This window comes from Mustela lutreola, chromosome 3 (genome assembly GCF_030435805.1).
Source record: "Mustela lutreola isolate mMusLut2 chromosome 3, mMusLut2.pri, whole genome shotgun sequence".
Lineage (NCBI taxonomy): Eukaryota > Metazoa > Chordata > Mammalia > Carnivora > Mustelidae > Mustela > Mustela lutreola.
Window position 1 is genome coordinate 190,231,709 of NC_081292.1, and position 63,880 is coordinate 190,295,588.

Consider the following 63,880-nt stretch of genomic DNA (forward strand, 5'->3'; position numbering starts at 1 on the left):
AGAGAGGAGAAGCAGGCTTCCTGTTGAGCAGAGAACCCAACATGGGGCTCGATCCCAGGACCCTGAGATCATGACCCGAGCCAAAGGCAGAAGCTTTAACCCACACCCAGGTGCCCCTATTGATACACTATTAATAGCATAAAGAAAAGTCCATGCTTTATTCATATTTCTACCTAATGTTCCTTTTTTATTCCAGGCTTCCATCTAGGACACCACATTACATTTACCCATCATGTTACTTTGGGCACCACCTCTAGCCTAAAGGTTTCTCAATCTTTCCTTGCTTTTGATAATCTTGACAATTAAAAGTACTTGTCGGGAATTTTGCAGAATGCTTCTCAATTTAGACTTTATTGATGTTCTTCTAATGATTAGACTAGGTTATGGGTTTGGGGGAGAAACCTGTCAAACACTACCTCCACAACATGATCAAGGTTAATGACAATAGTAATATTATGTCAATACCATATACCCTTGTATAACAAATGAATGGCACCTGTACCTTTGTGAGCTCTACTCTTCAAACAAAAAGTGCAATGCCAACATATCTACTTCTGTGAATTCATAAATCCAAGATATATAATTGATAACACAAAGGGATTTAGATACATAGTAAGATCAAGCCATTTCCCTCTTCATACAAAATAAAGTATTTTTATTTCAATTTTTCTTTTTCCCTTTTTTTTGTTTTTGCTTTGTTTTGATTTTCTCAGAACACAAAAATCCCTTTTACATGTATATCTGTCATAGATTTTAAGGAATTTCTTACATGAAGCGAAGTATTAAAATAGACGTTGAATTAAGGTAAGAGCTTACCCATCACTCAGGAATTGAAGAAAAACCACATTTATCTTTTGATAGTCCAAAGGAAAGCAAATTGGTGGATATATTTCTGCTATTTAATAAAGTATTTCTATTATAAAACATAGCATTATTTTAAAAATTCTAATTATTTACATTTGAAACAAGCAATGTACTTAGAAAAATATGTTTGGATTCTTCCTGACTGTCCTATATGTGAGAAACAAGTACCAGTAGCTAATGTAGGTAATGACTGAGTCCTTGGTGTAAGGCAGCAAAGGAAAGAGCTAACAAAAACAGTTCTTCCGGGGTGCCTGGGTGGCTCAGTCGGTTAAACTGCTGCTTTTGGCTCAGGTCATAATCCCAGGGTCTTGGGATGGAACTCCAAGTCAAGCTCCCTGCTCAGTGGGGAGCCTGGATCTCCCTCTGCTGTTCCCCCTGCTTGTGCTTTCTCCCTCTCCCTCTCTCTCTCTCAAGTAAATACATTTTTTAAAAAATCTTAACAACAACAATAAAAAAAAGCTTCTTCTGGACGTACGTGGATAATATAATCCAGTACAGTATAGTAAGGAGACTGTTCTTGGGGCCAGATGTAACTTAAATAAACTATTGATAATATGAGATTCTAAATGTAACTTAGTTGTAAGAGTGACCTTCTCCAAACTGGGGAATGCTTTTATATCAGACCAAAACAAAATGGAAAATCGATAATAAAGCTATATCTTTAAACACAATATTCAACAATTAAAATATAAATATGTATTTACATATATACACTTACATATGTATGTGTATATAGGTGTATATGTGTGTGTGTATATATATACATCTATGTGTCTATATAGATATGCACCATATGCTCTTATATATCTAGTTATCTAATGTATAAATATGCTCTTTTAAAATCCCAAACTAGCTACTGGGTTTTGGGGGAGGTTTTGTTTTGGCTTATTTTGTATTTTTGGATTTTTTGTTTTTACTAATTAATAACTACTCATGAATTAAATACCCCACACGATAAAAGAACAATGGTTAATCTTATGCTTCTTTAATATGAGAATCTAGCTTTGCAAACTGAGGAACCTAAAGACAGAAAAAGAAAAATTTTCAAGTTACTCACCAAAACTCACACCATATTGATAATTTAAGTCCTTTTCTCCTATATTTCTCTGACCGCTTAGATAAAAAGGATATCTTGTCTCCCTGGTGTGGATAAAAAAAAAAATTCAGGAGATCAGTAATTAGGCTTTATGCCATTTAGGAAGTAAAATAAGTAACAACTTTGATTGACAGTCATTTTACTATTAGAAAAGCTTTTTGGCAAGAAAGTAAATCTTGCTGTCATTCCATTCCATTTCATTTCATTTTTTTCATTATAGAAAGAAAATTAAGTTATATGAAGTAATTTTGAATTATTTTTCTTTAGCATACAGTTAATTACAATTAAAAAGAGAGAGAGAGAGAGAGAGAAGCAGAATTTGTACTCCCTAGAAGGGAAAGCACTTTACTATTTGATGGGCTTTCCTTATACGTCTGCCTTTTATTTTTAAACGCCACCACCACCTCTTTGCTGACCAACAACTTCTTGCAAATTATGGCAAGGGGTGGGGGTGGAGCATGAGCAAAGGAGCTGAGTGAAAGTTGGTGATACTCCCTGCCAAAATTCCAAGTTGAAATCAAATCCTTCAGTCAAGTTTCTTAGGCATGAAAAAAAGAAAAAAGATTTACAACTTCAGCAGAACTGTAATTGTACCAAGAAAAAGTATCAGTCAATCTACTTTACTGTCACCAAAGGATCTGAACCTGACTTGGTCATACTTCTTTCTCCTTTATATATGGAGGTGGGGGGGGGGGGGGAGGCAAGAGGAGTTTAAAAAAAATTGATGAAGCCCTGACCCTTTAGATTCCATTTATAGTCTGAGCCCGAATGCCATCCCCCTTGACTAGCGAACTGTCCAATCCAGCTGCATGTGTCTAGATTCTATTAGGCACTAAGTGAAATATATATGCACGCCCTTACACCGTTTAACACTCTGGGTCCACCTTCAAAACACTGGGCTGTGGATCAACTGAAGCGCCACTCCTCTTCCAAGAATCATTTTGACAGGTTCTTTTGGAGGTGCTCCTTTTCCTTTTTTTTTTTTTTTTTTAACCCATCGTTTTAAACAAAATGGCACCAAAGAAGGACGTGAAGAAACCTGCTGCTGCAGCCGCCCCAGCCCCAGCCCCTGCCCCGGCACCTGCCCCAGCCAAACCCAAAGAAGAAAAAATTGACCTCTCTGCCATTAAGGTAACGAAAGGGGTGAACAGTTTGGTCACTGAAACATCTTTCAACAGTCCGAAACTCTAGGAACTTGCAAAGGGGTATGTTTTTCACCAAGAGAGACAGCGTTACTACATGGGCTGGTAGATTGGAGGAGAAAAGAATCCTGATTAGAAAATAAACTCCAGCGTATAACTTCAGTTAAGTCCCTATGAATACGATATTGTCTACAGAACCTGTATTTGCTCTCATTTTGTGTTCTCTGGTTTTGTTTTGTTTTTTTTCCCTAAATGGTCAGAGCGCAATTTAGGGATAGTAAGTGCAAAGGTGTTTTACCAATACTTAAACCAGCGTTTTGTTTCATTTTGTTTTGTTTGAAATAAAATCTCTGTGGAAACTAGATCCCTTACCTTAATACTGCATCAAAAGGACATTTTTCACCCCTGCTTGTTTCCAAAAGTTTAAAAACAGCTGATGACCCAGTTGTCCTGGCTGCATTTATTGGACAGCTGCTGTATTTCTTCTGAAAAAGAGAAGATTTTTGCAATTCAAGTTAATTCCCCCTTCAGCTTCGCTTAATAAAATTTGATACAACACTAAATTAGATCTCAGTGCAGACAATTATGCACTCAAGTGTTTCAGTGACTATAACTGTCATCTTGTTTATTTATATACAGTATTTAATTCAGAATGTGTGAGCTGCTTCCAAATGAAACTAACCCCCCCCCCCCGCAAATACTATAAAACTTGGTTATATGGCTTTTAGCTTATGTCTCTGAGCTCTTGTATACTGATCTTTAACTAAGGAGAATGTGATTGATTTTTGCATCCACACTTTGCTGTGATCAAAGTTCTCAAATGCCAAAAGATGATCTACTTTTGGGAAAATGACACAGTAGATGTGCCTGTTACCCCTCAGTGTTGTGATCTCTCAAATGTGCACCTTCTCATTCACTGGGGCTGGACTGGTGGATGACAGTTTGAAAATCTTTATCTAATGAATTCTGCCTTACATGGAAAACTAATGGGTAAAAGGACCTATTAGGTGATCTTCTCTCGAAAGCCAAACGTTCTGTACATAATAAATCTAAATTTTGCTAACTTAATACTGTTTAATTGTAAAACCAAAGCTGACCGATAAACAAATGTTTCATTGAGTATTTTAGTATAATCATGGATTTTTAAAAATACTTCTGACCTAAATATTGACTTGGATCACACTTAGATATATTTCATGACATTAAATACATTCATAATTTTTATAACATTCTAGTTAAGTATGAAATTTTATGTTCCAAAGTGGGAGTGGATTATCAAATATTTTATCTTGAGTTTGTAGGTACCTACAGTCACATTTGAAAAAAGTTGATCAGAGAATCTAATATTGGTTAGGAACTATTCCTAATGAATATCCACTTAGGAGAAGAAATGTATATCAGATCTTCTAATAAATGGTTTTCTACCTAAAAGGCTGCATATAATTCATTAAGAGGAAACCAAATTTTTCATCTCCAGCAATTCTAGTTAATGTATCTTTATAGATGCACACTGACTACATTATACAGTGAACGTGATTACGGCCATGACAATAATTCCAATCATCTGTATTATTTGACTCTCCACTCTATCCTAAGATTAGATACATGAATCAGCGTCAAAGCTGTTCCTCTGTATTTACTGTGATTTATAAGACAATATTACCTCTTTGCATCTAGGATTACAAGCATCTGTAATGGGAGAAAAATGTGCCTTCTTAAGAAGAAAAAGAAATTTCCCACTAATGAATATAGGCATTAACTTTCTTCCCTGAAGAAATACTAAATACTATATATATATTTAGTTTGGCAGTAAGAAGTCTCCAAGAAAAGACAAAATATCACTTTTTTAAATACAGAAACTAAACTGATTCGCTGTTCACAGTCAGCAGAGATGCTCTTTTAAAACTTGAAAAATGGGTTTATCCTTTAATCTGTATGCTGAATGAGTTCCAGCATGGCTAATGTAGCTAGCACAACTACACAAAAGAAGAAAACACTCTTAGAATGTCTCTGTAGTGATGAGACCAGTTCATTACAGAATGAGAGATGGGATGGATCCTGATAAGGATGCAAAGTAAAAGGAGCAGTTAAATGAATGTAGAAGAAACAGGAGGAATTTAACCTTTACCGTTCACTCATATGGTTCACCTAATATGGCTCACTCATATGGTTCATATTCACTCATATGGTTCACCTAATAGAGAAAAAACGAAAAGAACAAGATTGAAGTTAACATATTTTTGTAAAGGAATTTACATGCCTTCAATGATTTGCATTCATCAATATGAATTCAGGGCACATTTATAGGTATTATAACCAAAGAATGTGGTACAACTTGAGAACCATATAAAATTTAATTTCATCCCAGTAGGTAACAAGGCTAATTAAAATGTACATTAAAACATTTCATATTATGATGCTTTTAATCACTTAATGATGTTTCTAGATATATTACTTCATATAAGATATAAACTTTTTTCAAGCAGAGAAAATGAATTTTAAAGAAATTAATAGAGCTGTTATATGTGTTCATTAACTTTCTGAAAACTCGATAAAGAAAAAATTTAATTGGATTTTAAGCTTTCTTTTATAAATCATATAAGATTAGAAATTCAGCTGTCCTTTAGAGTTTGAGTAATGCTGAAGTGTAGGGGTGACTATCTTTGCATAGGACTACAATCTCAGGAATAGTAATATTTAATTCCTCAATACTATTCCTAGCTAATATCTGTGCTCCATCATATATACCATGTTTAATAGTCATATATTTAACCATAAACTCTGAACAATCTTTAATATTGTTAATTAGTTTTATCAATTTCTTTAATGTGCTTTCCTACCCACTTTCCTAGAAATTTAGAACATTTAGAACATTTATTCAATTGTTCTAACACAAAAACTTTGATATTCATGGAAGGAATGCTTACCTGATGTGCCATGCCCATGGATGTTCTATGAGTATCCTTTCCAAAAACACAAAGACTGCTGATATTTGAACATTAGAGTTGCTGTCCTGGGTGGTTCTAAGCACTCTTCGCTTTCAGAGAGCTGACACTTCCAACCATTATGCCCAGGATAAAGAAAAATGCCTGACAAAATCGCCAGTGTAGGAATTAAAATCCACCATGAGTATAGTTGCAGGTGCAAACACAAGAATTAACACCTGCTGCCCAACACTTCAGCCAAGTGTTGAAATAATGAAAGAAAATAAGTAACGAGATGGCTGTGTGCCTAGTTTTTAAAAGATCTTCAGTGTGTAAGTAAATGTTTTGCATGATGCATGTCTTAGGTGATATGTCAGGATTGCTATGAAGTGATGAGATCTGGAATCGTGTCTTTTCTTATGGTGCTTAAGTTCTAATTCTTGCTGTATTCACTGTAATTCAATCAGGTCATCTCTGACTAGATACTGCAGGCGATATTACAAAAAGTGGTAAAGGTACAGAATGCATTGACAGAAACTCGTCCAATAACAAATCTCAACAATTTACCATACAGTCGGGGAGATTTAAACTTTCAGTTTACTGGGTAATGTGGAAATAGAGCATTCCCACTAAATATATATGTTTACTGATGGATATCCAGTGGAGGCAAATATTCTGTATATATTGCAATACCTGACTTGTTCTGGTCCAGGAATAGGGTTGTCTGTGTTAATCTACAAATTCTTTTTTCTTGGCTCTAACAAGGCTAATACAAACCCAGTCCCACTTTGAAGAATTCTTGGGAAAATCAAGTGAGGTCATGGTCCACGAAAGGCTTTGAAAATTATAAAGTTATTTGTAATATAATAATAAATATTCACTGAGAATTAACTCTGCCTTATTACTTTATTTAATCCTTAAAACATTATATTGAGGGGTACCTGGGTGGCTCAGTGGGTTAAGCCTCTGCCTTTAGCTCAGGTCATGATCCCAGGGTCCTGGGATCCAGTCCAGGACCATCAGGCTCTCTGCTCAGCGGGGAGCCTGCTTCCCCCTATCTCTCTCTGCCTGCTTCTCTGCCTTTTTGTGATCTCTCTGTGTCAAATTAATAAATAAAATCTTTTTTTAAAAAGCCAAATAAACATTATATTGAGGTTGTTTTTAGCCTCATTTTGCAAGAAATGAATGAATGAATAATGAATTTCAGTAATAACTATAACTAGTAATAACTAGTAGGTGATGGAGCTAGGATTTAACCACTCAGGCCAAATCCAGAGTCAACTGTAGTAATCATATCCTAAACCACCTCCTGTTTATGAAGAGAAAGTTACTATTAAGAATGCATGAAGAAAGGGTGCTTGGGTGGCTCAGTTGGTTGAGTGACTGACTTTTGATTTCAGGTCACGTTATGATCTCGGGATTCTGGGATTGAGCCCGCCAAAAGGCTCCACCCTCTGCAGGCAGTCTGCTTGAGGACTCTCTCCCTCTCCCTCTGCCTATCCTCCCACTTGCATTCTTTCTCTCTCTCTCTCCAATAAATAAATAAATAAATCTTTTAAAAAGGTTTGTGAAGTGGGGGTGCCTGGACAACCCAGTTGATTAAGTGTCCAACTCCTGCTTTCATCTCAGGTCATTATTTCAGGGTTGTGAGATCAAGCCCCATGTCATGTTCCATGCTGGGCATGAAGCCTGCTTGGGATTCTCTCTCTCTCCCTTAGTTAAAAAAAACAAAAACAACAACAAAAAACCCTAATGTGTAAAGAAGCCTTTTTTTATTCAGAAGGGTGTGAGGTAGAGTGGATCTCGCATCACCCTGCACCACCCTGTGTAGCCAGTGGAGGGAGTGACAGGCACATGTCAGAGCAAGTTCACCTAGACTTTGACCTTGGCAGTCCACTACTCTCCCGTTCTCCACAGCTCTCCCCTGCCTTTGCACATGTTGCTGACAGGTTGAGTGTTCTCTTTTACAGCTAGAAGGTGGGAAGATTAGGAACCCAGAAAGACTCCTAGTCACTTTGCTCCAGCTTCCTATAAAAGGTTGAACATGGAGCATGGATATTTAAAAAAAAAAAAAAAAAAAAAAAAACTTGTTATGAGAGTAGATTAGTTAGTAGTTGCCAGGGATGGAGTTGGGGGTGGGGGAAATGAGTGAAGGTGGTCAGAGGGTACAAACTTCCAGTTATAAGATGAATAGGTTCTGGAACCTAATATACAACATAGTGAGTATAGTTAACAATACCGTATCATATACTTTAAAGTTGCTAAGATCTTTAAAGTTCTCACCACATAACACACACACAATTTTTTTTAATTTTAAAAAAAATGTGACATGATGAATATATCAACTATCTTTATTGTGGTGATCATTTCACAATATCAAAATCATCAGATATCAAATCACGTTGTGCACCTTAAATTTACTGTTATGTCAATTATATCTCAATACAGCTGGAGAAAATAAAATAAAATACCAAAATAAAGTAAAAATACCAAAGTATTTTTAAATGATCTTAAATGTAATGAAACAGACGGAATTTTTAAAATAATTTTCATTTTTTAAATAAAATATACATCATACCAAAACTGGATCTCCAAATTTTGCCATCAGGCTAATATTTTAACAAAGGTTAAAGGTTAAAGGGATCTTTGGTTAAAGGGATCAAAGGTTAAAGGTATGGGATCTCTATTTTGCTTACAGATAGATAGCATGATTGAAACTGGGAAGAAATATCAACCATATGTCATTTAGAGTAATATGTAGGAACATAATGCCACATGTATAACAATTAAATCTTAACCTTAACTAGCTAGAGGAAAAGAAGTAGAAAAATAATACATATTGTCAATTTCTGATTAGAAAAAATGGGCAAAAGCATTTATAAGTTGTCTCTAAGTTTTCTTTATGTAATTTTAAGAGTTTGTCTTTTTTGAGGCACCTGGGTGGCTCAATCAGTTAAGCGTCCAACTCTTGATCTCAATTTAGGTCTTGATCTCAAGGTCTTGAGCTCAAGCCCTGCACTGGGGATTGTGCAGGGGGGTTGTGCACTGGGGGTTCTAAGCTGGGTGTGTAGCTTATTTAAAAAAAAAAAGAATTTGTCTTTTATACCCTGGCCTTTCAATAATATGAATTAATTTTTACTATAACTATAATGTGACAAATTGCAGTATCAATCCATTTGCATTGTGAATATGACCTCAGGAGCAAATAAAAAAAAATTATTTGAGACTACCACTAGTATCAAGTTTCCACTCTCAAACATCTATGATGTACAAGAAGAGAACAGGTGGAATGGAGTGGGAAAATGCTAAAGGACATTCTGTAACTCTCTAAAATTATATTTTGAATTACATGTAACTGGATAATGTCGTTGCAAAGTAAAATGCAGTTTAGAAAGGAACAGATACGCTCGCCAATTAATAGTGAATAGCCCTTTTAATTTTAAAGATAATGAAATCTTTGCAAGACAAGGAGACCACAAAGTGACAGTGCCAAATTTAGACTCTTGACATTTTAATGTTGCAAATGAACCCTCTGGCAAGTTGTCTTTAGAAGTCATTCCATAATTACCCAGCATTAAGCACCATCTGACTCATGGAAATTATGGAAAGGATTATATTTAGTCTGCTGATCCTACACTTCTGCTTCTCCTCATACTGAAATACTTTTTGTATGAAAATAAGATCTGCTACAGTTTGTTTCTACATCAACTTCTACAGTTTGTTTCTCACTCCAAATCAGAATTTGGAGGGCAAAAATTGCAATATACAAGTAGTAGTGGCTTTAATTATACTAGTTAAAAATTTAAATTATATGGACGATAAATCTTTGCTTTTCTGGTCATAAGTTAATGATAGTGAGTCGAAGCCAGAGGACAAAAATATACACTAAAGATAAAACCACATCTTATACAACTTTATATTCCTCCTTCCACTGGGGCAAGTGAAGTCTTTGTATCTAAAAAGTGCTCAATGGTACATTGTCTCTTGTTTATAAAACATCTGACTCACTTGAATATAGTGTTATGAAATTACATTTTAACTCCTACTTATCTAAATTGCTTCAAAATAATGAAAAATATGAAGATGTATAGACTTAGGTCACATTTTAAAATTTTTATTAAAATTCACTTGGGCTTCGCATTAATTCTTGTAGGTGTGAATTGTGTTATTTTAATAATTCAGCCTTGGTCCAATGGGACCGAATTCAGTTGACTTGTCCACACTTTTTGAGCACAGAATTACTCACTTCCCCTTTCTGTTCAGATCAATGTATCCAAAACAGCCATCTATTCTCTCGTATAATAGACAGGCTGAGGTGGTATTGTATTCTTAATTTCTTATTGTTCTTAATTTCTCCTTTTTATATCATATTATAGTCACGAGCCTAAGTATATCTTTTGTTAAGGTAAGAAACAGAAATGCTATGAAAAATATGTATCTCCTTTAAACTAAATGAGTTATTCTGAGGCACAGAACTCTTTATTTCCAAAATAGTATTTCTGCTGGCCTTTTATGGTGAGTCCTGGTAACTCTGAGATTAGAGTGAAACTTAATAATCTAAATTTTCTTTAGGATTTGTATACATCCTAGGTCTTTAAAGGCCTCTCTTCCTGGTATTAAATTAGAGAACATGCCTCAATGTTTTCTTACATGAATACTAGCCCTGGTGAGATTAACTTCTTTAACTTAGCCTTACCAATCATTAGCCTCATTCTGTCTTGCAGGCAAGATGAAGTTGTTTAAAGACTACAGTCTGTGTCCCTTCCTCAGGCATTTTCACTCAGTAATCAATGTCACAGATCTCCTAGATGCTAAAGCTTAACCTACAGCAATTTCAGAGCCTATTTGATTAAATTAATTTTAATATTTTCCCTATAAATTAATTCCTTCTATATACCAGAAGCTTTATCTTGTTTTTAATCAGTTAACCGGACATCATGATTACTAATAGAAAAACACTTCTCAAAGTGAGGAAAGATCTGTAAACATTGCAATAAAAAATCCTTTTCAGTACCACCAATAAACTACTATTTACCTAAATCCAATACCAAAGAGCATATGAGTCACAAACATGTGAAATGTAGTTATTATACTAACAGTCTAATATAGGTATCAAGCTAAATGGAAAACCCCATGAAAAAAGCAAATCAAGTGTTGGCAAATTAGAATTTCTGATCATAAACTTTATATAAAATGGAAGGAAATATATATTATTTTATATAAAAGTAATAAAGGCACATATATCAATAATTCAAAATAAGCAATGGGTGTGTCTAGTATGTGCTTGGCAGTTCTAGGTGCTGGATGTGTAGTACTGGGGGAGATTATATGCACCTTCTGCAGAATGGAAGCTCTCTGAAGGAGATAAAGAAGTCTCTTCCCTCGAGGAACAGATATAATATCCTAGAGGAGAGCTCATGTTTGAAGGAGGAAGTTACTATACATTCATTCTAATGATTTTAATTTATTGCAAATCTACTGAACTAATATAGGCAAGGTATTTTTTTTTAGCTCTACGGGGAATAAAATATAAGAATAAGGCAGGGACAACACTCTAGATGGCAGGAACATATTGGGGTGGGCCCATGTCCAATTTGCATCACGGACAAAGATAAATGGCTTTCAGTAATAGCCTGGCTTTCCGGAAGTTTACAACCAGGACGGTTAAACATCCTTCAGCTGGAAGAAAAGAGCTGAGTAAATAGAGAGAAAAAGTTCTTTCAAGAGGAAAGTCCTTTTTACCAGGACTTTGGAGAGTTAATTTCTAAGAAACAGAAATGAGAAGAGAGCATTCCAGATAGAAGAGCCTTGAGTCTAATTTTTAAAACTAAGTGATGGCACAGCAAACTGAGTCCAAAATCAGCTGACATTTTGTATTTATATCATGCCTTGTTCAAAGAGCTGATGACTTCATCACTACAACACCAAGAAAGGGATGCAAGAGAAACTTTTCATCATTTGTGAGTGTACCAGAGATAAAGTAACATTTCCCATTTATTCTTTGAGCACAGCATTCATGTTTTTTATTTAAAACTATAGTTTATTCTCTAGGATGGACTACACTATAGCCTTTTGTACTGTTGTCAATAACTTGCTTACATGTTTACTTTGATTTTCAATAGGTACAAAAAAATCTAAACTCTGATCTTCTCTATGGTAAAGATATACAGAGAAAGTAGAGTGAGATAATATGACAACTGCTTGCCACTTCTATTTTAATAATAGCAAACCTTTACATCATATCCAGGTGGTTAGGAATAGCTTATTTATAGCATAAATACAACTTTTTAAAGATGACTTTCTAGTTTACTCCATAGATTTTATACAAATTGTCCATATTTATACAAATTCGAGGACACACTTTTCTACTCAAAAAAAAAAAAAGGAAAGAAACAAAGAAAAGGAAATGAGCATTATGTAGGGCAAATTATAGGCATTCTGTAGGGCAACTTTGATGGATTTATTTTGTATTATTTGTAGTTATTAATTCTACTAAAGATCTGTATTAGTTCTCAATATTAATCATAGGACAATTCAAATTTAATGACACAATACATAAATGTAACTACAAGTCTAAAAAGAACACAAAGAAACATGGTCTGCTTTCATGCCTTGAATTTGAGCATCAAATATCGCGAGACTCCAGGATTGATGGAGGGAGGTGGGCAGGGGAGGGGCTAAATGGGTGATAGGCATTAAGGAGGGTATGAGCTCTAGGAATTACACGTTAAGTGATGAATCACTAAATTCTACACATGAAACCAATTTTAGCATATATGCTAACTAACCTGAATTTAAACAAAAACTTGAAGGAAAAAAATCATTAGACTCCAAGTTATACAATTATCAAAGTTGACAAATTTCTACTTTTGTTCTTCCCTTCCATTCCTCGTAATAACTTAAAGCACTTACATTTTTCTATTAACTTCCATTTCTCATAAACTCTCAAAATGTCTTTTTATGAAAATACATTTTCCTAGGCAGTAATATTTTTTAAGTCATGTTTTTAATCCTCATTTTGACCCAATGAGATTTTTTTCACTACTTGTAAACTTTGGACAAAAAGTAATATGAAAAAAAAAAAAAGAAAGTGATATGCATTTCAATATTGATTTCTTCCTAAATGGCTTGAGGGAAAGCTGCAAAGCATTCTTCTGCCCAGCAGGGAGAGACTTCATGCTTGTGGTGACCATTCCTATAAAAACAATTGCTGAGGGTGCCTGAATGGCTCAGTTGGTTGAGCAACTGCCTTCGGCTCAGCTCATGATCCTGGAGTCCCAGGATTGAGTCCCACGTCAGGTCCCCTGCTCAGTGGGGGTCTGCTTCTCCCTCTGACCCTCTCCCCTCTCATACTTGCTCTCTGTCATTCTCTCTCTCAAATAAATAAATAAAACCTTTAAAAATAAAAAATAAAATAATTGTTGAGATAGCACTTAAATCGAAATTTATCTCCAACATTCTTTATACTTATAACCTGCTTTAGTTATGAAGAACACTAATAAACATGTCGTCTGAACATTAGTGGACCTTCTAGGACTGATCTTCCTAGGACCACTTTTCACAGTACCATTCTAGGAAGAGAGTTGCCTCCTATTTTCAAATAAGCAGCCATGAAAACCCCTTACCAGCCAATTCCTTAGACATCTTTAAAATCCTCAAGTATAAGTTGACGTTTGACAGCCGCTGCTTTGGGTCTTTCTGGAGACCAAGGGTGGAGGAAAATACCCACCCCTCACGTAAAGTAAGCTAAAGGAGAATGGCGAAAATGGAGTCCTAAACCACCGCTGGCTTAGATACACTCTCAATGCCTCAGAACACAACTTCCAAAAGAGTGGTCTTTAATGAGAGCCTTCAAGAACAGACCACATTTTCACATGGGTGAACCCTAAGAAGCACAAAGAATATGCATGGCCTTTTCAAGTCTTCTGCACTTGACCACAAAGGACAGAGCTCCAGAGGATGTGCCTTCTGTAGTCATTGCCATCTGAAACCCCAAACCAGTCCCATCCCCAAAATTCCATTAAATACCAAAACTTGCTGACTTGTGGTTTGCAAAGTCCATAATTCACCAAAAGAAGGGGTCAGCCTGAGTGTGAGGGAAATTCTAAGCTCCTCTGCCACTGAACAAGGAAGAAGCTTCTTAAAAGAAGAGGCTCCAAGAGACCATCTCAGGGATGAAGACCATAAAAGTACTGACAGGCTTCGGTCTCATTATGGCTGTCCACTCCCAGATTCTGGTTGCCTAAAAATAGCCCTCGGGGTGCAGAGCCCTCCTTCCTTTTGCCCTAAGAAAGCTAAAGAACTCTCCAAGAGGAGTGGCCGCTTGTCTCTGAAACCTGATGCTAGCTCTGAGGTCACACCTTTGCCAGCAATAAAGGCAGCCTCAGCAAAGGCGTCCCCACTCAGGGACTGGAGCGGCCCTCAACTCACTCTTCAGCTTCGCCGCTGTTCCGCAGCCCAGAGGCTCTGCCATGGTGGGTCCTAGGAGAAAACGGTTTGTCCGTTAGAGGAGGATATAATCGTGCATATGATCTTACTGAGTAGAAAGGCAGTCAAGGAACAGAATTGAGGAGAGAACATATTCGGTATTATAAGTCTATAGAATCTGCGTTTGGGTTTTTTGTTGTTGTTGTTGTTTTTGAGGTAGGGTGAGGACAGAAGACATTAATTCGAGCTGTGATGCTAACTGAAAATCATACACCTTACTCTCCAGAGCAGTACTTTATGCTTCATTAACTTTTGCTATATCATGTAAGGTTTATTATATCTAGTTAGGGGGTGAGGGGAGGAGTGGGAAGTGGAAACTCCTAGTATAGCAAAATAGTGTACCTTTAAAAACAGTCTGATGAAGGTAGCTAAAATTAAGTAACCTACTTCCGACACATCAAGCAAAAATCTACTAGTCAAGTAGAAGAAAGACTTAAGGAAATCTTTTTAATGCAGTATATCTGTATTTCTGAATGCATTATCTGTATTAGACATATCTTAAATACATCACAGGCTACTATATTATTCCAGGAAGTTATCTGACTTAGCATTTGTTGAATCATTGATTCATTGATTAAGTTACAGAGAGATGTTCCCTGACTATCTTTTGCAATAGTATTTTTCCTAGATTTGAAAGTATCCTAAGGCAACCTTCTTATTCTATGACACCTACATGTCTTCCTAAAAATCTCAGAACAGAGAGCACTCATTCTTCTGTCAATGCATTCGAAAGAGTACTAGTTGTTTCTTTCTTTCTCCCTCTCTCTCGCCACTGCAGTCCTTCAGTGCTGACCAGATTGCTGGTAAGTGAATTGAGCTTCTCTACTCCACATGTAGGCAGAACACTGCCTAGTTTCTGAAATACCCCTTATTTCTAAGGCATGTTACTGCGTGGCTCAACCTGTTAGTGTCTAAGCTGTGCCTGAAGTCTGAAAAGTCGGCTTACTTTTGGAGCTTACTTTGAAGATTACTCAGGGAATGAGCCTGGAAACACTTAAAAACCAGGACATTTTTGTTTGGTTAAAATATTCTTTGTGGTTAATTTCTTTCTAACAGATCGAGTTCTCTAAGGAACAGCAGGATGGTAAGTTTAAAAGATACAGTTGTTAATATGTGCACACTCATAAAGATGGCATGTGAGAAAACTGACTCCTTTGGGATGAGATTAGCTCTTCCTAATTATCCCCACTGGTGTTGCCACTCTAAATATAAATGCTCTCGATCATTCTAAGTTTTCTCAATGTGAACCCCTTGCTTATAATCAGTAATCAAAGGTTTAAGCCAAAAAAAGACAGATACCATAAATTAGGTCCTTGTGTTCACTGGTTTCTAAATAAAACCATTTTGATACAGTAGCCAATACCATATATATTACCCTGAAAAATGTTGTAGGTTATGAATGGCTAATCTGTTCATCAAATCCCTAAAGAAAGATTTGGCAGGTCTGAATTGTTCAATTTAGAAAATAATATTCATTGTGAAACTGCCCAATTACCAAACCTACAAAATTTCATGGTCATGATAGTGAGTTGAGAGAAGCAGATGAAGTGGATAAAAATAAAAATGAATTCAGAAACAAAGACAGAGGAGTAGTTTATCATAAAGCTGCAAGGAACATTGGACATCTCCTGGTCCATCTTTAACATCTTTAAAGATCAAGACAGGCTCTCGAAGAGCTGATAAGCTGATAAGCTAATACCCAAAGTATTAGTAACAGGATTGGCATCTGGTATAAGTTTAAACTAATGAGAAATTTCATAAAAACAGTTACTAGCTGGAAGACCTCAAACTCTTAAGATTCAAGAGAATCTGAGTGGTTTCCCTAACATTTCCACTTTTTTCTCCTTCAGGCCTTTGGATCCAAGAGATCCCGTGCCCCACAGGATGTGTTAATTCTCTAGAAGTGTAGGGGAGAATGTTTTGTTGAGCCAAAGTGGCCCAAATTTGAAGAAATGGAGACAAAAATACATCTCTAGAAGGGAGGGGGAGAAAAAATTTAGTTAAATGATAGCATCTAAATTAGGATATTAGTCATAAAAATTACTATGTGTATATATATATATATATGTTGTGATATATAATATATAAAAATTATAAATATAGGTGTTTGATAAGTATGTATATAAATACTCAGTTCTCTATCTAAAAAAATTCCACATTTTTAGTTTGTTTCAATGTCTATAATATTCATGTTTGGACATCAATTAAGGAAAAAAGGGATATTTGCTGTAGTAGAGACTCACATTTATCTACATCATAGGTGATAGTCTCATGTCAAGAGATTAGGTGATTTGATGGCTCAGAACTCAAGAGCATTTGAAATTATACTACAAAGGGCTATTTTTTTTATATTGAAACCAGTGGTAATTTTAGTATAGTTTGTTTGACTCTTACTGCATTTTTAACTAGTAATGCTGCTACATTATCAGCTACTGCAACCCAGTCCTCTTAAATATCTCAATTATAGTGCCATTTTAACTACGAAACTATGGTGGGACAAAGCAACAGAAGACTTAAAAACCCTTGCAGGGACAGAAGGACTCACCATTGACCATTAAACCTATAACTGCATATATGAACTAGGTTTTAGGTAGAGAGGTTCAGGAAATGTTGGTGTGGTAGACTGGTTTTCTCTTGTGCCAGGAAAACAAAAGGAAGCATTTAAAATGTATATGTAAACACAATGCTTTCAGAAATGAATGAAAATTTCCTCTGTTTCCTTCCTTGTTCAGTCCTTAAAGAATTTCACTCATGGCTGCTCTATTTGAAAGTATCACAGATCCCAAGGAAAGGGAAAAAAAAAGAAAAAAATATCCCATTCTAAAGGTTTATGTCCTGTGCTATCCTGTAGAGTTGCCACTTGGCCACATGTCGCCATTTAAATTTAAATTTTTGTTAATTAGAAATAAATACATTTTAAGAATCTATTTTCTCCGTTGTGCTGGTCATATTTTAGTGCTCAGGAGCCACAGGTGGTTTTTGGGAAACCCACACCTAGAACATTTTGATTGTCATAAAAAGATCTAGAACAGTGTTGGTCTAGCCAGGGACTGTCAAGTTTTTTTTTTGTAAAAGGCCTACTTGTCAAATGGTAGACTTTATTGGGAATACAGTCTCTGTGAAAACAACTCAATTCCATAAAAACAGCCATAAACAATACATAAGAGAATGGGATATTTTCCAACCAGCTTTATTTTACAAAAGCAGGTGACCAGCCCCTAGTTAGTAGTTTGCTAATCCATTATTCTAAAATCTTCAAGAGAATAAGTCTTAAAAATCTGAGGTAGGAAGAGCAATAATCTTTCTGTTGTAGGTGTTTAAATCAATGAAGGGTTAATGTCAGAGAGATTCTGTTACAGCCCATAAAATCCTATTTCTATATCTGCATCTGACCAGGGTAATAGTGAGCCCGCTGAGCAATCTGCATGGAAGCCTGGAGCCAGTAACAAGAATAGTTCAGTTTCACATGTCCCTTAGAAAGATGAAAAATAATATTTGAGTAATGACCCCACCATGTCTACAGCATGCTTTTTAGTTTAGGGGGATGATCTTTTATAGTCAAATTGCATAGAATCTGAAGGGGAAATTTTAGCAAACAATGACGACACAATCTATAGTTGATTGTGAATATAATGTCTGTGCAACCTTAGATCAAGGGATGGACGGATGCTAAAACAGGGTGCTGAGAAATCTATCTAGATGGATCTTTGGATCTGAGGCCACTAATGGCCTAAATACATTGCTTTCAGCTCTACCAGTTCCTTCACAAATGGTTTTTTTAGTGTTGCTGGGATTAACTCCAACAAGTTGCCATCAGTACTTTTGGGTTCCCCAGAAAACTGAATTATATTGTTAGGAATTCAAGTTGAAATGTCATTTCTGGACCCTTAATCCATGGTAATATCCTTTTCTGTCTCTTTGGTATACACATCTTAATTCTTGGTTAACATAATTGTGAAAGGCCAAAATTGTTCCATCAACAGAGAAGGACAAAATTTAGGGAAAGTTAGCATTAGAGTAATTGTGATAAAAATAGACAACAGTAAAAATATGTACTTACATGTACACACATATAAGTACTATGAGACCTAGAAAAATCTGAATGAAATTCGTGGAGTCTATCAATGTGAACATTCTGGTAGTGATAGTACACTACAACTTTGCAAAATGTTACTACTGGGGGAAACTAGACAGTATTTAAGAGATCTCTGCATTTTTTCTTAAAATTGCATGTGAATTTATAATTGCCTGCACAAAATTTTAATTAAAAATATATAATTAAATTCTAAAGTTAATATAGCAACACATTGTCATATGTATTATCTGAAAAAAGAGTAAAGTTTAAAGAGATTATCATCATGATAGATCCAAACAAATATTTCCCCTTCTGAAGTGATTACACCAGGAGCCTATTAAAGTCATACACTGGTTAAATGACCCTCTAAAACTTAGAAGTTTGTTTCTCTTTTCTAATTTTTTTTTTCCTGAAAAATGAAGTTACTCCTGAAGATAACTAGCAAGAGGAGAGTCTAGGAAATTTGTATTTTAAGAGGAGGTTTTCCTAAATAATTTGCGAAATCTGGGTTAACCTCCTATAACACAATCCTGATAGAACATTTGTTTTCTTTAGATTTTATTAACTTTTTTTTTTAAGTTGGAAATGGTTTTAAATGGTTTTAAAGCAGTCCCAAAAAGAAATGTCAAAAAGGATGCTCAATGGCAGTTTGAGCTAGGAAAAGGGAGAGTCCAAAGATAACTTGAATCATTACAAAAGTTGGAAAACAGAAGAGAATGTGAACTGGATCCTTGATGAAGTTAGGGTAATTTATAGTTCCAAAGGAGAAAAAAAAAGCATCCTAATGCTTCTTGCTTCTTGCAGAATTCAAGGAGGCCTTCCTCCTGTTTGACAGAACAGGTGAATGTAAGATCACCTTAAGCCAGGTCGGTGATGTCCTTCGAGCTCTGGGCACAAATCCCACCAATGCGGAGGTCAAGAAGGTGCTCGGAAACCCCAGCAATGAAGGTAATGAGATTTTCCAAGCAGCTGGGAAGCAAGCTCATGTACACACATGAGAGAAAGAGAGAGAGAGAGACAGTGTGTGTGTGTGTGTGTGTGTGTGTGTGTGTGTATGTGCCCATGCACATGTATGTAAGAGAAAGAGAAATTTATTGAGAAATAAGGTTCACAGAAGAGACTTTAATTTGCTCATGATGGTAAGTGTGTTTCTTGGCTGTCTAGAGTCTCAGTTTTTTCCTCAGAGAATAAGTTAACCTTCCTTTGAAAATTTGTAAGCACGGGCGCCTGAGTGGCTCAGTGGTTGGGCCGCTGCCTTCGGCTCAGATCATGATCTCGGAGTCCTGGGATCGAGTCCCACATCGGGCTCTCTGCTCAGCGGGGAGCCTGCTTCCTCCTCTCTCTCTGCCTGCCTCTCTGCCTACTTGCGATCTCTCTCTGTCAAATAAATAAATAAATAAATCTTTAAAAAAAAAAAAAAAGAAAAGAAAAGAAAATTTGTAAGCATGATAAAATTTTGTGCTAATGGAATAATACCTAAAGCTAACATTGTCATCATCATCATCCTACCTATGTTCTTCATTGAAAGATTAATGACTGAAATAAGATCCAAATCTGCACATTTTTTTTTAAACCGTCAAAGTCAAAAACACATTTTGACAAAGATGTTAAATATCGCTAAAACACAACACACTTTGTAAGCAACTCAGTAAATTACAAAGGCACGATGACAAAAGCCATGGAAATAAAATCTCAGTGCTCTCAGGAGGTTGAAAATACCTGCTGACCTGGCCCCGTGCTCTGTCTGTGACCCTCTTAAAAGTAACTTAGCTCTTTTAATTAAGCATCGACAGGATGCTGTGGTAATTAAGAGTATTTTCTATTTCCCGAGAATTACAAGAAGACTTAAAAATCTAAGTCCAAACCTGCATTCAGTATTCCCAAGTAAATCCTGGGACGAAAAGACAGTGAGATATGTAAGTGGTAACACTGTAGCAGTCATTTGCTTGATACAGTAAACCAGTTATTAGTCTTCAAAAAAAATGTTCTGATTCCAATGGTTCATGGCAAAGTGTAAGCGTTATTGGAGAATACCACCCTGAATAAAAAGGATGAGACAACACTGAAATTTTTTCAAGTAGATATTTGGGCTATTTATCTTTGCCATGAGGGGAAAAAAGAGGGGAAAGCAAAAGGCAAATAATCTCATTTTCCCCTTGATAACTGAAAAGACTTCTAACCTCGTTACCAAAATTTGGGGAGAGGAATTTGATTTCAAAGAAACCCACCTCTTAAATCAATCTCCTGGAATTTTTCTTTAGAGGGAAATGTCCAGGTAAATCACGCAAAAGTTAGCTGTGAGCATGAGATAAAGTGAGAGAGCAACAGCCAGATCTTATTCTGTAGACGCCACTTTCTAACTTACCAAAACATCCATCTTTTTAGAGTTATTAAGTAATTGTTCATTTATTCAGTGGTCATATTTGATCTTTTTAATATCATTCCATTTTTATTCTATGAGGAAAGACTAATAAAAGGGAATTTTGGTTTTAGGGTAACTTAACTATCCATTCACATCCATCTGGATAGTCTGCTTGATACTTTTGTTGTGAACACAATTTACTTACCATACTGAAGAAAACCTTGCCATCCCCAGACCTCTAAACTGCAAAGAAGTCAGGAAATCACAAGGAATTTGACATGCACACTCCCCTCATAGGCTTCTTGTTAATGTTATTTAAAACTTAAAGAAATTTAAGGCTCTACAAAAGCTCAGGAAAAAAGGAGGCATATATTTTAAAGTTAAGTTTTACTGTATTTAATGCTTATGGATTTGTTGTGTCAGTATATATTTTCCATTCTTTCCCTACTATTTATAGAAAATATTAAATTGACAATACTAATAAAAAGTAGCTAACACTTATTCAGCACTCAGTTTGTCCCAGGTATTATAATAAATTTTGCAGGTATGATCTCATTTAGTGCTCACACTAAAACTATGAGGAATCTCTATTTTACAGATGAAAAAGTTGAGGTACAAAAGGATGAAGAAATCTGCCCATGGTCACATAGTTGTAAATGGTGGGTTGGGGATAAAAGCTTCAGCATGAGGACTCCAGAGCTCATGCTATTATCTATTATGCATTTTTTGTCATCAGCAATTTACCAACCAAAATTTAAGCTATATGAAGATATTTTAGATCCTCTGGAATGAACTTTCAAGTTTAATTTGTGATCCAGAAGTGACATTTTATGGTAGCTAATACCTCTCCAAATTGCAATTTCTTCCAGAGATGAATGCCAAGAAAATTGAGTTTGAACAATTTCTGCCCATGATGCAAGCTATTTCCAACAACAAGGACCAGGGCACTTATGAAGACTTTGTTGAGGGTCTGCGTGTCTTTGACAAAGAAGGCAATGGCACAGTCATGGGTGCTGAACTCCGCCATGTTTTAGCCACATTGGGTAAGGAAAATTTATTTCAGTGGACTAAATAGGGCAGAATATATAGGAAAGGGCATGACATAGGGGATCAAGCTCTAACAAAATAGGTAGGGGCCAAAGCTACAAGATGAAAAAGAACAGTCCAAAATTAATGACCATTTCCATTGGCCTCAGTGTCAATGAGTTTGTTTTGGGGAAATGGTTAGCTTAAGATACTAGAAATGAATAAGTAAAGTAAAGCATCTTAGTTTTTATAGAATAGAGTTTAGATGACCAGGGATAATATGTATTTAATTTATTCACTTAAAAACAATCCACTGACAATGTACTAAGTACCAGAGGAACAGAATGGGCTTGATTTCTATCCTCCAAGAGCTTATTCATAGCCTCTAGGAACCCAAAACTGATCACTTATGATGGAATTTAGAAAATAGCCTCTGACCTTTTTTCTGAAAAAAGAGTTTTATTTCCTCAGGTGAAAAAATGAAAGAGGAGGAAGTGGAAGCTCTGATGGCAGGTCAGGAAGACTCCAATGGCTGCATCAACTATGAAGGTACGATTTCGCATGCTCAGTGCTTATAGCAACTCTCAGCTGATTGTGTTGCTGATAGACTCCTTCTGATCTTGAAACAACTTCCTTGTCTCTGCCTCTTTTATTGAATATACCCATGTTCTTTTTTTTAATCATCAATTACACAATAACTATAAGAAGATATCCTCTAAGAATCTAAGATTTTTATTCCAGTGGGCTTTGACTCTCCTATGCATTGTGATACAGCTTAAAATGTGTTTTCACATGTATTTTTTCTTGTTAGGTCTTTATAAAATCTCTGTAAAATAGACAGGGTTTGGTTCAGAATAAAGTATAATAGAATATTAAAGTTGGAGAGATCTCAAAATCCTTTACAGTAAACAATTATGAAAATGAGGAAATTGAGGGCTAAAGAGGTCTACTTACTGAGTGAAGGCCAAATCGTTAATGAAAGGGCTGGGGCTAAAATGTCACTTATCTCCTTGTCTGGTTTTGCTTAAATCAAAGTCATCTCGTGGCCGACCATCTATGTCCTGCTACCGAATTCCAGCAGGCTCACCGAGAGGGTCTGAAAAACAACACACCCACAAAATAAAGATGCAAAATAAAATTACATGATACAATTTATGAATTTTTAAATTTCCAATAAATTGAGAAACTTATCTATCCTCCCAAAAAGACTAACCTGGCCACTTTTCAACAAAGCTATGCTGATAGCTTTGATGTAAATGTAGACTAATGAAGTCTAATGACTTGGGAAAAAGTAAGAAAAGAAAAGCAGAGAGAAGAGGAGGGAAGGAAAGGAGCGAGGGGGGGAAGAAGAGGAAAACAGTCAGCTAAGCACATCTTCACTGCCGATCTTGATTAAACTTTACTTTTTCCCATAAATAACATTTTACATTTGGTTATTGCTATAAATACATAAAAGAAGAATCATTCAATAAATATTGTTTGGACAAATGAAGAGTCATCTAGAAAATAAAATCAGACCTGGATCTCATATCAGAATAAATTTCAAATGGTTCAAAAATTTAAATGTAAGAGCTAAAAGCATAAAAGCCATAGACAAATTATTTTATAACTTTTGGAGTGGGAAGGTGTTTCAAACACTGATAAGAACCCAGAAGGCATTACAAGTTTTGATAAATGCAACCACATAATTTTTTTAAGTTCCATATGGCAAAAGCCACCAGAAGCAAAGTCAAAAGACAAATAGCAAACCATAAAAAAAAGCAATCAGGATCAGCAAAAGCTCATTATCTTAATTTAAAAAAAGCTATTGTAGATTAATAAAAAGACTACAGCCCAATAGAAAAATTAACAAGTACATAAACAATTTGCAGAAAAAGAAATAAAAATATCTATAAATATAATATGCTAAACTTCACTGCTATAAAAAAAATGCAGATTTCTACATGGAGATACCATTTTTCAAAAAGATAATTGCCAAAGATTAAAAGTTTGACAACACTTTGGGTTGAGGAGAGGGTGTAAAAGCAGGTTATTTCATGCATTCCTGTTGGGAATATCTATCATTAAAATCCGGATATGCCAGGCGCCTGGGAGGCTCAGTGGGTTAAAGCCTCTGCCTTCGGCTCATGTCATGATCCCAGGATCCTGGGATAGAGTCCGGCATCGGGCTCTCTGCTCTGCAGAGAGCCCTCTCTCTCTCCCTCTGCCTGCCTCTCTGCCTACTTGTGATCTGTCAAAATAAAATAAAATAAAATCTTAAAATAAATAAATAAATAAATAGAATCCCGATATGGTGGTATAGTATTAATAATTCTAGCAAATCTACATCATGCAATGTGGTTTTTAGATGTGCTTGCACTCAAGTGAGATGAGTGGTTATTCATTATTATAATAACTGTGTATTATTCATATATATGTGGTTATTCATTACTGTGTTGGTAAATATTCGAACAATTTAATGTCCACCAATGTAGGATGTATCAAAGAGATATTGGTATACCTACAAAATGAAATTCCCTACAGTGCCCAACCCCCCCACCCCACCCCCCGAAAATGATGGTCTTGTTTACGGTCATTCAGTTAGAAAGCAAATGCAAAAGAGTTTGTAGAGTATGCCACCATTAGGGTGAAAAAGAGCTTTAGAAACGGATATTTGTATTTTCTTATACATGCATATTAGCCTCACCCACTTTGCTGTAAAGAGAAACTAGGTAGATGGGAGACACTGGTGAGGAACATTTCGTTTTTGTTATAAGCCCTTTCATACTCTTAAAATAAATTTTATCCATGAGAATGTACTACTTCTTCAAAAAATGAAGTTTACAAAGTCAGGGGAAAGGCTATGAACCCAGGATGAAGAATAGTGAACTGTACTGAGCTTAAAACAATAAATGCTCCTGTTACAGCTAAGAAAAATTAAGATTGAACTTACTTGCTAAATCTCTCTTTTATTAAACTTGATGGTCGTTAACTTAAACTGTCTGTATTATGCCCACAGCTTTTGTCAAGCATATCATGTCCAATTAAATGGAGCTTTCAAGGTAAATACCTTTTGTTTTTTATTATATAAGGCTTTCTCAATATTGTGTTTTTAAAAAATTCAACAGCTTCACTTTATGTGCTGGAAACATAATTAGTACTAGTTTTTAGTTAAAATTTATTTACATTAACCAGAAAATATCAACTCCTTTCAATTCATTTCATCTCCTGAAATTGGTTATTTGGAAATAGAGTATTTTGGGGGCACCTGGGTGGCTCAGTCGGTTAAGTGTATCCTTCGACTCAGGTCATGATACTGGGGTCCTGGGACCGATCCCCACGTCCGGTTGCCTGCTCAACAAGAAGACTGCTATTCCCCCTGCTCTCTTGCTGGTGCTCTCAAACAAAACAAACTTAAAAAAAAAAAAAAAGGAAATAGAACATCTTTGTATGAGTATAGAGCAAAAATTTCTAAGATCTTTGCTGCTGTCTTAGTTTTGATTGTACTGTAATTTTGCAGTGGAAATTCAACAAGCCAGAGACTAGTTAATGAAGTTAGCAGGAACATCACACTAATAAAAGTATGACCCTAATTTCTTTGAATAATTGATATAGTTTTTAACAATTACTGCTCTAGAAAACCAGGTTATCACAACTTGAAGTTAAGCACTTGCATCTAGGTTGTTACAAGTATGAAATGGCTTACCATCGAAGTGCTGGTTCGTTTGTGCTTTTTCTTCTTTTGCACTTCACTTTATTTCCTCCTCAGCTTTCTCTCTGAAAAGATGCAATCAACATTTAACTCAATTTCCCTTTTCCTTTCCAGATCAAGCATTGTTTATGAAGACTGGCTGGAACCTTATTGCAATAACACCCATGACTTACTGTCCAGAACTGCTTACCATCATTCAGAAAACAAAGCAACGTGGACCGTTCTAGACTGAAGACTCCCTGTACTTTTATACATTTCACGTTCCTCTCTGAATTGTATTCATACCACACAAATCAAGGGTCTCCTGCTCTACACGAGGATAAATACTGACAACCTCAAATTCAAGCACTACTCTTCATTTTCTACTTGGGGTCAATGAACAGCCTTAAAATACGAAATTAATAAATAATTTTGGTCAGTCTGGAATGCTCAAGTTGCATTGTGTTTTTTTTATCTTCCTGCTTAGAGAAAGTAATTTTTAAATTTTCAATTATTTTGTTACTGTACAGAATATGGATGAATTGTAAACTTTTAGAGGAAAAAATCACTGCGGTCTACATACCAATAACAAACTGAATACTCATCATCGTCATCATCACTGAAAAAGTGAGATAGAGAACTGAGCAAAGTCAGACAGGATCAGAGACATCTTAATATGAATTATCCAGGTAATTTAAGATTAAAGCAGATTTTTTCAGTTTTGTGTAAATCGTCATATAGGTGGGTTAACCTTATCACTTTTAGTGACAATCTGGCCTATTCATAAGAAAAAGGCCTAATAAGCTATTGCTTCTTCTCACCGAATGTCCTTGAAAGACCCCCGGATCCCCTTACCCAAGAATCCAACACTGCCACTGGATGCAATCAGCAAGAGGTTCTTTATTGTTACGCAGGCGCCTGCGGGTGGTCAGCGCGCGCCTGCGGGTGGTCAGCAGCTCCTGCTAGCTGAGCACACCCGGCTGGGGTGGTGCCGGGTTTTTATAGACAGGTACAAACAAGTTTTGGGTGGGGCGCAACTGATTGGTTGACAGTTAGAACTTTTGAAAAAGGCATACGTGGAGTTTGCTGATTGGCTCTAAGGACCCACGCGTGGGAAGAGAGGCGGGAAGGGGGAACAAGCTGATTGGTTCTGAGGGCCCGCGCGCAGGAGGAGAGAGGCGGGAAAGGGGAACAAGAAGGGGGAAGGTAGGAATGCCATCATGGCGTCTCTATTATTTCTATAAGCCAAGCGGTTACAGAAGGGCAAAAGAGCGATTAATAAGCAATTAATAACCTAATTAATAACCTGGTCTATACCTAAAAGCCAGCGGTTTACAGAAAAGCAAACAAGCGGTTAGTTATCCTATCTATCTTCTAGGGGAGGAGTCTTTCATCCTCAAGGTTAAAATTTAAATACCTTTCAGCAGTTATTAAAAAGAACAACAACAACAACAACAAAAAACTTCTGCAGATAAAATTATTACTCAGGAACTCAAGATCCTGTCTACTAATATTCTCCTTTCTGCTAGGATCCCTGCTACCTTGCATATCCATATCCCTGAATTTTAGTTCAATCTCCTAATACATGTCCTAAATGGTAAGACCAATGGTTAGGAAAGTTCAGAGGGTAAACTTACTTTGCCATCTCATAATGCTATCATGTATCACTTTTTCTTTAGAATAGAGGCAGAATTTGCAATAACCAACTATGCAGAAGAGAGGAAGTAATAAATAGTTCTTTCACTCTCCAAAAAGACTTCTATAATGTATAGGATTATAAAATCTCTGAAAAATACCTGCCTGCCTATCCATTTTTGGAAGCTGAAACCTTTTCCTGTTGTTGGGCGCTTTAAGTCAATGTGCTCCTACCATCTTTAGTGAACGTCACTCAGATTCCAGCAGGCAACAGTTTCAAATTGAACCATGTTTTTGTAGCCAAGATAATGTTGAGATATCACAATCCCTCTTTTAAGGAAAATTCATCATGGCCTTAAGATCCTTAAGGTCATGCTTGCCTAAGAATAGGATTTGGAAATTTTGCATGGCACTGTCCAATACGACTTGCAGTAAAAACAGTAATGTATATATATATGTACATTGTCCTATTTGGTAAGCACTAGCCACATGTGCCTACTGAGTACTTGAAGTGTGGCTAGTGTGACTGTGAAATTAAACTTTTAATTGATTTCAGTAGCTAAATGTGCCTCATGAGGACCATGTTGAAAAGCATTAGGTTTCAATATATATTGAACAAACAATCTATATTTGGTTGTTATATCAGGCAATACAAAATGTTTTTTAAAAATGATGAATGTTAAAAAAATAAAAAATAAAAAATAAAAATGATGAATGTTCACCATGTAGAAAAGTTGACTGGTATAAATAGGCCAATCATGAAAGATTCATTTTTGTTTTGGAATATGTAGCTAAATTTCACATCATCTATTTCTTTAACATTTTTCAATTAGAAAATGTGATGTCTAAAAGGTACTAACTTTTTAGTCTCAAGCTTCTGCTTTAATGCTTTTCCCTCAAGACCTTATAAAACTGTTTTAACTCCCAGTGGAATAACATCTTGTACACTATCATGGGACTTAACCTTATTAAATTACCATGTGTGAAATGCCCATAACTCAAGTAGTAGCAGGTGCAAAATAGAGTAGCAGGCAGAAGAGTGACAGTAATTTTAACATCTACACCAGCTGGCAAAAACGACAGGTGCTTAATTCTTCAGTCTTTAAAAATAACTTTTGAAAGCCCACGCTGCATAAGCAAATATTTTCAAGTTTGTTTTTCTAACTACCTTCAAGTTACCTCCCTGAAAAAATGTAATATACATTTTGGGCTTCAGAGTATATTTGAAACTTAAAGCACAGGAACTTAATTTATTCTCCTCTATGAATAAAATAAATAATGATTATTAAATTGGGAATAAAAATTGATATTTTAGACTTCATGGTAATATTTCTCAAGAAACATTATACCAAAAAGAACTCTTAGTATATCTTTTTCTAACTATATTTACATGTCTCTTTCTATACTGGCAAATGTAACTTGGAACTTAATAGAAGGGAGAAAGAATATTTTCCTTAAAATTCTAAATTCAGTGAAAACCACTGATCTATAGATTTATTTGTCAAACCACGCTATACCCTAAAAGAGAAGAGGAGATTAAACAGCAAGTATCTGGAGTCCAGACTAGAGAGTTTTGCTCCTTTAAATTACCAGGATAACTGAAACTAAGCAAGAACAAAATGATGGAGTAATTCAGGCAATGATCTCAATTTTTCAGTGTGATGAGTTAAGCCCTGAGCACATAGAGATAGACATGAGAAGGCACAAATCTCAGACTTCTCAGGGACACATCTTGAGGTTGCCCAGAACTACTCCAAAAAGAACAGTAGAAATACTCCTCATCTTGAACTTTTGGAAAAACAATAGCAGTAAGTTCCTTTGTCAGTAATCACATAGGTGGCAAAGAGAAATTCTGGTAGCAAATAAGTTGGGCTTTTCTTCCCACCCTCAAAAAGGCAAAGATTATCCTTTCCTCCAATCAGAAGGAGAAAATCAACTCTTCTCATAATATTCATTGTGTAGGGTGACAATAAGTATAACCCTATTACAAGAGTAGTAGTCAATTATCAATAATGCCTGGTGGTACCTTTAAAAATAAAAACATGAATTTAAAAGTGAAAAGCAGAAATATATTTGGGGGATGTATTTTTTTTAAAAGATTTTTATTTATTTATTTTACAGAGAGAAATCACAAGTAGATGGAGAGGCAGGCAGAGAGAGAGAGAGAGAGGGAAGCAGGCTCCCTGCTGAGCAGAGAGCCCGATGCGGGGCTCGATCCTAGGAACCTGAGATCATGACTTGAGCAGAAGGCAGCGGCTTAACCCACTGAGCCACCCAGGCACCCCATTGGGGGATGTATTTTTAGACTTAAAAAATATATATATAAAGGACAACCCCTACCTTGTATAAAAATGTACTTAATGCTAATCATTTGATGACAACTGGTGAGGTTCATTTGAACTGGACTTCAGCAGAAATGTCCAAAGAGCAAACACGGGCTTACTCTTGCTTGTTTTTCCACCCTCATCAGTTAGATGTTCTTAGGAAGAATTCAAGCATGCCATAAAGGACAGGTGCTTTAGAGTCAAGGCTTAGGTTGAAACCTACCATGCCTATTCCTGTAGCAGCAATAGCTGTGTGATCATGTGGCAATTGCTTAAACTCTGCAAGACTCAAGTTTGTCTTCTACAAAATGTCTTTTTTTTTTTCAAATTTACTTTTTTTTGAAATGTAATTGATATATAACATTGTATGAGTTTCAAGTGTACAACATGATTTGGTATCTGTATATATTGCTAAATAAATAGCAAGTATTATAACGTGTGCTACATAATAATAATAATAATATACATATGATATTTATGTCTATATAAAAATACTTACATATTTATTCAGTAAACTTATTAAGTTTACTTAATATCATTTACCTCGCATAGTTACAAACTGTTTTTCTTATGATGAGAACTTTTTTATTTTTAAGATTTTATTTATTTATGAGCGAGTGGGTGAGAGAGCAGGAGCAGACACAGAGGGAGAGGGAGAAGCAGACTCTAACTAACCCCAGAACCCTAGGATCATGACCGGAGCCAAAAGCAAAGCCCCATCCGCCTGGGCCACCCAGCTACCCCAAAATGACGTTTAAAATGATTATTTTATGAATTAAAATAAATTAAGAATGTGACTTACTTGGCATGAGGCAAGCACTTGAGTATTTTTCTTCTCAGTTTCTTTAGTACTATCCCCTGGGTTTATATGAAGTATTGGGTTAAATCTTTAATAACTCTCTCTTGCCTAGAGGAAAAAATTCCAAGATTATCAAGATACACAAGACCTCTGAAGAACTTTTTTCAGTTTTGTCTCCTGGTAGTACCTCTTAATTACTCTTCCTCACAATGACGCTGAATGGTATAGTGCCTAAGAGCTCAAACCTTTCTGTCACATCCTAGATGGCTAACTTTGATGATATCCTACATAAACTAGAATTCTCAGGAGGCCCTGCTGTGAGAATGAAATGAGGCAACATAGAGTGACAATGTAAGAGCTACTTATTGTAAAATCTCTATAAATGAAATGGTGGCTATTATTCTAATGATCACCTCTTGAAACTGTTATGAAAGTTGTTATTTAGAAAACTTATTTTACATCCTCTAAGAGTTTGCTCCTTTATCACCTCTTTCACTGACCTTTCCTCGCTTCATCCACCCACAGATACCCACCAATGTGTGGCCTACAGCCCCCTGTATCTATTATGGTATGTATAACATAGCAAAATTATTTGTTTGCATCACAACATATCCGTATCCCCACAGTGTACAACAGTGCCTGACACGTGGTTGGCACTATTTAGTATTTTTAAAAGCATGAATAAATAATTGAATGAAACTGTATCTAATGTCTTCCATTCCCTTAATCTTGAAGCTAAAAACCATGTCCTATTGGCATTTGTATCCTGAATGTTTAGGTGAGTAATAAAACTCAACAGGTACTCAATTCACTAAAGTTAAGTGAATGTATTAATGAATTAATGAACATAAGAATTATAATTATAGATAAGATAACCCTGAAGTATATAACCACATTCTAGAATCAGACAGCAAATGGGTACAAACTCCTTTCAATTGGTAGTGTTTATATGAAACACTTTTTTAACCAATATTATGTAGCTATGCCCAGGTTCAACAGTAAAGAATGCTGTGATGGATTAGGATTAAAAAAATTGTTGTGGGTGCCTGGGCGGCTCAGTAGGTTGCCTTTGGCTCAGGTCAGGATCCCAGGGTCCTGGGATCAAGTACTACAATGGGCTTCCTACTCAGCAGAGGGTCTGCTTCTCCCTCTGCCTGCCTTCTCCCTGCTCGTGCTCTCTCTCTCAAAAGTAAATAAAATTGTAAAAAAAAAAAAGTTATAACAACAACAACAAAAAAGAGTTGTTGTGAGGTCTGCCATAAGATAGGATGGGCAAGTAGTGACACGCATGCCGTGAATTTGCTCCTCCTGAGAGTCTACAGAATTTTCTGCATCAAACAGTCCATTTCAATGTCAAATATCAGGTCAACACTGAACTGATCACATTTTAAAATTGTTCATGTGGGCCCTGTTCCATTTAGGCACATGAATGAACAAAACATACACACACAGCAGTCCTCGTGGATTTACATTCTGTTGGTGGGAAAATTGGTAATTAAACAAATATATAAGTAAATAATATAGGAAGGTAGAAGGCTATAATGCTATAGAGAAATTGCAAGTAGGGAAGAGGGAATGGGGAGCACAAAGGGAAGGGGAGGGCGGGGGACAAAAAGACCAGGAAAGACCAAAGAAAAACTCAGAATAGGTTAACCCAAAGATTTCATGTTTTTAAGTCCAAAAGGGTTTCTTCACCATTGACAAGTAATCCGAATTACTGCTGTATTTTTCCCTTGCCAATATATGAGTTCAGAATTTATCTGTCAAATTCCTTAAGACATAACCCCTGAACATCTCATGGCAAATAAAACCTACCCATATTTAATCCAGTAAATTAGTGCATCTCTGCAGTTGATTTTGGTCTCAATATTCCAAATTCAAGTTCTATAAGTTTTAGCAAATAAAACACAATAAAACTTTACACTACAAACTATCCACACACACTCAAAAGGTTGAGAAAGAGATGCTATTGATGGTTATGTAGACAGGCATAATAACGAGATTTTCGTTTGTTTGCATGTTATCTTTACTCGATGTAGGCATTCTTGACTTTTCACAGCAAGAGTATATTGCTTTTGTGATTAGTAATTAAAAACAAAATAAATGTTTCTTTTAACTTTGAAATCATATAATGGTAGTAGAACCAATGTGAAAAGGAAGACAGAGCAACAAAAACTTTTTTTTTTTTTTTTAAGATTTTACTTGTCAGAGAGAAAGAGAGAGAGAGCACAGGCAGGGGGAGCAGCAGGCAGAAGGAGAAGCAGGCTCCCTGTTGAGCAAGGAGCCCAATGCAGGACTCCATTCCAGAACCCTGGGATCATGACCTGAGCCAATGGCAGCTGCTTAACCAACTAAGCCATCCAAGTGTCTCAACAAAAACACCTTTAAAACACAGTTTACTTGCAAAAATTTTACAAGGAAGTTTAGGGTTTGTCATTGCTCTTGTTTTGGAAAGGGTATCTATATAAAAATTCAATATTTAATAAAAATTTCCACATAACTACCAAATTACTCAGTTTTCATTTTTGTTGTTTTTAGTAAACACATACACACACACATACACACAGCAATTTTCTCCTAAAATTTCGAAAAGATAGGGAGGTAGCTATTTCTGTTAGGAAGTACTTTGCAAAAAGGCTCAAGTTTTCATTTCTTTTGAGAACTATTGTTAAATAAGGGGCTCCAGGCTTGTTGGTTTCTCGCTTAGCTTTTGCTCTCATAATATGATGTGTGCACTATCCGAGATGAAGGTATAGTGGCAGACTGCTTTCACATAAAACCATTTGATTTGCCTTTTGCCTTGGCGGTCAGGAAGCTCAGAACAAACTTAATGTATTTTACAATTCTCCCCATACAATGATTTTTTTTCTCTTCTTTACACCTTTTTAAACTTTACTTTTAACTGCCCTTTCGAAAATGCTTTTATTTTAAGCCATATCAATCTGTTTGGAAAGCTTGGTAGCATAAACTATAATAACCATATTGATAGACTTAATGGTTTCATCTTTCCAGATATAAACTTTATTTACTATCCATGAAAATCAACTTCCTGGATCAAATAAAAAGATGATAAAATGGCTCATAAGGTTTCTGGACATCAAGCATTTTCTACCAAATAATATTTCAATGAGTAATGTATAGCTAAATCAGAAAGAGATTTAATTTCCCTTGAAATTCACATGGCTTTAGGCTGAATTTTACACATATTATTTGCTGAGTTTGCTAAACCCAGATAAAGAGAGAATTACTTAAAGTTTTCTAAACAACCAAAATTCTCATTTTTTTTCTGTTCCAACTGAAAAAAAAAAATCAAAATTGACAAGGTTCAAAAAAATATAAGAGAAATTATGAAGACCTCCCCAGGAGAGTAATGATGACAATAAAATGGACTCTCTTACTGTGAGTGGCCTTACTTCAGAGACCAAACTGGCACTTGACAGTCCCTTCATAACAACCTATATGGAACCAGGATTGAAATAAAATCCCATGACATCTTTCCTTGATTGTGGCATCATCATCTCCTCTGTATGTTATTTCTCTTTCAAACTATGCTGAGCTTGAATACAAATTAAAAAAAAAGAAAAATCTGTACCTAATACAAACTTGTTTCCAGACTCGTAGATAGGCTCAGAAGCCAATTTTCTTTGTGTCAAATTTCTGTACTTTATATTAGAGAGGTTGTAGAAAACAAGAAACAATTACCCCCATTGACCAAAACGACATCCTCTTGACTCTTAAAGGGAGTCATATCTTTCCAAAACTACATCTTCTTGACTCTTAAAGGGAGAGAGATTAAGAATTCATATATTTTTTTCTTTGAAAAAAGAAATGTTTTCATTTTTCTTTTTGAAAACTTGTCTTGGACAATGGATTTTTTTTTTCTAATTTCATGACAGTGTAAAACCTGTAACTGATTTTTTTTCTCTTTTCCATGATCTGTGGGACACGTTTGCAGCCCCCTTCCAGCAACTGTGCCAGAAAGACTGTGACAAGAATTTCTGTGTATGAGTCTTTGAGGTTCAACTTTTGTACAACTTACTGTTTTACAGTATTCAGTGACAGCTTTAACCACTTCTCATATGCTGAACTAATGGGATGGGTGTCTGGGGGAGGTTATTTTGGTTTGGTTTGGTTTGGTTTGGTTTGGTTTGGTTTGGTTTTTAGCCACTAGTTAAGTAGCTGCTTCCTCCTGTCTCTTTGTGTCATTTCCTACCAACTAACATTTTACCCTTGGCCAGCAACACTATCTGAATTTGTGCAGTAGACAGCCTGCACCTCTGTCTTTCTGGAACTTTTTGAATACTTACTGCATTTTGTACATACTATAAAAGAGAGTTCAAAACTGAAAACTGGAAGTGTTTATGATGTTGATAGAAAGCACAGACTCCATAAATTTAAAACAAATCAACAAAGATGGAAATTAGTAAGTATATCAAAGGAGCAAATCAGTCTCAATTCCATACTCATGTGTTGGTTGACTAGATATTTGATTATAAAGTAAAAGAACATGTTGAAATACTGGAAACTGGTATAATGCAAATACTGTGACTAAAAGACAAGGAACATTCCTTTTATTATGAAGCTCTTTGAGTCCATACTTGCAATACAGCTTTTGCACACACTTTATAATGACTTGATCTCTTTTGCTTCACCTATTTTGCTTTTGTTTTCCCTGTACCTAGTTTGTTTTGCTTTGTTTTGTTTTGTTTTGTTTTTTCCTTTGATAGCCTATTCGGTTTACTACACTTGCTTTGGTAAGCTTCATCATCCTTTCTGGAGTGAGGTAGAATATACAATTATAAATTAAATATTTATTGAATAAATGATGGTTTGCATACTGCTCTATAAAGTACTAAGAAAAGTTATTTGTGCTTGTTTTATTCTTTGGGCAGGCTGTTGCATTAGAAGGTTATGGGTTAAAAAGCCAGAAAGATTTAGATATGAAATTATACAAAACTTAAGATATGAAATTATAAGAAGCTGGATTTCTGTTTCCTTTTCTATAAAAACAGGGAAGAAACTACCTTGCAAGGACTGGTAAGGATTCTGTGATCTTTCCTGCATGTGGCATATACAGTAATTATTCCATAAGCTACTATTCTGATGACCATGTGGAGGTTATGGCTCTATGCTGTAAATTTTGCCTCAGGTAATACATATATATATGATAGGTAATATACTCTATCATATAAATATGACTAGAGGGCAATATATTTCACAGCAACCATCTCTAATTTCTCTGATTAACTTTTCTTTAAATATTTGTGATGAATTCTCTCCAAAAGCTCTCTTTGGAATTGAATATAAAACGTGTTAGGGCATGGGAATGCCTGGGTGGTTCAGTCGGTTAAGCACCTGCCTTGGACTCAGGCATGATCCCAGGGTCCTGGGATTGAGTCCCACATGGGGCTCCTTGCTCATTAGGGAGCCTGCTTCTCCCTCTGCCTGCCATTGCCCCTGCTTGTACTTTCTCTCTCTCTGACAAGTAAATAAAATCTTTAAAAGCAAAACATTTTAGAGCATGAACTACTGTGGCTTTTACCTTAGTCGCTCACCCATATTTAGGGAGTCACCTGGTTGTCTTCCATCCTGAAGATATATGTTACTATATTGACAGGGATAAAATAATTTTGGAAAGGAAAATATAAGAATTGGCCTCTTAAATACCTATAAAGGCATTACAATGGCCTGTCTGAAAACAGGAAGAATTAAAGTTGGTATCTAGTGATTCGGAGTGGTATGGAGCGACAGAGCCAAGCTGAGCTTGCAGAAAGAGCCCCCGCAGCTCTCTGACAATGTCACTGCAATGACCCAAGCCTTTGAAGTGGAGGAGAGTGGAAGTGGGATTAGCATGTTTCAAAAAGCAGGATAAAAGCTCTCCTCCTCCAAGGAAAAAGTCCCAATTTACTTAATTACTGACACTGATTATCTCACCTTGCAAGCTCTAATTATGTAAAGCAAATGCATTGGTGGTTCTCTTTGAATAGTGCTATTTTGGAACAGGACGACCATTAAATAATTTATAACTGGAGATGGTCTCTGTTAGGAAGTCTCTGATCCAATGCACATTGCCTCAGACAGGGGATAAAGTCAACAAATGAAGGGACTATTTTTCACAACTTCCAATTTCCTCGTTCATTTAACTAGGCCACTCATGTTTTATGTAATGAGATGAAGAAGACTATATTTAGTGGGATTTTTCTTAGGAAGAGTGCTATATATGCCTTTAAGAAGTGTTTTAATATACTGACTGAAAGTAACAGGAATGTTCTTATTGCATAAGAGGGACTGAAAACCCTACCACAGGTGGAGGATTTGATGCAGGAGGGAAGTCCTGCAACAGAGAGACTTAAGAAGAGTGGTGAGATTGAAGGAAGCCGTCTCCCACTTCCACCCCATCAAGGCCAGCCCACCCAAAAGCATGGTTATTTTTGGATTTTTTTAATTCTTTTTTTTTAAAGATTTTATTTACTTATTTGACAGACAGAGATCACAAGTAGGCAGAGAGGCAGGCAGACAGAGAGGAGGAAGCAGGCTCCCTGCTGAGCAGAGAGCCTGATGCCGGGCTTGATCCCAGGACCCTGAGATCATGACCCGAGCCAAAGGTAAAGGCTTTAACCCACTGATCCACCCAGGCGCCCCAATTTTTGGATTTTTTAGGATAACAATTGTTGGACTATTTAGGATAACGATTCCTTGTTATCCTACTTACTTCCTAGAACAAGATGATGATGGCTGTTTGGTTATGCCATTGTCTTTTTACTACGGCATGCCATCTCTCTCCAAAATTAATTACTAAACCAAATACCGAAAGAACTTTTCTAAGTGATTTTCTCACCTCCCAAAAAGTCATTTTCCTCTTCGTTGAATTTGACCAGTCAGTTAAATTCTAAAGCCTATTATTCGTGCATCACTTATGCAATGAACCCCTTGTCACCTCCTTGTCAATTTGCACCTGTTCAGCTAGCTTGCTTTTATTAAAGTTATTTATGGGGTGTGGAAGATTGTTCCCTCTCATATTAGGAATTAATTATAGGATCAGTTGGATGTGGCTTGTACAAAAGTACCAAGCCTATCAAATTTTCTTTCTCAGAAAAGAAAAATATTATATTCCTGTAGGAATGAAACTGGGCCAGATATTTTTTTCTAACATTCTTTTAATGTTTGACCTCAAGCAAAATATTAAGGATGAGCTACATTAAGGAATGTATCTCTAATGTTTTATTTGTGTAACCTGAGTTACTCCAGGCTTCTCACCAGATTGTGGGAACAGATGGGCAAGCAGCAATAGCAAAAACCCAGATATCACTAATGTTTCCTCCCCCCTAACTTCCTACCTTGTTAAGGCAATACCTCTAAGGTCCTACATGGGGTACTGCCTAACTCTGCCCCCAGGAAGTGTTTCTGGAAGTTTCCAGGCCTTTTTCATAGATGTGCATGCAAGTCCTTCTTGCTGAACTTTACCACTGCCTTTCTGAGCACCTAGTGCAAAGCACCATGGACCTTAGCTTGGTGGCACCTGCTAAATACTACCAAATCTGTTGTGTACTTGCCATTTTCCACAGGTACCTACTGGGCACTAATCTGTCTGTTGGACACCTATAATTTGCCACTGTGCCTCTGCTGCATTTGGCCCTGCCTGCTGGGCACCACCATCCCTTGCCCTCACTGAGTCACTGAAGTCTCCTAATTGTCAATGCAACACAGTTTTCTATTTAAAAGGACAGTGTCACTCTCTCCTTATATTAAGTTCTATTTACGGGTCCCTACACACTGCTGCCAATATGGTCAATACTCAATAGTCTAAATGAAATTAGTTCTTATTAAGGCATAATTTTATCACCTCCCCCAAATAGGGCCTGTATGGGGGACTATATAAGAGAATACAATTTTTGCCAAATGAAGAGTCAACTAAGGGTTGTTAGTGCAGACATTTCCGACCAAACTATTGGTGAGGGACTATATCTCCCTGGAAGAGTCCCACAAAGGCTATATTATCTTGCAGAGCTGCTGAGCTTTGTACTCCTGGGGCTACATCTGACCAAAGGAGGTACCTCTTCCTAGTTTGTACAATAATGCTACAAGGGCTGGCAGCAGCCTAGGGCACGTGCATCTATTTATAGTGGGGTTGGGGCAAGGAACCAAACCAAGTGGCAGATACTGCACAGTTTCAGAATCACCCTTCCCTCCACCTTCTTAAAACCAAGAATCATGGCTTTCTTACTTAATTGAATGCATTGTACACAACTACATTTTTCTTCGATGACTGATCTTGGAAGGCCCCTAGGTCCTTGTAAAAGGAGCTTCGAGAAAGGCCTCTCACCCAATTTACCAGATATGATCAGACATAGATTAGTATCCCTTAGACAGAAGCCACAATCCTATCATCACTAAATAGTCCTGTATGTTGTCTTAATACTTGATGTAATTTTTCATGAAATAATATTTGACAGTTCAAATAATAACTTGATCCATAAATTGAAGTAAGAATAAATAATCAATATTGCCAGATATTAGCTACATTGCCAGAGTCCACATTCACCTTGGGTTTGCATTTTTCTGCCCTTAAGATGTGCCAGTCGTGGACACAGGGCTGGTACCAAGTATAGAGATACAACCTGTTCCTCCACAAGTCTTTAAGTAACATTTGGTGACTTGAGAAACACGTTGATTTTGTAAGAAGAGAACAAAATTCATCAAAAGGCTTGGGCTCTAATTCTAGCATTGCCATTGGTTCTGGCCATGGCCAGTTTTCTAAGCCACAGAATGATGGTAAAGTCAATTCTGCTTATTTCACGTGGTTGTTATGAAAAAAAAAAAAAAAGAAAATATTTGAGAAACTATAAAAGCACTGGATAAATGGAAATCATTGTTATCATTTGCTATCCACAAGGACCTAGAAAACATTTTATGACAGGCTCTTCATGTAATGATGCTTACTAAAAGGAGATATTGTTTAAATATACAAATAGAGGAAAAAAGACATATATACATATACCTGCTCATTACTGCATCACATTTTCAAGGAGTACTTTACTACAATTAAATTTCAAAGGATAATTATTGCTTTTATTTAAAAATTATTATATACTTGCTAATGTCAGTAATATGCATGTGTATAAACAATTCATCTCCTAACTTTATGATACATATGAAAGAAAACCAAAGGGGCAGTGCCAAGCCCTGAGCCCGTATCAACTAGCTATATGAATTTGAGCAGGGTGCCATGAGTGTTATAATTTAAAGAAACAATCAATCAAATACTTGAGCACAGTTTTGCCAACAGATAAAGTAATATATTACCTTAGAAAAATCTGGGTTCTGTCCTAAGACTTGCTGTAGATATCTTTCTCATTTCTCCTCTAGGTGATTAGAGAAACAAAGGAGACAGAAATTATTCTAAAAAGAGGTACTGTGGTAGTTGAAAGGGTTGAGCAGGGAGGCAGGCTGTTTGTGCACGAGAGGTGGTAACAAAGTACAATTAAAAAAACTGGAAAACTAAAACAGAGAGGGACACAGATGAACAAAAGTCCAATTAAGTGGAAGAGTACTCCTCACTTACTTCTAAGGACATTTAAAAAATAGTTATTTTAATGGGGTGCTTGAGAGGCTCAGTCGGTTGAGTTTTGGTTTCTGCTCAGGCCATGACCTCAGGGTCATGAGTTACAGCCCCAAGCCCAGCCCCATGCTCAGTGCTGATTCAGCTGGGATCAGCATCTCCCTCTCCCATCTCCCTCTGCTTCTGCTCCTCCCCCAGCTCACTCGCTTTCTCTCCAATAAATAAATAAAATCTTAAAAGAATATATTTATCCAAAAAAAAGAATATATTTATCTTATTTACTCATGTATGAAAATAACTCTTTTTGCTCTTTTATGTAAATCTTTTTGTATTTCTTACATATTAGCTCTGAACGTCCACAGAGTCAAGGCAAAAGGAAAACAACGGACTACAACGCTATCGTCCCCTACTAAAAGGAAGCATAAACAATTCTTCGGGTAAACACAATAGAGTTTATGGAACCCACTCCCAAGGAAAATTATATCTAGAATGTAGGGGGGGGAGCTAGATAATGATGACCTAATAAGATAAATATGTGCAAAGTATTAAAAGCAGTTTCCTAGTCTGTTAATTGTTGGGAAGTCAATTGGAATACCAGTCAATTGTTGGTGTTAAACAAGGCATGAAAATAGAAAGGAGTTCTTTGTGTTTCTTTTCAATTGGATACTATTCTTCTTTTACAAATCATTATTCATTTCTAAGTTATGCAACCACTGTTTCCTATGATATTTTTGGGGTGTGTGTGTGTGTGTGTGTGTTTCTTTGGAGACCTACCAGGACTTCTGTAAATTATTTATTTTTGTGGATTCACCTTAAGTTGCAAATAAATATACAGGAAGTGTCATGAATCTTTCATTCTTTCTCCCCCAATATTAACATCTTGTCTACATACTATACGATAACAAAACCAGGAAATTGACATTAGTGCATTCCACAGAGCATATTCAGATGTCCCCTGTTATACATGCACTCCTTCGTGTGTGTGTGTGTGTGTGTGTGTGCGCATGTGGCTTTATGCAGTTTTATCACACGTGTAGCTTTATGTAACTACCACCATGAACAAAATAGAAAACTATTTCATAACCACAAAACTTCCTCTTGCTACTCCTTTATAACCACACATTTGTCCCCCTATATTTCCAATGCTCAATCTCTATAATTGTGTTATTTCAAGAATGTCATAAAAATGGAATCATACAAGATTGGCTCTTTTCACTCAGAATAATTTCCTTGAGGTCCATCTTGTTATGTGTATCAAATTGAGTTTAAAATCCAAATGAAGTCATCATTTTTCAGATGTCTCCTTTGAAAGTCAGTCCATGTAATTATAAATGTTTATCCTCATTTGGTAGAAAAAAATTTTTTAGATGAGGCAACTATTTTTCAGACATGATCCTATTATTTCTGTCTTATTTTAAGTAATACAGTTCTTTATCTATTCAGATAATTATGCTCAGAACATCTGACTAGCTAAAAAAAAAATTTTATCCTTATATAAGCTTTCTAGATCAATTGGTTCAATGTCTTACATTACAGTTTATTAGCGGATTCAGCTAAACTTTCTATTGCCAAAACTCTGTGCTTTGTAAGGAAAATACAGGTTACCTCACAAATATTTCATCTGAAGTTAATGTAGCAATGATGGACAGCAACATTCTTAAAATAGTTTGTGGCAGAATGAACAACTGTTAATCTCAAAAGAAAATGCTCTGAACAGTTTGGGGGGTGGGGGCGGTAAGAAAGTATATCCTCAATCTCTAAGCTCCCTTCATCTTGCTGTAACCGAAATTTAACCTTCCCCTGAGAACTCTATTTCCCTGCAAATAGTACCTATTTTCTTTCCACCCTGAAAGGTCTAGAGATGAGGTGAGCCACTTCCAGAACATTCTCTCTCTACCCTAGAACACTCCAGCTTTAAAATTCTTCCTATCAAGCTACATCAGCTGCTGTCTCTCCTTGGTGGAGTCATCTACAGATACCTAGGTCACTTCCTCTTACAAGTGTTGAGGATTCATATATCCATCCAAATGATCCTTCTAACATTTTGACCTCACAGTATCATGGTCCTTTCCAAGCCAAAGATCTTGTCCTCCAACCCTGTCTCAGCCACCTACTCACATGGTCATGCCCTCAGACATTGCTATTACCAATCACTTATACACCCTCCACAATCTCAAATTCCAACTTCCTAGCACTCCTTAACTTTCTACCTCACCCTCATTGGTTGTTTGACCCTCACAACTCTGCAATCCATGGATCATATTTCCATTTGATTTTCCATGGTCTCTCATCCTTTAATGTCCTCACTTCACACTTTATCTGGTTCAGCTTCCATGATCTGTAATTTTTTTAAAGATTTATTTATTTTTAAAGCCACATGCACACACACACACACACACACACACACGAGCAAGGGCAGAGGGAGGGGCAGGGAAAGAGGAGCAGAGAGCATCTTCAAGCAGACTCCCCACTGAGCGTAGAGTCCAACGTGGGGCTCAACCCCAGGACCCTGAGATCATGACACTCAACCAACAGAGCCACTCAGGTGTCCCTCCATGATTTATAATTATAATTACACCCCTGCAGACCTCTTCAATTTCTGCCCCTTTTTTGTTGTCTATTGTACTCACATGGCCAAACCTCAACCTTGGTGAAATACATCGTGCAGCCTACTTTGTAACGCCTTGCACAGTAACACCTTGCACAGTTGAGAGCGGCTGGGGAAAAAAGTGTGGTGACTGGGCTCAGTTTAAATTCATCCCTTACATGACCTTGGTTTAGCAAAACTATTACATTCCCCTCAGACGTTTACTTTCTCACTCTTTTAAATGATTATTTCACACTTTTTCCTCTCCTCTCAAATCTGGAACACTTCCTATCTCATCTCATGCTTAGAGGATGCCCGTGCTTCCTATTTCACTGACAGAATAGAATAAACCAGAAGAGAGCTTCCATAAGCTCTCCCCACCGTTTTACCAGCCTGCATGCATCTGTGCGCATACACTCTGCCTTCTCTCCAGTTACTATGGAAAAGCTGGCTGTGGCCCCTTATTCACTCCTACATGAATTCTATCTCCTCTTGCCTCCTCAAGGACATAGCTTCTTCAATCCCTCCGCAACTGGCATTATTAATATTCACTTTCCACTTGATCATTTCCATCAATATATACACTTGTAATATCTCCCATGTTCTAAAAAAGTCTTGATCCCACTCTCCTTTCCAGGTCTTCCCCCATTCTCTGCTGCCCTTTACAGAGAACTTATAAAGCATTGCTTCCACTCATTGTCTTTAATTTCTCACCTTTAATTCTCTCTTTGGAACCCACTATGCTTTTACTGCCACCACCTCACTAAAACTGCTCTGATCAAAGAAACTATTTACCCTCACTTCATAATTGAATTTTCAGTTCTCAATTTAACTGATAGATCAGTTGCATCTGACAAAATTGATTACTACTCCTCCTGGAAACACTTACTTCAGGACTCTGCACACTGGTGGTTTTCCTTCTATCTCCTGAAAGTTCACATGTTCTCATAAACTTAATCATTGGTTTTTCTTCACTCACTTCCTAGGGGATCCCACCCAGTCTATAAACTTTAAATACCATCTATATGCTAATAATTCCCAAACTGGTTCTCCAGGCTAGTTCTCTCCCCTGAACTCCAGGCTTATCTATCTAAGTTCTGGTTAACCTCTTCATGTGGATATTTCAGAATAACCTCAAACATGACATACCCAAAAATAAAATTCTGATTTTCCCCTCCAAAGCCTCTTCCTCACACAGTATTCCCCAGTGGAAAACCCTGGAGTCACCCCTCATTGGTCTTTTTCTCTCATTTGTCCTATCCAGTCTATTAACATATCTTGCCAACTCTATCTTCAGAATAGATGCAAATTCTGACCTCTTTCCACACCACCTTTAAAGCTAGCCCCTTGATTTTCAAGTTATCATAACTCAAATGGATTATAGCAACAGTCTCTGAATTCTTTTACCAACTTCCATTCTTACCCATCTTATAATCTGTTCTCCACAACATAGTCACAATTATCTTTTTGTTTTTTAATGTAAGTGAAATTATCTTACCCCCCTGCTTAAAGCTCTCCAATTCATTTCCAGCTAACTTGGAATAAAAGAAGACGACCTTACAATATCTTATAAGGTCTTACATTGTCTATGTCCCTTTTCATCCCTTAATCATTTTCCTTTTTCCTTTTTGTTCACATTCTTTTCTTGCTATTCCAGTCCGCATTATAATTACACCCCTGTAGACCTGATCACTTTCCACCCCCCTTTTGTTGTCTATTGTACTCCTATGGCCAAACCTCTACGTTGGTACATTACATTCTGTACATTCTTTTTTTTTTTTTTTTAAAGATTTTACCTATTTATTTGACAGACAGAGATCACAAGTAGGCAGAGAGGCAGGCAGAGAGAGAGAGAGAGAGAGAGAGAGGGAAGCAGGCTTCCCGCGGAGCAGGGAGCCCGACACGGGGCTCGATCTCAGGACCCTGAGATCATGACCCGAGCCGAAGGCAGCAGCCCAAACCACTGAGCCACCCAGGCGCCCCCATTCTGTACATTCTTACCATGTTTCCTGAATAAGCACATAGGGTCTTGACATTTGTTATTCCCCTACCTAGACAGCTCTTCACTGATTACATTCTCGGCTCACTACCTTACTTCCCCTGAATCTGCTCAGATGAGCCCTATCACCACCACCACCTTGACCACTTATCTTTTTTGTTTTGCTTCATTTATCCCTTTAAATCTTACCATCTTCAGATATATCATCATTTGTTTATTAATTCTCTCAGCACCTGCCTCCTCCAGAAGAATTTAAGCTTCCTAAGAGCAGGGACTGTTTTCTGCACTTTGAACAGTACCTAGCACAAAGCAGGTGGTCACTATTTACTGAAAAATATTTGTTGTTTACTTATGATACAAAAAATATAATAGCCACCCAAGTTATCTTTAAATATAAAAGAAATGTGTTTTATTGCTCTTTTGAGTTAGAATTTGTTTGGGTTTTAAGGAACTTTAAAAGAAATTTTAAGAGTTAAAAGTTGTAAAATTTTTCAGGTACCTGGTTAGCTCAGTTGGTTAACCATCTGCCTTCAGCTCAGGTCATGATAGCAGGGTCCTGGGATCAAGCCCTACACCAGGCTCCTTGCTCAGGAAGGAGTCTCCCTCTCCCTTTTCTTCTCCCCCTTCTTGTCCATGCATATGTACTCTCTCTCTCTTTTTCTCCCAAATAAATAAATCTTTTTTAAAAAAGATTTTTAAATGGTATTCATTGACATTCAAGGGAATTTATTTGGACATTATCCTCAACACAAAGAACTAGAGGAAAGATACTTAATATCCCAGATTGATTTTTTTAATTTATTGTGAAACAATTTCAAGCCTACAGGAAAGTTGCAAAAATTGTACAAAGAACTCCCATGTATATTTCACTATATTTATACTTGTCAACATTTTTCTACATTTACTTCATCCTTCTCTCCCACGAATGCACAGAAGGGACCAAGCTGCAGATATACTCCTCCATTCCTGAACACTTCGGTGTACGTGCTGGATTCTTAACACCTACTAATTTTAAATGGAAATAATAAGTAAGCTAAAAATATCACTAATGGGGACCCCTGGGTGGCTCAGCCATTAAGCATCTGCCTGGGGCTCAGGTCATGATCCCAGGGTCCTGGGATAGAGCTGCGCATTGGGCTCCCTGCTCAGTGGGAATCTTGCTTCCCCCTCTCTCTTCCCCTGCTTGTGTTCCCTCTCTCGCTGTGTCTCTCTCTAACAAATAAATAAATAAAATCTCTTTTAAAAATACCGGTAATTGACTACATGGAATACTACAAGACCACAATGTAATTCTTTCTAAATTTATGAATTCAGATTATTAAAATAACACATATACTGCATTATTGTGACTCAGTTTCTTCATGAGCAATGTACACTCTTTACTTTATTCTTCTTATTAAAAAGTATAGAAATACCAAATAATATGAACTAACTTGATGAGCTTGAGCAATAAAAGGACATGTTCTGTACAAAATACTTGAAATGGAGCTATTGGTCTTATATATTCCTATTGCTACCAGAAAAATAAGTACAGATAATATATTTTGGATGCAATAGGGGGTGGCCACAAGGTTCTAGGGAAGAAACAACAACAACAACAACAACAGCAATCCTTACAGCCATTTCCAAGTAGAGGAGATTATGCTGTACAGAGGCAAAGAGGATCAAAGAGAAGGAAGCATTTGAGCTGAACTGAGTGGCTTGGGTTCCAATAAATAAGAAAAGGAGAGGAGGCCACACCTCACAGAACACATAGCAAGACCAAGGGCCAGATACCTGCACCCCAGTGTTTGTAGCAGCAACGTCCATAGTAGCCAAACTATGGTAAACTATGGTGTCCATCGACAGATGAATGGATAAAGAAGATGCACACACAATGGAATACTACTCAGCCATCAAAAAATTGGTATCTTACCATTTGCAATAACGTGGATGAAACTAGAGGGCATTCTGCTAAGTGGAAGAAGACAATCAGAGAAATTAATTATCATATGATCTCACTCATATGTGAAATTTAAGAAACAAAGCAGAGGATCATAGGGAAGACAGGAACAAATAAAACAAGATGAAGCCAGAGGGGGAGAAAACCCGTAAGAGACTCTTAATCACAGGAAACAAACAGGGTTGCTGGAGGGGACAAGGGTAGGGGAAGCGATAACTGGGTGATGGACATTAAGGAGACCCATAAAGTAATGAGCACTGGGTGTTACAAACAGCTGACGAATCAATGACTTCCACCTCTGAAACTAAAAATACATTATATGTTAATTAATTGAATTTAAATTAAAAAATAAAATAAAAAGAATAAACTGCTTAAGAGGAAAGAAGAAAAAAAAAAAAGAACAAGGGCCCAGGGTTTTAAAAAAAAAAAAAAAAAAAAAAAAAAAGTGAAGTGTGTACCCAGGGAGCTGCAAAGAGACCCGTCTGATTGGAACAGATGTGAACCGAAAGACAGCAGCACAAGAAAATGCTGGTGAGGGAGGCAGGGCCTTACTGAAGAAGACCCTGCATATTGGCCTATTGGTTTTAAATCCACTGAATGTATTTGAGCAGAGAAGTAAAATGAAAACCACTGAAGGTATTCAAACATAAAATGCTCCAAGTGGGGCTCTAGGAATATTTTCAGAACAAGAAGACATTGAAAAGCAATTCAGAGAGTACCAGCTATACTAGAACCATTGGGAAGGCAAAAGTATTAAAGTCTTGATCAAATGAATGAGAATAAATCAGTTATTAGCTTAACCTTTTAAGCTCAGATATCTAAAAAATGGTTAACAGTATTGTAATAAATCAGGAACCCCCTTACAGGGTAATCTTTATGAGAAAGGAGAGCACGTCATCTTCATTCAACAATGCCTGTATCCCTTGTGTCTAGTATCCATGGTCTTTGGTGATCATTCTGTCCATATGTCTTTGAAAGGTGAACAGATTAATTTAGGGGAATAAATTAAAGGATCACTTTAGGGCAAAATAAATTTTTCAGAGCACATAGAAGTAACCACCAGACAATTAGAAATAAGGAACTGAGGGGCTCCTGGGTAGCTCAGTGGTTTAAGCCTCTGCCTTTGGCTCAGGTCATGATCTCACGGTCCTGGGACTGAGAAAATCTGGCATATGACTCTCTGCTCGGCAGGGAGCCTGCTTCCCCTTCTCTCTGCCTGCCTCTCTGCCTACTTGTGATCTCTCTCTCTGTCAAATGAATAAATAAAATCTTTAAAAAAAAAAAAAAGAAAAGAAAAGAAAGAATTGAATCTTGGGAAGTGTGTCCAACTGAATGGATCTAAAACTTATTGGATGTTTTTAAATATACTTAGCTCTAGGAATTAAAACATAGTAAGATACTGTTTCTCACCTTCAACGTGTTAATGGTTTATTAGACTAGAAATTCAAATTTTAGATCAGAACTTCAAGGAAAGGAATGCACAGAAAAAAGACAGAACTTGTTTTTGTTTTTTTAAGATTTTCTTTTGTAAGCTCTACCCCCAACATGGGGCTCAAACTCATGACTCCAAGATCAAGAGTCATATGCTCTACTGACTGAGTTACCCAAGCATCCAAGTTAGAAGTTTTAGGCCAGAAGATTTAAGAGCACCTATTCCGTGGGTGAAAGGAAAAAGAAGAACCTAAATAAGAAGCAAAGACTTTTCAGAGGTCAGGAAGGAGAATGGAGTGAACATAATGTCATAGAAGCCACCAAAAGTGAAAGTTTCAATGTGTGTGGTACTGTTGAGAAGGCAGCTTACCAATAAGAAGGCTGCTGGTGGGGGCGCCTGGGTGGCTCAGTGGGTTAAAGCCCCTGCCTTCGGCTCAGGTCATGATCCCGGGGTCCTGGGATCGAGCCCCGCATCGGGCTCTCTGCTCAGCGGGGAGCCTGCTTCCTCCTCTCTCTCTCTCTCTGCCTGCCTCTCTGCCTACTTGTGATCTCTCTCTGTCAAATCAATAAATAAATTCTTAAAAAAAAAAAAAAAAAAAAAAGAAGAAGGCTGCTGGTGAGCCAGAAAATGTTAGCAGGAAAAATGGATGCTAGAAGAAGAAGGTTAAGAAACTAAAGACATAAAATTAAGTTACACTTTTAAGAAACTTGAAAATGAAAGAAAAGACATGGAAGAAAACGACCATTAACTTAAAAATCAAGGGAAAATCATTGCCATGTAAAACATGCAAAACTAACTGTTTCCCAGCACAGAAGGGATTAGGTACAGAAAAATTGGCCATCACCTTCCTTTTTGCTATTGCGCTTTTTGCATGTTTCCCTTGTTGTCCAAATCACACCACAGAATGATTAGGTCTGTATTTTTGTCTCCCCTTCTTGACTGCACTCCTTGACTTTCCTCGTCTCCTTTATAGCTCCCGCTCCTGGCACAGAGGGGACACTCAAAAGTCTGTCGAGCTTGAACTGAAAATTTAAAACCCAAGATGATCACTCAAGGAGCATGGGCCTGAAGGAAGTAGGAGAGTTCGAAGTTGAGGAGAAAGCATTGGAGGAGTAAAAAAGACATGTCTGTCTTCGAGACAAGGGAAGAGAACCGGATCCGTGAAGCAGAGGCACAGGGGAGAGGGATTTATAGAGAGGAGGGAAACTGAGGAAGTCCCATCAGATGAACAAGACTTGGTTAAGTAGGATAGCTCTGCCGAAAGGTTCAGGAGGGAAATCTGAGGAAAATGGAACCATTTGTGCAAAGGCTAGAGAAAATGGGATGAGAATTAATAAAAGTTCCAAGCTAGAAATGCTAGTTTCACAAATACAACCTCACTAATAGTACTTAGTTAAGTAACTCTCAATCCTAAATGCATATTAGAATCACCTAGAAACATTAAAAAAAATAATAACTTATATTCCTGCCTGCAGAAATTCTAATGAAGAAATCTGGATAAGACCCTGGCATTTTTAAAACCCTCCAATATCACTAACGTACAGACAAAGATCACTCTGGTTTGGTTGAACTTCAGTATTTAAATAGAAAGCACTTAGCATCAATTATTGGTACTGTCTGGATTTCAAAGAGAGGAGAAAACAACAGGATACAGGTAACGCCATGTCTATAAAGAGAGTGACTGGATAATTCTACATACTAAAGTTCACTGACCCTCTATTATGAAAGAAATTATCAATAACGGTGTTGATTTCTCTCTACAGATTCACAAGACTTCTATGATGGCAAGTCATCTTTAATAGTATTTCTCTGTGTCTCTGTCTCTGTCTTTCTGCCTTTCTCTCTGTCTCTCTCTTTCAAGTTATAGGCGGGAGCCACACTGCTGATCTGAATCTGGTTTGTTATTTTATGCAAATTAAAATGCAAAACTTAACCTCTTCCTATAGAGCACCAGATAGCTCAGGTCCAGCAATGGAAAGATGTGGGTTTATTGGTATTTTTACTACCATCACTGACACAAATAAGATCACTTTACACAGCCCTGCTCTAGAAAGCTATAATCACATCATCAGTGAGTGGAAATGAGCCTGCATTTACTTGACAAACTGGTTAGAGAAGATTGAATGCACACTGTTAAGGATAATATATCTGGCGAAGAAAGGAAGACACTCTAATAAAACACCAGACTCTACCTAGTTCTGACATAATGGGAATAGTTCATGTCCACCATAAAGAGAAACATGCAACCTGTTTCTGGAAATTTTTATTTCTTTTATTTTGTTTCAATTACATACTTAATAAGCAACAAAGAAACGTCCGACACAATCTAATGGTTAGTATTTTTTTCAAAACTACAGTTCACCCTTGAATAATGTGGAACTTTGAGGCACTGACCCGCCCCCCCATACAGTCAAAAATCTTCAGATAATTTTGACTCCCCCCATACTAAATTAGTAGATTCCTATTGACTAGAAGACTTAACCACTAACAAAACAGTTGATTAACACATATTTTAAATGTTATATGTATTATCTACTGTATTTTTATAATAAAGTAAGCTAGATAAAAGGAGATGTTAAGAAAATCATAAGGAAAATACACTTATAGCACTGCACTGTATTTTTTTGGGAAAAATCCACATGTAGGTGGACCTGTGCAGTCCAAACCTGTGTTGCTCAAGAGTCAACCATATGAAGCAAATTTCTTCCATCCAAATATAGCAGGAAGAATAATAGCTTGTATTTTTTAGCTTCCTATCACATGCCAGATGCTGAGCTAAACGTTATTTCCTCTAATCCTTCCAATATCACCAAGAGATAACAGCTCTTATTACTCCTGCTTTACAGAAGAGAAAATTAAGTATCAGAAAGAAAAACTTGCCCATAATTACAGAGCCTGTAGATGGTAAAATCAGGATGGAACCCAAATCTTTTGGCAAGCCCAAGTATATAACGATTCTGTTACATTACACCTCAGAAATTAAAGTGAAAGCAATTATATGCAAATCTCTTGATTGCTCTCCAGTGTGCTTTCTCCAATGTCTTCCCTCGTGTGTTCTCACAAACTTTTTGAAATGAAAACGCGCCAGGCTAAGAAAGGGTCTTTTGCACAGAACAAGAGAATGCGATACTACCGTAAGGTTTTGTTGTTACTGACTCTCTTTTCTCCCTCTCTCTTTTTTTTTTTAAAGAACGCATCTCCATCCACTTGCGTAACAAGCAGGAATTTTGAGACAAAGCCTGAGAAGTAGTCAATATAAGCATATTGAAGGACAAAGACAACATTGAACTACTTTAAAATGGCTCTACTCTTTCGATTTATGTTACTCTATTGCCACCTTCTGGTTGTATTCTAAAATGCATTTTAGAAATGTTAATCTGGTTGTGCAGCCAGTGGGTACAGCTGCTTATTTAACAGAAGTCCGTATTGGCAAACCGGACAGGAATGATTAGCTCTGAGTCTGGGCTCCTACACATTCCAGTGCTCTATACAAGCTTGTGTATAGCTGATGAAGTCCCAGAACCTAAGTCAGGTTCGGTGGGGTGAGGAGGTTCGGAGCCGACGACTAAAGAAAGAATTCTTAAGATGTCGTTGGTGCAAAAGGTGATTTATTAGAGCACGGGGACAGGGCCCGTGCGCAGGCAGAGATGCGGCTGCCCCGGGTTGTTAGGAGTGGTTGGTTATATACACAGGAGTTGGGTAGGTGAGGACAAAGGGGTGTTCAGAAGGGCTATTGGGGCAAAGAATACTATCAGGATATTGAAGGCTTAGTTGCTATCAAGTAAAGACAATTGGAAGTCTGGTGGAATGTTACATTCCTGCTATCAAGCATCCTTGTTAATGAGATTTAAGTTTAGAAGAAATTTAACTTTTACTTTTCCTTCTACCTCCGCCTCCTTCGCCTCAAGCCTAATGTCTTGAGGAACTGAGTTCTGTGTCTTTGGAAATTGGGCTATTGATAAGGTAACTTCTTTGTTGTAATCTCAAGGACATTTGCAAACCAAGGGAGACTCCCGTCTTGCAGGATTGTGATCTCAGCAAGTTAACTATTTATCATTTTATGGCAGTCAGGGGTGCCTGAGGAATGCTACACATGTGGAGGGGAGCGGATGAAGGGGGGGGGGTACAAGGCGCCAGCTTTTGCTTTGTCCTCAGCCAGCCTCCTGCTCCCTCATCATAGCCACCAACAATTCAGTTGGCTTCCCCGTGCCCTAGTAGACTTCTCTGCTCACCGTCTTCCAAGGCAATTCCCCCCTGGGGCTGGAAACGGCTGCAAGTCTCTCTGATGCAAGCCACCCATGTTCTCTGTGGCTCACCCCTTTCTCAAGTTCAGTTTACTCAGTCTTACGTCCAGGGTTCTTCAAAAGCTCTAAACACAAATACATTTGCTTTTTTGCTTGTTTGTTTATCCAGGTTTCCTCATTAGAGATAAAACAAGGGTCTTGCCCACACATATCCTATTTGAATGCTTTCTGGTCTTCCCCACCACCACCAGGATTTTATATATTTATTTGACAGAAAGAGACGAGAGAGAGAGCATGCATGTGTACACATGAGCAGTGCGGGGGGGGGGGGGCGGGGGCGCAAGGGGAGGAGGGAGAGAATTTCAAGCACACTAAGCACTGAATGTGGAGCCACTCAGGGTTCAAAACAGAGTTCAACCCCAACACCCTGAGATCACGACCTGAGCAGAAATCAAGAGTCTAGCACCTAACTGACTCAGCCACCCAGACACCCCTTCATGTCTTCTTTTTGAAATGAAATGAAATACCTCTAGTTCTTCCCAGTAATCAATATACTGATTTGGGGACTGAGATGGGATAGTATCAATCCTTACTTTATTGAACATTTTTTCATTCACCAATGTTTGTTGAGTTTGTGAAAGATCTTTTAATATACATAGAGAAATTAAGAAGAAAAATTTTGGAATATATTAAGCATTCTTACACCAAAGGATAATATTGAGAATGAGGCCCAGGACTTCATTATAAGGGTGTCAGAGGTACAGAGGAGATTATATATTCAGTCCTGGTAAATCTAACTATTCCCTAATTAGAAAGGACTGAGACTCTGAAGCATGAGATAAGAACTTTGGTTTGATGCACTCAAAAATACTGCATCCGGGAGAGCCTGGGTGGCTCAGTTGGTTGAGCATTGGATTCTTGGTTTCAGCTCATGTCATGGTCTCATGGGTCCTGGGAATGAGCCTTGCACAGAGCTCTGGGCTCAGTGGGGAGTCAGAAAGATTCTCTCCCACTGTCCATCCCCCTGCTCTCTCCCTCTCTCAAATAAATGGGTAAGTCTTAAAAACAACAACAGCAACAAAAACACTGAAGCCCAAATCCTCCTGAGTCCTCTTGGCCTACAGAAGTGGCCCACTCTTGAGGTAAAGACTCTAATACTTAATGAAAAAGAGGCACTTCTGTAGGCCTGACTCATGGCCTCCAGATCATCTGTTCTCTCTCTCCCCTGTTTCCTCCTTACTTCACCCCTTATAGCTTCCAGTCCTGCAGTAAATCAGTGGGGAGTTTACAACCCAAGAGAATGAATCTTTCCTGTGTAAAGAGAATACTAATCCCAATAACTATCATTTAAATAATGTCACATGTTTTTTAAGAGTAGAATGACTCACGGAACCAATCTTACAGACTTAGAATCCACACCAGAGAAAATCTTAACAGTTCAAGGTACACATGACAAGAAAGACAGATTTTTCCATAAACTATTTCATGGCTATTTCATGATTGTAAAGGGACCATATTTCCAACCACTTAATGAGCTATTATCTTCTATCAATATTCAAGTAAGATGTTACTTCCACATCTAATCTATTAATGCTGTGGTCTGAATGTTTGTGGCCTCCTCTCTCCACAAAATTCATATATTGAAATCCCAACCCATAGTGATGGTATTAGGAGATGGGGCCTTTGGGAAGTGCTTTGGTCATAAGGGTCATAAGAGAGTCCAGAAGGATCTCTCGTTCCTTCCACCGCATGAGCTAAAAACGAAAAGTCTGTAACCTGGAAGAGAGACTTCAGTGACTGTCCTGGCACTCCCCTCTTGGACTTCTAACTTCCAGAAGTGTGAGAAATACATTTCTGTTGTTTATAAGCTACCCGGTCCATGGTATTCTGTTACGGCAGACTGAACGGACTAAGATAGCTTGCAAACCTTGTCAACTCTATCTCTAATATATATATATATATATATATATATAGCGAGAGAGAGAGAGAGAGAATCCATTTATTTCCTTCCGGGCGGCCATCGTCTCTCACCTACAAGAGCACAGTAACCCCATAACAGGGATCCACAGATCCACTCACCAATCCCTTCACCACAAATGTAAACCCATCATTCCACTCCCCTGCTTCAAATCCCTCCCTGGCCTCTTTTTTTTTTTTTTTTTTTAAGATTTTTTTTTTTTTTTTAAATTTGACAGACAGAGATCATGAGTATGCAGAGAGGCAGGCAGAGAGAGAGAGGAGGAAGCAGGCTCCCCGCTGAGCAGAGAGCTCGATGTGGGGCTCGATCCCAGGACCCTGGGATCATGACCCGAGCCGAAGGCAGAGGCTTTAACCCACTGAGCCACCCAGGCGCCCCTCCCTGGCCTCTTTTTGATGCTAAAATAAAATCTCAAATCCTTATCCCCGTTGCACTGCCCTGCCTGACTTGGCCACAGACCGCTGCCCCCTCCCCCTCCGCACACCTCACACTACCCTCCCACACACTCAGTTACACTGACTTCCAAACAAGCCACATCTTCAAGCTGTTTTCCCTCCAGGCCTGCCCTCCAGGCTTTGTTCCTGCTCTTCTCTCTACTTGGAAGGCAGAGATGATCCACAAAATGAAAAACCATCTGCTGCTCTATTTTGTGATCTCATATATCTTTTTACGTTAGCCAAGAAATACTGTACACATTGAGAATTCACTCCTCCAGACTCGTGGGAAAGATAAGAAAGAAAAACAGGAGGGGGAGGAGTAGCGGAGATAGTGCTGAATCACAGCCCGCTAATGAGCGTGTATTTTAGTCCTGGATGGGCAAGGGAAAGAACAAGAAAATAAGCCCCTACCCCTCCAGCCTCCTCTTTTTCCCACTTGAGAGAGACTTAAGAGCCATGAACGACATGGAACCTCCCTTCAGGCTAAATTGCTAACCAATACATGACTGTGTTCCCTCATTTATAAGTTTACACATTTTAAAGCTGTCATATTTAATGTCACTTTCTTGCTAAAATCAAGAATGTGGCCACTGGTGAAGAAAAAAAAAATAGAATTAGAACACTGGTATAATTGCAATGATTCTGGATGGAGCAGGAAACTGAATTAGGCATGAATGGGTTTATTCACAAGCATCCACCTCCTAGAACTACGTTTCAGGAAAATGCGTTACCTACCCCTAATTATTAGATCTTTATCATTCTGGTGGTTTTCAAAACAAGAATTCTCTAGCTTCATAGTCAGGAACAAAAATCTGCATTATTTTCTTTTTATAGATGTAATTGTTGTTTTACTCTTGATTCAAGTCAAAAGAAAGATCATACAAGTGCGGAGCATGAAATAAGAGGGCACTTTTTTTTTTTTTAAGATTTTATTTATTTATTTGACAAAGAGAGATCACAAGCAGGCAGAGAGGCAGGCAGAGAGAGGGAGAGAGGAGGAAGCAGGCTCCCTGCTGAGCAGAGAGCCCAACGCGGGGCTCAATCCCAGGACCCTAGGATCATGACCTGAGCCGAAGGCAGAGTCTTTAACTCACTGAGCCACCCAGGCGCCTCAAGAGGGCATATTTCTATCCTGGCCAGCTCACTGAGTTCCCACTGAAAATGAACGAGTCAAGTACCATCAGGATTTAACAGAATTCTAAATTTTCATATATATTAAGCAGTTTCTCCCGAGAAAAAGAAACAGGAGTACATCCATCTACATCAATGAGAAATAGGCTCACATGATTATGGAATAGAAGGAAAAGTTGACAGGCACCCACTGTGGGTATTCAGCATTTATTCACTTATGCAGTAAGTATTCATTGACCATTTACCCTGTCCAAGACAAACGTGCCAGTGGATGAGACAAGACAATGCTGCACTCATCAGAGTTCTATTAAAAAGGAATCTTTAGAAGTATAATGGCTACCGTTTCTTTGCTATTGCTTATGCATCAGATGCTATGATAAAGGTTTTATTCACATGCATTTCTCATTTACTCTTCACAAATGTAAATTAATCCTCCTAATTTAAAAATTACATATGGAGGGAATGCACTAGGCTGAATAATGGCTTCCCAAAGATGTTCCTGTCGTGTAAAAAAAAAAAAAAAAGATGTTTCTGTTGTAATTCTCAGAACGTGTGCATATGTTAATAGATGTGGTAAAATAGGACCTTGCAACAAATGATTAAAAACAGTGGATTCTGGATTCCAGGTGAGCCCAGTGTAATCACAAAGGTCCTTCCTTATAAGAAGTTAGAAGAAGGATCAATCATTAGTAGATGTGAAGACAGAATCAGAGTGGAGTGGTTGAAGAGGCCTCGAACCAAGAAATGAAGGTAATCTCCAAAGGATGAAACAGCCAAGGAAAGAGATTCCTTCCTAGAGGCTCCAGTGGAAACCCATGCCTGCCAACACCCTTGACGTTAGCCCAATGAAACTTGTTTGTCTTTGGACCACTAGAAGTGTAAGATGATAAATCTGTGCTGTGTTAACCACTAATTAACCTAGTAATTTGTTATGCCAGAAAAAGAAGACAAATACAGGAAGACAGAACTTGTAGGAGGTGGTTCTCGATTTGGGCTTCACCTTCCAGTGATTGATTCATGAAATCTTCTATGGAAGCAGGTTATTTTGAAAATGTCTCTCAACTGCCTCCAATATTCACTCACACTTTGCTGGGGTCCAGCCTTAGGCAGGTCCAGGTGTCCCCGAAGGAGGGGTGGTGTCGGCGAGATGAATGGGAGAGCCACCAGTGAGTTCTGGTCAGTAGTCGGGCATTTCCATCTTATCCTGATTTTGGAGCTTTTTTTTTTTTTTTTTTTTTTTTTTTTAAATCATTTATTTATTTATTTGACAGAGAGAGAGAGAGAGAGGGAGAGATCATAAGCAGGCAGAGAGGCAGGCAGAGAGAGGAGGAAGCAGGCTCACTGCTGAGCAGAGAGCCCGATGTGGGGCTCGATCCCAGGATCCTGAGATCATGACCTGAGCCGAAGGCAGAGGCTTAACCCACTGAGCCACCCAGGTGCCCCAATTTTGGAGCTTCTTATATAGGCGGTTTGATTGAGGCAGGGGGTTACAAGCACTCATCAGATAATTTCTCTTTGTTTAGCACATGTTATTTTAGTTAAGTCATAATGGGTACAGACTGGCACTAGCGATGGGGGACAGGGTCTTGCTTCTTGAGTAATTATGTCCCTCAGAAAGCCATGGGAAGTAGCACAAATATGTGCTTTTTGGTAACTTATTCTGGGGTCTGCAGGAAAACAGGATATAGGTTAATGAAAAAGAGGAGCTATAGGGATGAACTAGATGGTAAAGAACTGTAGGAAAACAAGGTATAGGTTAATGGAAAACGAGAAGCTATCTGAAGAAACTACGTATATAGGAGAGAAGTAGGAACGAGAAGGCATTACCTTTGCAGGAGGCAGGGTGTATTTTAAAGACTCAGCTTGTGAAAGCCTTGGACAAACATCAGCCTAGGGAGGAAACTGTCTATTGTGGTACACATCTAAAATTCTCTATAGTCTTAGGTACAGAATAATTCACCTCATTGGAGCTGCTCCGGCCCACAAGCCTGAGAGATATTTGCGGCAGATTAGCAAGGCGCTCTTTGTTTGTGAGAGATAAGGGATCAGAGGAAAAGGTAAGAGACTAACAGACCATGCTTATGTGCAGGGCTATCCGGCCCTCAGCAGGATGAGGCCCGCATCAGCTCAAACCTTAACCTAGGGCCTCATTGCTCCCAACAGCACTTGAGCAAATGCTTTTGGTAGGTAAAGGAGAGCTCAGCATTCTCTCTTAAAATTTCATGCAGGACACAGAACTTTCAGGAAAAACCAACATTCCATTGCATCCTGCTGACCTTTGTTGTTGTTTTTTTTTAAGATTTTATTTATTTGTTAGAAAGCACAAGCAGTGGGAGCGGCAGGCAGAGGCAGAGGGAGAAGCAGGCTCCCAGCTAAGCAGGGAGCCTGATGCAGGGCTCATTCCCAGGACCCTGGGATCAATGACCCAAGCTGAAGGCAGAAACCGACTGAGCCACCGTGGTGTCCCTACATCCTGGTGATTATTTATAACTTCCTAAGTTGTTATACCGCCCTACCAACCACAGTTAAAACATCGTAGCTACGTATACTGAGGATAAAGTCAAAATCATAAAAAGTATAATTTTCTAAAGAGGTTTTTACCTCTATGTAGATTTACCTCTTCACTTTGGATGGAGGTACTTCGCCCATACAGGTTTCCCCCACTTTTTGTGTATGCATCATGTCGCTTGACTCTTACGAAAGATCTAACATCAGTACTTGTTTTCACTAATTGAAAGAAATTGGAAAGGGATTTTCATTTTTATGATGAAAGGGGAAAAGCTAAAACAGGATTGTTTGTTTTTCAGGGAGCTGTGATTGAGCAGGTGCACATCCCATGCAGCTAGAGAGCTCCCCAGTCTCCTTCCCCAGTGACCACACAGCAGCTCATCATCAAGCAGCTAGAGATCTGAACTGTGTCTGTGAGCATCTGTACTTTACCATTAACTTATTTTGTGCATCCTTTAGCAAGATATGTTCTAACTTATCAGAAAAGCCTAAGAGAGGTTATTTTTGGGGTCGGGGAATGCTCAAAATTTTTTGCATATAAATTAATAGTTATTGCTTCTATGTTGTTCATAGGAATATACTATTTTTGAATAGTGGGGGAAACCTGTATTCTCTAAGACTTTTTGACTTTTCTGCATTTTATCTTTTGTACATATCTAAAACTCTCACTTGGTCTTTTTGTATATATTTTTGCATATATTTTTATATTTAATTACAAAAATTAACCTCCCCTCATCTATATAGATCTCTCTATACTCCACCTCTGTATATCTCAAAATCCTTATGAATCCACTCATTCTTCCTTTATTAGCTTACTTATTCACTTGGACTCAAGGAAACCATTGAATGTTTAGTACATGCAAGACTCCCCTCTACATATTCTTTTTACTCGTGGAGATCAACAATTACCTAGTCCTTACCATCAAGAAACTTATTTCCTGTATGATTTATCAGCAATTTGTAAAAACCTTTATAACTGCACCTTTTACATAAGATTACCACTGTTTATGTCTGCATCTCTCCTAGGACAGCTCTTGTGGGCAGGGGCAGGTCACAGTCATCTTTCTATCTGTGAAATTCAATAAATGTGTTCTTTCATATGTTCCTAATTGACTGAATGAACCTAAACTGAATGAACCCTAGTAAGGAACCCTACACACAGAAAACACACAGAAAATCTGTAAACACACAGAAAATCTGCTCCACAAATCAAAGAGAATATGGAAAAAATCATATTCAATTGGGAAGATTTTACCAGATAGAGATGGTAGATATGGCAGCATCAGGGCTATAAGGTCACTAACTTTCTTTTTTCCACCCCGCTGACCTGACCACAAAGGAAAACAGTATTTTCTAGTCTTCTCAATCTTGATGGGGTTACATGAGGCCATGTGGAGTCATGTGATTAGTTATGGCCCATGAGACATGAGTCAAAGGAATGTAAGCTACTCCCAGGCTCAACAGCTAAAGTCAGTCTCCTCTTAGATTTTCTGCTCTCCCCCCTTATTTTTCCTTCTTTCTCAACAACCCCCGAGATCACAAATCTAAGACACTGGTGTTCTAAAAAGGAAAGATCTGGGTACCTAAATGTCTGCATGTATTCAACTGCTTACTTCTCTACCACTTTTATTAAGAATTGTGACATAAGCAAACATTAAACTTTGATTGTATTGAGTTCTTGAAATGTTGGAATTGTTTATTACAGTGGTTAGGCTCCAGCTCATACAGCGTAACAAAGGCTTTCCAGGTAAAGGGAACCATGGAAACAAAAGCAGAAAGGCAGGAAAAGCTATCAAATGGTTGCAGAGTATAAGAAAGAAAAGAGTTTCTCTCTCTCAAAAATAAATTTTAAAAAAATTTAAAAAAAAAAAAAAAAAAGAGAGAGAGAGAGAGAGAGAAGTGCTCCTGGGTGGCTCTGTTGGTTAAGTGTCTGCCTTAACTCAGGTCATGATCCCTGGGTCCATCAGGCACCCTGCTCAGTGGGGAGTCTAATTCTCCCTCTGCCCCTCTCCCCACTTGTGCTCTCTCTCCCCCCTCTCCCTCTCTCTCCCCCCCTCTCTCTCAAAAGAAACAAACAAACAAACAAAAACACAACACCTTAAAAACAAAAGAGAAAGAAGAGTCAGAAGAAATCAACCCTAACAAAAAACAGAGTCAGATGCCAGGAGGGCTTTGATTGATGAAGTAATCTGAAAGAAAATGAAGAGCAATAATTTTCTAAAAGTGACACAATCAAAGTAGTATTTTAGGAAGTATAACTTAGCATAAGTGCAATCTGGATAAAACTTTAAGTTCTTTTGATGGCATGAAATTATGACTGAAGTTAGGTTTTCAGAAAAGAGAATTTACTGACTCTATAGCTAAAAAGTCAAGCATAGCTAGACTGAGTAGTTCAACAGGACTCTGGACTCTCTCTCCCTAGATTACTCAGCTTTCTCCTATAATGGTTTTACTTGCAAGACATGATGTTCGCCAGCAACTCCAATCTTACTTTCTATTAGCATCAAGTCCAGCAGAATGAGATTCTCTTTCCCAACTCAGGAGTGAGTTTATTTTTAGAGAACATGATTAACATTTGCAGTTCAAAATAATGCCGTGCTCGAGTCCAGAGCACATGCTCTGGGTTGCAGAACAGAAACTGTTGGGGAGGAAATTTCTTCCTTTTTCCCTTCTATGTTCTTTGGCTGATCTAATAATTGAACTGACATAAGACAGACCAACAGGAGAAAAATTTAATTTCATACATATGGAAGCTTATAAAAATGAGACTCAAAGAAGTAACCAAAGCAGGCAGCTTTTATACCTTTTAGACAAACAATGAACTTGTGAAGAATTGACAAGATAAAGAAGTTGGAGTTGGGTTAGCACATTAATGAAGCAATAACACGGCTTGTTCATATAACCTTCTCAGACCTAAATTTACTACCTCTGACAATAAGGATGTGTTCTGCATAGAGCAATTTATTTGTTGCAAATTACTATTGAAATTGTTACCTGGGGCACCTGGCTTAGTTGGTTAAGCATCCGCCTTTGGCTCAGGTTATGATCCCAGGAGCCTGGGGCTCTCTGCTTTTCAGGGAGTCTACTTCTCCCTCTGCCCCTGCCCCAACCCATTCTCTCTCTCTCTCTCTCTCTCTCAGATAAATAAATAAAATCTTAAAAAAAAACAATCAATATGCCAAAGCCTAATTTGGGGACAGCCTGCTCTGAACCCCATCACAACCCTATTATACCCATTATACTCATAGCTATGAGTATAATGAGTATAATGTTGTGTAACAAAGAACTACAGAACTTCAGAAGCCTACAAATAAGCATTATTACTCACATGCCTGGGGTCTGCTGGGAGTGGGCTTTAGGAAGGCTCTGATCCTTCTCAAGGGCTTTCATGGCACAACAGGAAAGCAAAAGAGGAATCAGAAACACTGAAATCTTCTTGAGGCTTTGATTCACTTTCTCCTAATTCTATTGGCCAAAGAAAACCACATGGGTTGGGGACATAAAATTTCAACTTTTTATAGGAGAAACTCTATAAACTAAAAGGTGTAATATAAAGAAGGATGAAGAACTGAAACCACTGACACAACCAATCTACTACACCCAGGAATATCCCATGGGCAGAGAGGGAGAAAGATGATATTCCAAGGAAAACATGAATGTTATTAACGGAAGAAGTGTGGATAGATTCTCGTTAGCAAAGTCAACAGATGACCACTTCTGTCATGATAAAATACAAACTCACACAGAGTTTTTGATTGTGGGAATGTAAAGAAAGCAATGTTTGAAAAATGTTAGAAGTAGAATCATTAGTTATTTGAAGACTATATTTAGAAGTGAGAGAAGTTGGCCCACAGATTCATACCAAAGTAAACTAGAGAACATGACACATCAGACTTGGGAAGGTTGCACAGGAAGGGGACTGAAGGAAATGGTAAGTTTGGTTTTAAGCCTATGTACTGACTGGTGAAGAAAAAGAAAAGAAAATTGAAGTGGAAAAGGGATAAATGGAAGACGTTCATCTAGTTGAGTCTGAAATATAAAAAGTCCAGAATTTTCAGAAGGTGCACTTTGAATTTAATCTCAGGTCTGTATAGCCAACTCTTAATCATTTTTATTCCAAAGATACCTTCTGGTATCTTAGAAGATGAGTTTCTAGAAAAATCATTAGCATTTTACTTCTATTAACAAGAACAAGTATGTTCCACCAGTATCATAATATCTTGAAGGGCCCAAAATCACGTGATGTTTTCAGGATAGCAGTAAGAAAATATTTAATTCAATTCAGTTCAGTGTTCGTGTCATGTTTATTTTGTTAGTGTCTGATTCCCTTTAAATGAGAAATTAGGGTAGAGATTTTATTGTGAATCTCTATTAACCAGGATTTTTTTTTAACCAGAACATCTCTAAACTATGACCATCAAGATAAGTGGCAATCTGATACCACCTTTTTAAAAATAGATGTCTTTAGTTAGGATAGCTTTCTGCATTTTACAGTTAATACCCTAAACCATATCTTGTATCAGATTTTCTTTACTCTCTTCTGCAGGTGTGATTACAGTCTCTTCTTTTTAGTTCTTCAAAGCAGTAGATCAACTTTCTTCTAGAGAATTCATCATTACAGGTAGTTCAGAGAGATTAAGAGGAAGAACATGAGAAGCAGAATCACACAAGCTGGGATACTTGGTAGTTATGTGACTTTAGGGGAATGACTTAATCTTTCTGTGCCCTGGTTGCATCAAAATACTTCTGCCTTTCATGTCTCATCAAAGAGATATCAAACCCAGATGCCTTCTTTTTTTTTTTTTTAAAGATTTTATTTATTTATCAGAGAGAGAGAGGGGGAGAGAGCGAGCACAGGCAGACAGAATGGCAGGCAGAGGCAGAGGGAGAAGCAGGCTGAGCAAGGAGGCCGATGTGGGACTCGATCCCAGCATGCTGGGATCATGACCTGAGCCAAAGGCAGCTGCTTAACCAACTGAGCCACCCAGGCGTCCCCCCAGATGCCTTCTTAATCAGCAAAGTGAAAATCAGAAAAATATCTTCATTGGTAAAATCAATGACTTTTTTTTTTTTTTTTTTTTTTTTTTTTTATTATTTTTTTTTAAAGATTTTTATTTATTTATTTGACAGAGAGAAATCACAAGTAGATGGAGAGGCAGACAGAGAGAGAGAGGGAAGCAGGCTCTCCGCTGAGCAGAGAGCCCGATGCGGGACTCGATCCCAGGACTCTGAGATCATGACCTGAGCCGAAGGCAGCGGCTTAACCCACTGAGCCACCCAGGCGCCCAATGACTTGCTCATCATTGTAATCATTAATCAAATATCACTGGGAAAATTAGTGGTGTTACAGATATGTATTGGCTAAAATATATCAGAGGTGCTTCCCACACTAAACAAAGAGCTAGCTTTTTTTATTTCATAGTTTGAACAGTTTTGTCCTTGCTTGCAAATACATGTCTAATAAATGTCTGTATAAGTGGTAAAATTTTGTCTGAGGTTTGCTTTTATTATAATCCGCCATCAAAGTGTGAGGAAATAGACAAGATTCACCCACCTCAAACTCTTCCATGTTCACTGTTATCTGACAAAAAGAATCATAAGGATTGTATGTGGCCAAATAGATTAAAGTCCATTTGCAACAGTAGTTACATTGAGTAAA

General features: G+C 37.5%; 1 protein-coding gene across 2 annotated transcripts; it reads left to right on the forward strand.

Annotated features, from left to right (window-relative positions):
- Positions 1–2,825: 2,825 nt before the first annotated feature.
- MYL1 (myosin light chain 1) lies at positions 2,826–26,093 on the forward strand. 2 transcript variants are annotated; one of them, XM_059168156.1, is made up of 7 exons: positions 2,826–3,091; positions 15,570–15,597; positions 19,393–19,536; positions 21,820–21,993; positions 22,448–22,525; positions 24,975–25,017; positions 25,782–26,093. In XM_059168156.1, exons 1-6 carry the CDS (start codon positions 2,972–2,974, stop codon positions 25,001–25,003), a joined length of 573 nt encoding a protein of 190 aa, XP_059024139.1. In that variant the 5' UTR covers positions 2,826–2,971; the 3' UTR covers positions 25,004–25,017; positions 25,782–26,093. The 2 variants fall into 2 exon arrangements, with proteins under 2 accessions (XP_059024139.1, XP_059024140.1); XM_059168157.1 differs by lacking the exons at positions 2,826–3,091; positions 15,570–15,597 and adding exons at positions 14,417–14,500; positions 15,292–15,316.
- The last annotated feature ends 37,787 nt before the right edge of the window (positions 26,094–63,880 follow it).

What these genes read in the sequence shown, in the direction of transcription:
- MYL1 (XM_059168156.1), top strand. Translation starts at nt 2,972, where the DNA reads ATGGCACCAAAGAAGGACGTGAAGAAACCTGCTGCTGCAGCCGCCCCA. An exon ending in CGGAAACCCCAGCAATGAAG is followed by an intron (nt 19,537 to 21,819) that starts GTAATGAGATTT and finishes AATTTCTTCCAG; the next exon opens with AGATGAATGCCAAGAAAATT. An exon ending in CCATGTTTTAGCCACATTGG is followed by an intron (nt 21,994 to 22,447) that starts GTAAGGAAAATT and finishes TTATTTCCTCAG; the next exon opens with GTGAAAAAATGAAAGAGGAG.